We start from the raw sequence: 72,089 nt of genomic DNA on the forward strand, positions 1-72,089 counted from the left end.
GCATGATACCCAACTGTACCGTCATGAACACTTCACGCTATGAATTGTCTAATCGTTGATATACGTCGCCGATCTTCATTATCTTTTGTGAATCGTATTTAAAAGGAAGCGCGTTGACATGTACTTGTTACTTTGACAAAGGCTGGTCCACCAGCCAAAACTTCGGTCAGAATAGACCGTGCAAAAGCAACATGCGTCGTACTCTATTTTCCCTTATTCTACCGGGGCCAGCGTTACTTTATATATATATATATATATATATATATATATATATATATATATATATATATATATATATATATATATATATATATATATATATATATATATATATATATGATAAAGGATGGCTCACACACTGATCTGCATTCCCGGGAATGTGATATAATTGAGAAATTTCCCGCGTAGTTTGAAGCGGACGCCAGGAAAGAACTCTTCTTTTTTTTTAAACAATGCTTGTCGTTTTCAGGCATCACAATGTGACGCCAAAATAGAAAAAGGCATACTCTTCTAGGAGCTTCTAAGCTCTTGGAAGCGTACATTTAAACTCCGGCTAGTTTTGTCGATGTACTTTCCATGCGACCACAACTTGCTGCAAAGTTTTTGAAGTAAACGTGAGGAGTGGTATATAGTATACCCCTAACTTGTGGTCTATTATACATTGGCCTAACAGACGCTTGGTATAATGCTCGTAATGACGTCATATTCTTGTTCACATGCTTACTTTTGCATGTAGGTATTGACACTTTAAACGCGAAAGTAAAGCATTTTAGTGGTCACTTGTGCTATGTCGTGCCTCTTCTGTCTTTTCTGTGTTCGCGTGCTCCCAGTTCATTCAACAAATATGAAATGCTAAATACCCACATTCTATCTTTTTGCACGTCATTCGTCGCAAGCATTTATCCTGTCCATCTAACTGAATAAGAATGGAAATATACAGAATTCCACAGAATACAGAGGCATTACCACAGGAAGGCAAAGACATCGAGAGCCAGAATATAGCTTAAACTTAATATGAACTCTAAAACGGTATATATACTGATTGTTTGAAACCTGATAAAACCACTAGTGCAGCTTCGTACACAAGGACAACAATATTAGAATGATATGAACATACTAACTTCATTTACGCACATACAGATCACATTTTCAGCAGAGGCTCTTATTGCAAAATGTAAAAAAGAAACTTGCCAACGAAAGAGAGCTTTCAAATCAATGCAGTAACATTATCATCTCTCGAATGAATGAACAGTTCTACTAAAAACAATACATAAGTGTAAACAAAAGCACTTGGTAACTCTATTCATCTAACAAAAAAATGTCAAATTTTTATTTGTGAAATGCCATTTGGAGATTTTGTGAATGCCTTAGCAGATTAGCTTGGCACTGAAAAATCTATAGGCAGTGACGACAGTAACAATTCATAAAAAAGCACATCATCAGAGCTCAGCAAGTGAAAAGAGCACAAAATAACTGGAATACAATAAGTCAAACAGATTGTAAAAGTGGCAGTCTATGGCTGGATAAAAAGTTCTCATCAGAATTTGCAAAATTCCTAACAAACAATTATACATATTTACTATTTACAGCACACATACGATTTCCGTTCTGCCCACGAAGATTTAGATAAACGAACGATAATGTGTGGATTTGTGAAGAAATTGTTTAAAATCTCGACCCTTACCTAACTGCTTGCAAAGAAACTCACTAGACTTTCTCAATCATATCAGCAAATCTACACAAAATAATCAAGACCAGAAATTTAAGTGAATAAGAGACTTACACCATTCACAAACACTGCATCTTGTAATTAAAATCAAACATAAATGTATTCCTCAGGCTTATTCTCGACAAGAAAAAAAATACAACATGGTGCTCAATGTCATGTCGAGTTGGAAGTGTGATGAAACATATGAGGCGTGGTATTCCCTGTCCTAATGCTGCGAAAAAAAAAGTCAGCTGATAGTCAGCGTTCGTGCTGTCCCTTTTTGTCTTCCACTCCCCACCTTCCATTCGGTTTTCTTAGAACACTTTCGTGCTAGCGCTGTAAACCCAATGTACCATGAAATTTAACCAACTAGCCTAAATATGCTTTCTTCTTACCCGTGATTGCAAGCATAGTAAAGACGCCTGTTTTGTTTTGTTGACAGAAATCAGTGAATGAAGATAAGGCATAACAGGGTTCCTCTGAAGCAACCACTCGTTATGACTCTGCATACTCACCAAAGACTGCCATAAAATGAAGAAGCTCGACAACCACCGAAAAAGATTTACAGAATCAAGACTCCCGTAACTGCAAACCAATCAAAAGACCCCCTGTGTCTTGCTTTTATTTTAAAGCAGTTTTTTTTTGCATTAGGCTTACTTGCGTTCCTTTCCTCAGCCTACTTTTGTCCTCTTCTTTAGGATGGAAATTCTTGTTGGCTTCTGCCCCACGCCTCTTTTTTATTTGATTTAAGCATGTTGTACTTGCGTAACGGACTAGAATATTTTCGTTTACTTTTTTGTCGTTGCTGCAGAGTAAATGTATGTTCTTACAGCAGGATCGAAAAGCACTGCTTAAGAATAGTAAACAAAACACAAAAGAAGGATGCCCCATATTGTTTATGAATGTGCCGAAGTTTGGATAAGAAGGCTTAGTTTAAAACTTCCATCAATGCCGTCAATGCCGCAGTAGGAACTTTAAAGGTAAAGCATCAAAGTGCAGACAGTGTTCTGCTATTTACTTGAATTCAGCTCTTGTCGCCCCCGTGTTTTTCGAGTGTCACACGGTTGTTTCGCCTCATGGCAGCTACAGGTACAGCTCCCCGTACTATGTGTTTTAATGCCAACGAAGCCGAAACGGCAGCTTTAGAGCTGAAGCGTCGAAGTGAAGGCAGTGTTTTGCTCTTTAATTGAAAGTCATCTTTTGTCGCCTCTATTTTTACATGTGTCAGATGGTTGCAGTCAATTTAGTGTACCATACGTCAGAAGCAGTTTATCATCGGGTTGCCCCGCCGCGGTGGTCTAGTGGCTAAGGTACTCGGCTGCTGACCCGCAGGTCGTGGGTTCGATTCCCGGCTGCGGCGGCTGTATTTCCGATGGAGGCGGAAATGTTGTAGGCTCGTGTGCTCAAATTTGGGCGCACGTTAAAGAACCCCAGGTGGTCGAAACTTCCGGAGCCCTCCACTACAGCGTCTCTCATAATCATATGGTGGTTTTGGGACGTTAAACCCCACATATCTACCAAAAAAAGAAATTGCCAACAAGCAAACTTGGAGTGGTGGGTAAACGACGAAGTCAAGCGGTCACGTCGTCAAGAAAAACCGCAACGTCCTTAATGATGGTAGATGATGAGTACGGACTATTCTTGTGTTAATCGATGATCTTCAAGCAAGCTTGTCTTGCTTCATTCAATTTTACATCATAGTATGAATAATTTTTAGTTCGTAATGACAACCGTTCCCGACATGGTTAGACTTGCCAGATCGATAAGTCGAGCCTTTAGCCCAACAGTCTTTCTCCACAGCAATTTGGTGAAGTTTATACTTCACCAATGCCTTGCCTCATTCACGAGCCAATAGTATCGTTTAGTTTTAATGTGCCACCATCGTTCAATATAGCTGCCTTTCAGCAGCTTGCTCATCAAGCATTTTATGCGCCTTGTTCGTCGCTAGTGGTGTGTACAATAGTTCTAGGTTTTCGCAATAAAGGTGGCGCTGCGCTCTTTCGCAGCTGTGTTTTCTCCCGTGAGTCCCGCAAGCGGTGTGTTTCTCCCGTGAGTCCCTTTTTATGTGCTTCCTTAATATTCACTAAGACCTCACTCAGCTCTCCCAAGAAGCCAAAGTGACAATGGGGTATGTCGTTGTATGTCTTAATGCAGCAGCTTGGCTCGTGGCCAAGAGCATGTGGGGAGGAGAAAATATACCGGCACGAGTAGAAAAAAATGGCTGCCCCATCTAGATAATAGTCGTTTTCCGTTGAGCTTCATACATGTACTAAAGAGGGTAAAACGTGTATGCAAAAAGGGGGTCTGTTTCTACCATGGGGAAAAAACTGTTTTGTGTCTTAAACGTGAAGCCATCGAACATATCTTTCTGTATTGTAGGGAAGGTGTGTTTTCTAGGACATTCTGCAAAGAACCATCAAAAAAGATTTGCCATAACATGCCTACGAGATCAGATCTTTACCATGAAATGAAAAATACGATGGAGCATCTTAAGTTACTGTTATGTTGCTCGACCTTCCCACTATTTAAAAATTACAAGGCAGTCCACCGTGCTAACGTCAATACACTGCCCATTCATGAATATTTCCGCCAAATGATCACGAACGTTATTGAATACTTTAAAATTAGAGACGCAGTACCAGAGCGGCTGGAAGACCTTGAGCCACTCATTCGTATAAAGAATTTTAATCTTTATGTAACCATTTTGTTTGTTACCTGTGTATGTACTGTCTGTGCATTGTATTATTGTATGACAGTGAAAGAAAGAAACAAAGAAAAAAGCGGCTTGGCTCAGTGGTACAAAGCAGGGCTGGTAGACCGAGGAAAGGGATTTGGATCCCACAGTGTCATTGGTTTTCTTTTCTACTGAGGTTTTTTTTTTCGTATTTCGTGCGAGAGTGGTTACGCACACCGGCACCCGAGGCAAACTACAGCGCGCACAAAGAACTTGCACAAAGAGCCGCAAGTTCCTCGCGGCTCTTTGGAAACATCTTCATATCATCGCGTCAACCAGCCCAGCCACAAGAATTCCTACTACGCTTCCTGGACCGCGTGTTTTTTTTTTACTTTTGTTACTGTTATAAATATGTTTTTCGGTAGATGTGCACATCTGTAATAACCAATCTGTATCACTTTGAACTTACTTTTGGTTCCAAAATGATACAAAAAATTTATTTCTACTGTAAGCCCGTGAAGGATTAGAGTTTGAATAAATAAAATTCACAGCATAGTCACGAAATGAATGATGATGAGTGTGGCGAAGCGTTCGTCAATGCATCCATGCTTGAGTCCGTGTATTCATCCGTCCGCACAAGCGCCCGTTCCTCTGTCCGTCCGCGCGTCAGTGCATCTGTCTGTCCATGTAGTAAACAGTTTAGGTACCACCTTCTCACTTTCATTTATCATATATTTATCATAAGCAAGTACCGCCACCCAGCGGGCAATCCGAGGAATAAACGAGAGTATGCTCCATATTTCCGCTGTCAGCACTTTGTTATCACCGAGAGCGTGATAGCGACGCCGTGTTACGTTTTCCGTAACATGTGGACATGCGGTTATGTGCCCGAGAGAGCACGTATGTGCCACCGGTGTTTACAAACGATAACGGGGAAGAACGGATGATGCTTTAGGAAGCTTCATCCTAATAAGTAAAAAAAAAGCTTTGACCAACTCCACGCTGACTTTCCGACAAAAACATACTTGTCCCCATTGATCGCGACACTTTAGCACACGTTTTCTTGCGCCAGGACGCGCTCACACTTTCTTTAAAACCCGTCCACGACGGATAGTTGCACCCCTTTAAGCCTGCTCGAAAGACTACCACTCTTCAAAATGGCCGCGAAGAAACTGTCAGCTTGGAGCGATTTAAGCTGGCATACCTGCATACAATGAAAAGACCTACCTCCACGCGTGGCCTCCTGTTGCACTACCAAAAACATGTCACATTTCGACTTCCAGTTTACATGGAAGGCCACGTAGCGCCCTCGTTCGGGTAGTGTGCGAAGCAGCGAGCACACGCCCGCAAACAGAGAAAAACAAGGACGGCCCTTGGCTGCGGCACGTGAAGCGAAGGCTCACTTTCCCTGCTCTCAAAGATTGTGGTTCAGCCGTCTCTTTTTTCTTTCCCTCCTGTGGCGCAGGGGTACAAGCTCAAGCGCTGTAGCGCAGGATTTAATGCTCTTGCATGGACGGATGGTGTACATGACACAATTTCTTCAGAGACCATGGCTGCTGCGAAGGCATTTACAATGGGCTAGGTGGTTTTGCAGGTGCTACGGATCATTGAAAAACAAGCACCCTCTGATACCCCTAATTAGTCCATTTTGCATCGCACCTAGGAACAATCCAGGGTAGATCAGTCAATGAGAACTAGGAGGCGCATCCGGCTTCACGGGGATTGACTGGCCGTGTGTCGGGTTCCGGACTTCGAGAATCCGGACTTCGAGCATGTCCTGTAGTGCTGCATTTCTGCTGCTCCCCCTTATCATCAAGAGGAAATCTAGGAGTGCGCTAAGGCCCAGGATCTGACCTCTGAAAACCTGGCCGACCATAGGTGACCCGCGCGAGGTAGGTCAGTTTGACCTGAATGTTCCCGAGTGGGCCTAGCCAGGTGATAGATAGTTAACTAGTGCCTGCTGTGGAACAGATAAAGTTGTTTCACTTACTGACGCACAACTTTGCTGTGAAAACTAAATCCACGTTGCTTGTCTCTTGGAGACACAGTATTGTTAGAGCCCTCCACCAATCTGTAGGGTGAGCTACTAAAACATGCTCGTTCTGATAAAAAACTTTATTAAACACCCCTATACCGTAGTTCTAAAAGATATTTTAGCACGGGGAATGCCGGCGCCAAAACGTAGCAGCCGTTATAAATTTAACGAGCCTTCACATTTACCTAGTATTTCCGTTAGCCCGACTGCTTCAACAGCTTGTTTCTCAGAAATTTTGTTTCAGTATTGGTTTCCTTGGCTGTGAGTGAAAACTCAGCGTTGTGCGTGAAAGGCAATTGAATACAGCTGCAAAGAACTAAACATATCTTAATAATGAATCAACTTTGGCTCTTGTAAGAACCAAACACAAGATTTCTGCGTGGTAAGTAGCGATTTTACCTCTCAAGCACCCTTACAAAAAAAAACTTTCATAATAACTGCAGAAATTTCACATACAAAGAATTACCCGCATTACGGAATGCATGAAGACAAGTGACAAACATTCTGTCACCCCCTGTCACCTCTTAGTAGACAATTATTACACCCCTTCTGTAGAAAGTCTGCCGAGCATTTTTAGCTGCGCAGATTGCAGCCTGCCAGAAGAATATCCGGAGTGTATCTTTAAAGCGTCTACAGACATTCTGCAGCATTTCTGCAGAATGCTGGGAATGTTTTGCCATAATGAACAAGAAGTAACTAATAGCTACCGTTTGCGTTACAATAAACAATCAAAGAACATAGAGCACCAAAGGTTATAACACTGTCCATACAACCCTAAAACACGTGCCCAACACACACAACAAAAGCAAAGTAAATACCAAACGCTTAACTGCTCGCACTTCATAACCTAACACCAGCCACCTGGTATATATAGCCATGGTATTTTGACCAGCCATTGAGTGTCGGTAGGAAAACTCCTGTGCTTTAAAATTGCAAATTCACACATACAAAGAACTCGGGCAGAATTTTGGGAACATGAGATAATAATAAAATACACAGATCTTATAGTGTACATCGTCCAAATGTGCAAATTTCTTTTAATTAGTTGCAATTATTTACCAGCTGACAGGCTGTCGCATGGGGATGCAAAATAGCTGCAGGCTTTCTGCAGGGCAATCTGCAGACTAGGGTCGCTAGGGTGACCGGTGGGTGACTGAAAGATGAAGCCCCTTTAGTTATTCATAAAGAGTGTGTCATAACCCGTAATGTATAGATATATATGTATATTATATACACAATGGCACACGAACTCACACAGACTACATAAAAGATAAGTCTGCTTGCCGTCTGCGGAAAACCTGCCGACTAGGTTTGAATGGGGGTTACTGGTGGGTGACTGACTGGTTGGTGACTGAAAGGTGAAGTTGATTTAGTTATGGTTATTATTTGTGTTATGACCAAGAATGTAAAGATGGATACGTATGTTATATATGCACCCACACACTCACACACAAGACCCACATAAACAGAGAAGTCTGCTTGCCGTCTGCGGAGTATGTGCGGAAAATCTGCAGGCCAGGTCTGTAGGGGGGTAACTGGTGGGTGAGTGATAGGCGATTGAAGAGTGAAGTTCATTTAGTTGATGTTATCAATTGTGTTATGACCCAGAATGTACAGATATAAACGTATATACATATGCATCCACGCATGCTTTCAAAAGGTCCAGATTAACAGACAAGTCTGCTTCCCTCTGCTTGGCTTTGATTGATATGTGTGGTTTAACGTCCCGAAACCGCCATATGATTATGAGAAATGCCGCAGTGGAGGGCTCCGAAAATTTGGACCACCTGGTGTTCTTCAACGTGCACTCGAATCTGAGCACACGGGCCTACAACATTTCCGCCTCCATCGGAAATGCAACCACCGCAGCCGGGATTCAAACCCGTGACCTGCGGGTCAGCAGCCGAGTACTTTAGCCACTGAACCACCGCGTCGGGGCCCCTCTGCTTGGCATCTGCAGAAAATCTGCAGACGAGGTCTGTATGTAGGTGACCAGTGGGTGTCTGACGGGTGACTGAAAGGTGAAACCCATTAAATCATTATCCTCAAATGTGCCCCCTTACAAAATTTGTAGATATAAGCATATATGTTACATACATCTACACGCACGCACTTTGGATGCACATTATCAGAAAAGTCTACTTGCCGTGTGCTCGGCATCTGCAAAAAATCTGCAGACCACGCCTACACTCTCAAAAAAAGGGAATGAGAATGAAGAAACGGGGGCTCCGTTCCTCCTTCGGCGCAGCGACTTCCTCCCTTTCGGGCGCTTTATCTGTCGCACCCTCTCGCGGCAATGACCAAAATAGCAACGTTCCTCTTTCAGCGTTCAGTGGCGCAATTATGTAAAAGTTCCAAATCCGGACAAAGGCGGTCTCTTCCATTGAGTCGCACGCGATTGGCCCATACAAGCTGTGACGAATGCTGTGACGTTATGAGTGACGTGGACTGGGATGTCACGTGACTCTTTTTTTTTTGGTTTTCGGAGAAAGGCGATGGAACGGTCGGAGAGACTGTCCGAAAGCAACCGGATGGATTGAAATGGCTGCAAGGTGGCCTGGATTGGATTGAAATGGAAAAAATGCGCGACATTTCGGCACCGGGGCACTTAGACAACATGGCGTTTCCCACATGACACGGTACTTCACCTTGCCTGTGCGGTATCTTTAACCGAGCAGAGGCGACGACGCGAGGTAAATGATGCATGTGAAGAGTTCAGCGAAGAAGAGTTCCGGCAATGTTTTCGTCTGTCAAACGAACAGTGCGTAGCTTGTGCGACAAACTTGACCCTATCATCGGATGCCAACGAGCCAGTGGCCTTTCCACAGAGAGAAAGGTGTTGTGCGCGCTGCGATTTTTCGCCACCGGTAGCTTCTAGAAGAGCATTGGTCGCGAGAAACACATCGGCATGTCTCAGCCGGCGGTGAGCAACACCATCCACGAGGTGACGGAGGCGATCATTACCGTGGCTGCTAGAAAAAGGGTGGCGGACTTCCTACTGACAACAGCTGCTAAGGATGAGGCAACGGTAGAGTTTGTGCTACGCGGTTGCATCCCAGGGGTGCTGGCGTGTGCCGATGGCACGTTGGTCACCATTCGCAAGCCAGAGGGATTCAGACTGGCCGACACGGCGGGCTTCATGTCCAGGAGGGGCTATTATGTCCTGAACGTCATGATCGTAAGTACTGTAAGGATCGTTTATTACTCGCCTTTCGTAGCAATTGTTCAGTTGTGACGCCAAAGCTGGAAAAAGTAATAATGCAACGAATGAAAAAGAACCTGCAGGGAATTGGGTGCGAGCTAGATGGTGGCTCGCAAGGCCTCGGTAATAATAAGTGGCAAGTGTTTTGTGCGTGAGCCCGTTGCCGTTTTTGCACTGGCATGCATACGCAATTGAATTGTGCATTTTAGAGGTAATCGGTAATATGGGCAGCAGACGTAGCAGAAGTATATACACGACAGGGAAGTATTTCCAACACGAAAGTGCTTACAATCACAATTGGACGAGCTGGCTTTGGTATTTACGAGTGTTCTTTCCCAAGAGCAACGCGTAGCTTTTCACTTATCGATCATTCAGTGGAAGTCGTAGCCATGTGTACAGCAGAGGTGGGGTCGTTGCCCCCACACTCCCCCCTCCTCAGTGTGCTACACCCTGTGTTTCCTTCTAAGTGAAGCTCCTTGTACCAATGACTGTACTAGTACGCATTGTTTCCTGCATATGCGTAGAAAAAAGGGATATATACTGAGTATAAATACAGTACTATTTTATATCGCTCCTCATCGCAGATGTGCAAAGCGTGGCTGCGCATAATTGTCATAGACCCATGATTCCCAGATTCGTGCCACGACTCCTGGGTGTGGGAACACAACCCACTGCGTGCACGCCTAGCTGCACATCTACAGCCTTGCGAATATCTGCTTGGTAAGTATTAATGTGTACTATCTGGGCAGAGCACTCAGCTTTTATGCTTACATTGCAGGAGACACAGGCTATCACCTCAAGCCATGGCTCCTAATTCCAGTCCTTGGCAGTCAACCGTGCAACACTTCCGAAGGCCGATACAACAAGGAGCACGCATCCATGCACAATGTTGTGTAAAGGTGTATCGCCGTGTTGAAAAGCAAGTTCCGCTGCTTGCAGCACTTTCGAACGATGCTCTACAACCCCGATCGGGCAGCGCAAATCATCTATGCTTGCTTTGCTCTCCACAACATTGCGTTGCATGCAGGCGACTGGATCTTGGACGAGTATGTCGTGGAAATGCCACCAGCTGAGGATGACGATGGAGAGCCAAGGGGGAGCCATATGCTCACACCACGCAACGTGCTGCTCAGAGACGGCAGCAGCGCTGTCTTGGACCTTTTTTGAAGTACACAGGAACGGTGAGTTTTCATGTTTTCATATCCCACACATAATTTATTTACACTGATTCTAGTGCATCTAGACATGAAAGGGCTGTGTTTGCCACATTTGAATACACAAAGTACTTACTTGTGCTTCAATATGAAGCAAGGTGGCAATGTCAAAATGCTGCATTTTCTTTAAATGGCACATGAAATATGCAACAGAAACACCCTTTTCAATATTAGCGATCACAGTCACAACAGACTAGATTGGAGCAAGCATATATGAGCGGCACTCTGTGCTGAATGTTGCTATCACAAAATTGTGCGAACAATGCAGCAACGTCTCAAAATTCTTTTCACCAGAACGCATAAAAATCGAGATTCTATTAGTAACATGTTGTATGAACACATGATACATAAGTCCATATCTTGTCATAGTGACTGACTACAAGCATTCAATTGTGCACGCCAGGCTTGACGAGCAATTGTGCTTGTCAAGTTGTGCTGTTTTTTTTTGCTCATTGTCCTAAACATTGTGTGAATGTTAAAATAACACTTAATTTGAATTCACGACTGCAGTCATGCTGCAATGCTAAAAAACATGCAAATCAAGATGGCAAACAACAGGCGAGTTGTTTTGATAGCATACAGCATGAATAATTCGCTCAGTTATCTTGCGGCTCCCAAACCATACCACGTTCAAAATTTATTCCCGCAAAGAGTCGTTTACAATGAAAACTAGATGAAATCAATCGGTGGCATGTTGCTGTGATGACCATTTTCCTTTTTAAAACTGTGCGAGATGACCACTTACTAGCTTAGCGCTCCCAAAAAAGATTCGGAATGTAGTTGTTGCATCTTAGCCTCATTGTGCTGAAATGAAATTATCACAGTGAACTGCAAAACAGTGTGATGCAAAAAGATATCACATTACTACACTATGTGGTAATGCTGAATAAAAATCACAGTGAGCTAGAAAACACAGTGGGACAATACAAATATCAAAGAAACATTAACAGAAAATGTCAACTATACACTCGTGGTCTCCGTGTGAATGACTAGACACCTTTGAAATGTGGGTAAAAAACACTGCCACTAGAACAGCTCGAACATACATTAAGAAATGCGTATATCGAACATAAAAAATGCTGCACTCCTTATACAAAGTAAATGCTAACCTAAATCTAGTAATATGTACTAAATGGAAACAAAAAACGAATAAAATAGAACATGAACATCAACACGTAAACATATAAAAAACACTAAACCAATTATGAAAGATAAAAAGTTGAAAACATGGCGAAAAACAAACTAAACTATGTGTATGTCTCCCGAAGCGTATAAAATTGAATATGAACAGCAGCACCTAAACACACTGAAACCGACAAATCTCTAATGAATGATGACAAGAAAAAACATTGAACACATGACGAAAAATTAAACTAAACTACGTATCCCTTTCTCGCAGAAAGCCCTCAGCCATGGCCAGTGCCCTCCTGCACCACTGCCGCCTTCTCCTGTGCCGCTGCCCCACACCATGCTGCAGAAGCGATGCGGGTGGTTAATTTTTCATCTCCCACAGCACCTGCGATGAATAGTCATGGTGTAAATGTTTAATTGAGCTGCCGGTAAACCCTTAACCATCTCGTGGCTGGAATCTGCTCCTGCTGCCAAGAATTGCAACGGACACATCAACTTCCCCTCAGTTGAAGATCAACTGGCCTGATGGCATCCTTTGAAAGTGGGAAGCTTTGTGTACAAGCTATGCCCTCCTCGTGCGGACCTTCAAACGTTTGTTAAAACTGCTCTTTATTAATGTCCTCAAATGCATCTCTCACCATGAAAGAGCCCCAGGGCTAACCAACCTTTTGCCCGGCAGTTTATCATTGCATATACCCGATACCATGCCCTCAATACAATGCATGGTTCTTGTTTACAACCCAAGTTGGTTTCAGTCATCATAATAGAACATGTAGAATGCTTATGCCCCTTATGTAAAATGTAAACAAAGGGTCTACTCACCTTGAGCACCTTGTCGCCCTGCTCAAGGTTCCAGTCCTGCACTCAATAAAGCACCAAGTTCTCAGATGCTTGCGTGTTACTGTGTCATTGCAATCTACAGCCGCTTCAGTGGCCTCCACATCCATTTCTACTGCAGCAGTGGGAAGATTCGCCTGCTGGAAAGTGTAGTAAGCATGATCTTTCAGAAAGTGGGTATTCGTTACTCTGGCTATTTTGCAACCTTAAGTACTAAACATCTGCGAAAATGTTCTGCAGCTATTCAGTGGTCATTGATGTCATGTATTACCATTTTAGTGCATGCACTTGCCCGCAGTTATTGCGTGTTTTATGATAAATTAATACCCCTTGTACTGCAAGGGCTGCAAACTGATATTTTAGTTAAACCAACCCACTTTTGATTACTTTCTCGTGTGCTTTATTCCCGTTTAACAAGGTTCTGCTAAAGGCACCCTTTCAGATATCAAACTCTGTCATGGTACCGCTCAGGAACCCGTGATACTGCGGCGGCAGAGTGCTTACCTGTTGATAGGTGAGACCAAAAACGCCACTGAAGTGTGTCATCCCAGTCAACTGTAGAACTTGGCCGCGGTAGCCACGCAGCCAACCCCCTACAGTGCCCCTGGAAATATACACTAATGTCACAGAACAAATTGCCCGTGCCATTCGACGGTCACTCACGTTTGTGCGTCTCTGATGGCGGCGGTGTCACGGCGGGCCTCGTGCACCGGCCTGCGCCACCAAGCCTGCCATTCCTGCGCAGGCACTTCATGGTTCAGCGAGTCGCTGAGCTCTTGCCACCGGTCGGTGATAGTGACGCCGTGCCGCAGCTCGATGGCATTCGCCACGAGCTGGGGATGTTCGTCCATAAAGGCGAGCACCAGCGCGCGCTGAGCCTCGGATAACGCCGATGAGCCGCTGCTGCTGTTGACTACTGGTACAGTTGACCTCCGCCACGATTGCGCTCGACTGAGCCAACAACTTCGAAAGTTGCGCCGTTTAGGTTTGTATAGTGGAGGAGATATGAAAACAGTAACTGCTTGAAACCAGGTTGTAATTAGCGCCACCACGTACCGTCCCGCTAAATTTTGCGTTATTTCATAACAATAACAAGAAAAATACGTTTATATTGTGCCGTATTCCTTAATAAACGTTTGAAAACTTGTTCCAACACAATTTGATAATGATTAATAGTAGTTAAACATTTTTCAACACGTTACAAACACTTTTCACTTTGCTATACGGTCCCCAAGTCCACGTCAAAATGATGACGCGAGGCTTCATTTCGCTCATTGGCTGTTCACTTCCCTTCGTCCTCGCGACCGCTGCGGACCGCCCATTTTTTGACGTCACCGACAGACCGCCTCCGTCCGGATTTTGAATTTGTATATAATTGCACCGCAAGTTTCTCCTCAATCACGAGGGTCTTGCGTGCGCGCATGCGCACGCCGAGCCTAGCCGGCCACGGCCAGTGGCAAGCGATTGCATTTAACTAAGATTGATGTAAGCAATGCACGAATGACGTTTTTGTTTTTGTTATATTGTTGTAGAGTAAAAGCCTCTCTTTTTTTAGCGTCAGGAACTCGCATGATGCTCTACACACTTCCATATGTGTGTCGTGTTGTTTCATACTACCAATTTGTCACGAATACAAGGAGCTCAGCTTCCCAAGAATTCTTGTTTTATCGATTACCGTAAGGTGTACAGAAATATTGATTTTTTTGGTGTCGACATACTTGTTAAGCCCACACATTTTCAGTTTCGCACTGCACCAACAGCACTTGTGAATTCACCGAGGCGCATAAAAAAGCATCACACTTAATTTTTCAACATTCTAGGAAACCTGATACCACTCTACAGTCCATGCGTGAAAGCACGATCATATACAATTGATAGAGTTATACGTGCCACTACCGCCATATGGATGTTCTTTGCAGTTTACCCCAGGATTCGAATACGGCCGCCATGGCCGAAAGTTGAACCTGCACCCTCCAGCATTCACACGACACCCAACTATGCTATGCTACCACGGCAGGTGCAAGGACAATGGGAAAAAGGCTGCGAAGTTTCACCAAGCGTTTATTCGCCAGACTAGGTTACAAACATCTGAAACGTTTTAAACATCATCATAACTACACTTTTGTGAAAAGTAAACAAATGACTTCTGTCTGTTAAACCTCAATCGCATGCGTTTTGAATTGCCCATGTCAGCACTGAGAGGTAAGACGGAATTATGCACGCGTGCAGGAGGCCTTTCTCCTCCGTGATTCTCCTTTGTCGTGAGAAACTCAACTCAAAATGCACTTCTAGTAACAGCTGTGCACAGCAGGTAAGTACTAACAGTCACTCACCTTTGTGAAAATAGTATTCCAAATGCAGAGTAACAACCACCACAGCCACACCGCTAAAAACAAAATTGTGGCACGCAGTATGACTGCAAGTTGACACGCGAGGCGAATCGCGAGAGGCATATGAAGCAGAAAAGTATGTAGGCACAACATGCTATAACGTTATAATAAATTTGCGCACTACAGCGATAGTTTCTCCACTCAAGTAATAGAGCTGCCGCGACGCCAACAGCCACCGCCATAGCTCACGAAAAAATATCGTCAGATGCGAGGTCATCGCTTATTTCTCTCGCAAGACCCGCATTGCAACGTACGTATACGCTGCTAGGACGGTCGTTACCGCATCAAACACGTTTTCATTGAAGGGCTAGCGGCGTACTGTATCCATGGCTTACGGTCACACTTGTCGTAAGCACGTAAAAAGAATATAAGCAAACGTTAACACGAAAAAACTGAACGAGATCGACGTGACCACAGAATGCATACCATAACGGAGACTAAGTCTGGTCTGCATGCTGCGCTCTCTCCGAGTAACAAGAAGAATAAAAAAAGACCTACCCTCCGAAATGGCTAGCGCGCGGCAAGCGTTTGCATTCTCGGAGGCTTTAAGAAAAAAAAATAACTGTGGCAGTGGTCGAAAGATGGCGCAACGTTCGGAATGCCGTGGGCATTCTATGCATGGCTTGAGGGTAATCGCTTTCGTGCAAACCAGATAAGCTCTAGTATTTATTCCGTTCAATAGTGTGCAACTGTTGATAAACTTCCGTTTGTCTAGGCATAAGATACAACATATTTACGTGTGCGCATGTTGTGGTGTTGCTACAAAACGTGAAAAAAAGTGTAAAAAAACTTACTTGTAACCTCTGCCACTATGGTTAGTCGAAATTCATCGCTATATAAGCTTGTGCGTTTTCGTAAGAGGGTGTGAGTAAACACGTCGAAGTGTGTGCTGCTGTTGCGAATGGTTGATTGTGCTCTTGTTGATTGAGTTCTTCCTATATGCGTACTATGTGTAGTATGTGTCCTTATGTGCATGTGTAGCTAGTGTAGCAATATGCATTCCAACAGCACATATTGGATGTCCGGTGTCAGTGAGTAATCCTGAATGGGCTCAGGCATTAACTATCCGCAAGGAAGCCATGACCACAGGCGACCTTTTTTTCAGTATCGTTCAGTTCCTCCAGATGACGCAAGCTACCACCTACTTCGCGGCTATCACGCTCTCACACTTCCAGCTACTTATATAACGCTGAACATCTATCTCTCAACTCTGTACTACTTGGTCAGAATGGTTTCGCTGTGATCGAGTCTACGGTTTGGAAGCACATCTCGTAACCTGCGGCCCCGCAAACGCATGGATAACGTACCTACACTATGTGAATCTGCGAGAAATAAATACGGCGAGCCTAGCATGCACTTTTCGGTTGAGGACTCTGCAGTATCCGTGTCTTTCAGAGTGAACATCACCTCACTGGCTGAACAAAACCAACTTGCTCCGTCGTTCTCTTTCGCGATGTTTTCATCACTACAGGTTCATCTGCTTGTTTTTATAATAATTCCGTTCGATATCAAGCTCCGCTGGACCGTTGTTTGTAACCTTTAGTGCCGTGTACTTCTTATCAGTCGAGAATCGATGCATTTGCTAAGCCTACTCGTTTCGCCAATCTTGGGTCAGCCATGTTATTTTCATAGGGAGGAACAAGTTCCTCCGTAGATGAGGGAGCAACGTTTCTCTATTTAAAGACGAACACTGGGGACATCGCCGTTCCTCCCTAAATGGAGACAACGTCACTCTATTTTTTTAGAGTGTACAGAAAGGTAAAGTCCACAAGACGGTGACTGAGGTGACTGATAGGTGACTCATGGGTGACAAGAAGGTCGAACCCAATTTTGTAAGGGCATGTTGTTTTTAGGGGCGAAGCTCCTTGAGGCGGGGGTCTGTCTATCCTCCGATATACGTAGCCACCAGCGGCATGTGGCCGCTCTAGAGCAGGTATGTGCAACAAGGTATGCAAGGTGGATGATGGAGGTATTTGGAGTGTTCCCTGCAAGGACGCTTGAACGGACGCGTGGACGGACGAACCGACATACTAGCAGACGGACAGAGGGATGGACGAAAGCGTGGAGCAAGCATGTGTCACAGGGGATGCAAGATGGCGATTCTTGAATTATTCACTAAAAGGACACACGGAAAGATGGACAGACAGTCTAGAAGACGGACGCGTAGATGTATGGACGGATGGATGCTTGGACAGACGGACGGGTGCTAGTATGCACGCACGTATGGTCGCGCGGACGGACGGAAGCAAGAGCGAATGGACGCATTGAAGCGCGGACAGGCTGACGGATGCTTCGCCCCACTCATCATCAATCACTCCGTGGATACGCTGTGATTTTTTATTTAGAATACGCGTAATAACGGGATACGTTAAACTGCTTATGGAAAAGGACTGATACAAATGTCATGTGATGTGAGGATTCTAGTAGGAACATGTAAAATTACGTGGCAGAAGCGCTGAATATTGGCAAGCATAAAGTCATATCGATGGCAAAACTACCAAGTGATACAGAGGGCCACTCACTGCAAAGCGCTCGTAGATATACATGCGTCTTCATCATCTACCAGTACGTCCACTATTGAGCAGCGTAGGCTGTTACATCACTTCAGCATGCGTAGTGGGTAGTCGACTCACAAAAAAATATTTGTAACGTAGCGGGAATTTTGCAATGACACTTATTGTAGGCATTATACGACCGCTTTAAACAACTGATGCTCCCATTGACGTTCTCTTCCTGGCGTCAACGCGTAAGCGAGGCGAGGCTAAACATTTTGAAGATGTCTTAGAGCGAGCCCAATCTTCCTACCACCTTATACGCTCGGACACGAATCTCAAGCGTCGTTTATCAATTCTATGCATTGTATATGAGTTAAATGATGAAGCTCAATGAGTGATTTACAGACGGACACTGCTTCTGAAATTCGGGACTACATAACAATGTGAATACTGTCAAGATCAATTAAATAATTTTGTCAGGTTTGCTTACGTTACTGTGAGCGAATTGAAAATGCGTTGTCACATCTGTGGTTGGTGTGGGTGTTTCCGTCAAAGGCAATGCATTGAATGTCTCGTCGTTTGCGCAAAGAAAAAAATTAACTTTCAGTATTGCTGTTCTATAGAATCGTTTTCTAGTTTCATTAGATAATTTTGAATGACAGAAGGGAAACGTAGAAACGGTATTCACAAGAAATATTGGTTCGAGCAGGGTAACTCAGTAACCAAAGCAAAAAAAAAAGAAAACGAGGTGCAGCGAGGTAAAAAACTGAACCTCACCGAACAAGCAACTGCATTTTATTGTAGTGTCTCCCTTCTTCGTGGTGCCATAGCTTCATGGATCTGGCTTTGAAGGTCTTACATGAATGGATTTGACAAGCCGGAGGGACGCTTCATCGAGGTAGCTGCAATATATAAAGCAACAAAATAATTTATATGTAGAGAGCACACACAAACATCAAGTTGTCAATTCTGCAGTTATCGAAACGATAGTACTCACTAGAAAAAAAAAGCCAAGATCAAACAAACAGTAAATCTAGCCTGAAAATTATATATTATCCGTACAACAATTCAAGTTACATAAAGCCGTCAGTTTCCCTATAAGAGATGTAACATTTCATTACTGTATTCTCAGTCAACATTTATTTACTTTTGTATTCTTTCATTTCAAAACAATAATTGTTATGTTGTGTTAAAGATGGACGTTTAGTAGGAGGCGCACAAATTGACGCCACTTTTGCATTACTTCCACATTAAGGCAAAAAGCTTGAGCAAGCATTTCAAAAGTTATGTGGGGCTTTCTTATACCTTGTAACATGGAAAAGGCGTAAACCCTAACTTACTACGTGCAATATGATGCACAAAAAGAAAGACATAAAAACACACCATAATATATATATATATATATATATATATATATATATATATAATGAGATCTAAGAGACAGTAATGCCAAAGAATGTACAGGGGAAGTTATTAGAACCAATGATATGTAAATAAGAAGAAAGAAAAGTGGATGAAAAAATAACCAGCCGTGAGTTTCCTGCTCACGGCTAGTTATTTTTTCATCCACTTTTCTTTCTTCTTGTTTACATATCATTGGCTCTAATAACTTCCCCTGTACAATACTTGGCATTACAGTCTGATAGATCTCATTAGTATTGTGCTAAAAGACGAAAAACGAGCCCTTTGGTATACACCTCTTTCCCTTTATATATATATATATATATATATATATATGAGATATAAGAGACAGTAATGCCAAGGAATGTACAGGGGAAGTTATTAGAACCAATGATATGTAAATAAGAAGAAAGAAAAGTGGATGAAAAAATAACCAGCCGTGAGTTTCCTGCTCACGGCTTGTTATTTTTTCATCCACTTTTCTTTCTTCTTGTTTACATATCATTGGCTCTAATAACTTCCCCTGTACAATCCTTGGCATTACAGTCTGATAGATCCCATTAGTATTGTGTTAAAACACGAAAAACGAGCCCTTTGGTATACACTTCTTTCCCTTTATATATATATATATATATATATATATATATATATATATATATATATATATATATATATATATATATATATATATATGAGATATAACAGACAGTAATGCCAAGGAATGTACAGGGGAAGTTATTAAAACCAATGGAATGTAAATAAGAAGAAAGAAAAGTGGTTGAAAAAATTACCAACTGTGAGCAGGAATCGATCGTACGACCTTCGAATTCGAAGGTCGTAGGTTCGATTCCTGCTCACAGTTGGTAATTTTTTCATCCAATTTTCTTTCTTCTTATTTACATTCCATTGGTTTTAATAACTTCCCCTGTACATTCCTTGGCATTACTGTCTGTTATATCTCATTAATATTGTGTTAAAACACGGAAAAACGAGCCCTTAGGTATACACTTCTTTCCCTTATATATATATATATATGGGTAACGCAGAACGTTGAGGCAACGTTAGACGGTGAAATATAAAATTGAACCAACGTTTATGGTATTACGTTGCCGTAACACAGTGTTTTTTTTTTGTTGCAGAAACATTCAAACAATGACGCTGTCCTAACGTGTTGTTTTTAAGGAGGCAAAAAAATTCAAATTATCATGTTGCCCTAATGTGATGTTACTGATGTGGCAACAACAATCAAGTAATCACTTTGCATCAACGTTGTATATAAACATCAAACCCATGTTTAACAGCGAACCTAGAGACAACTTGGAGAGAATAATCGCTGAAACATCCATAACACACATGACAACTTTTTCAACTTCGTGTACTCATTCGAATAAATGCTGACAGTGGCTAGTTAGTGTGGTTAAGCACGAAATAGAAGAAGCATGAACAATACAGACAACAGTTCAGCCTATATTCTTCACGCAATAATCTTTCTATGAATCTCATTTTTTTATACAGCTGCACTGTATGTTTTTATTTATTTGTTTGTTTGGCAATACACGAATGCCATAGTGCAGGAGACAAAAAACACCACCATGAGCCACCTGACTAGGCTTCTATTGTCCGCACCATACATTCTTCACCCACAGTGACGGCATTTGCAAAAAAAGAAACACAAAACACAATCACATGGTGGAGACCATTGCGTCACCTTCTTACGCCTGTAGCTAGATACACTAAACCCAGTGAATTCATACGTGAGAAAGATATGTGCAAGGGTAAGCCTTTTAGTACCCCGAATTTCCAGGCTACAAAAAGCCTGCTGTATTCAGGCTTCATCTTAACATGTATGCATGCGGACTTGAAAAATAGATGACTTGTCTATTTTAACTATAACCGGGTGGTTGTAAAAATAGCGTAGGGACCATTGCATCATGAAGTGAGCAAGCAGTAGTTAAATCAAACTGCCTCCATTATGGTGCATCACCACAATCATGTTTTAGAGAGTGCTTTCAGATTAAACACACAAAAAACAGATCTAATAAAACGGGACCTACATACTTGCTCGACGCAAGGCAACAGCCACAATAAACCCTACGATTGGCAAGAGTTGTGGAAGTGGAACCAATAAGAACCATGGAGCTAGGAAACCAGCTGTTTCACAGAACCCTTACTCTTGTGGAACATAAAAAGCAATGCAACGATTTGAAAAAAAAAGGTGCAAACAGGAAAATCAGTAACTGGATGTAGTAAAGTAAGATCACTGTGAAAAGAAAAAAGACAGAGATATGGTATGAAGAAAGGCAGGGAGGCAGGGAGGTTCACCAAAAATCAAGTATCTGGTTTACTACCCTGCACTTTTCAGAAGGGAGACAGAAAGGTAAGGAAAGCGGAATGAGCGAGAAAAAGTTCGTGCCGTATCCACATGTAATCTGCAAATGTCGGCCGAAGAAGATGGTCTTGCGTGTGGAGAGAGTGAACAAAACATTTATTTGATGTTCTGCGCAAGAAAATCAGTGAATGGTATTCTGGAGGCGCTGCGTTAGAGTGCCTTGAGCGTGCAGCGGAGACGAACGAGTGTATCAAGTCACGTCACACGTGAGACATGGGTGCCATCTGGAATTTTCTTTTGGAAAACAAAGCGCGTGGCCGGGCGCGCCTGTCTCGGAAATGATAACGTGTAGAACGCGAGGCGACTTGTACTTGCCACCACCATCTCGTCTTAGCAAAGCGTTGGAAACATTCGTATTTTTGTACAAGCGTTGCATGGTCTGCGCAGCGTGATAAGCGCTACCTTCCCTAAAATTACTTATGTATGCGTTTTCAAGTAAGAGATGCATATGTGGAATATATGCATATTGTTATGGTGCCCCGGACATGCGCAATATTTGCTTTTTAATTGACAATTGCACAAGAATGAACGCTCAACCTTGAGCAACATTGGTGGTCGTTGGGGATGGGGTCAGCCGTTTATAATACCCGATGCCAGTAAAAGTGAACAAACAGACAAGTGTACAGACATACAGACCAAAATTTTTGCGTCTAAGGTCTCCAAGAAAGACTATCGTCTTTAAAAGAGAGCGGGAGGAAGCGAAAGCACACACACACACACACACTACAATGTCACAAACGTTCTACGAGGCGGGTCAATCGCAGAAAGTTTAGGAGGATGGTCGAAGTCGCAATAATTGTATAGACATGCTGAGCTTTCGGACAAAAAAGGGTGCCCGTTCTGGTTCGAAACTGCCTTGACAACTGTTTGCAGTACTCAAGTATCTGGTAGTGTCTGTGACTGATGAAAATGAAACGGAGCAGCTATTTCACGTGCTCTGCTCTTACAGCTTTGTTGGGAACTCGCATCGACATGAAAGCATTTCATGCTTTCATCGGTCATAAATTAAGCAATCATAAAAAAGTAGGTTATTCTGTCACTGCCAAATCTATCATTCACGGCACATTGAAGTCCGCGGAGCCCAAGCTGCGATGACCAAGCGTCGAACTGCATCACTGTAATTAAGATGCCGTGGCACATCAACATAGTCGGATGAAGAAAGAGCGTTTTGGACCTCATCTTGGACAACATAGGTGACAAGAGACAGTGCAGGCGTTGGTTCGGGTACTGTAATTAAACTAAGCTGCGACGTTCCTCCTTCAGAATCGCCCGGATGAATTCCCACGGAGGCTTCACGTCATAGAGGCTTGCTGCAGCTGTTTCAAGACTACTCGCTATAAAGTTGACGGGGTTATACTTGCTGGACCGTTGCTGTAGGGCCCTTTCAATTTCCGCGGCTTCTTTTGTGAACACAGCTACTGTAGTTGGTGAATTCTCACAAGCGCAGCAAACACTTGCTTGTTCACGCTTGCTTGAGATACCATAGCTTCCTGTCTTCAGGTTTTTCGGCATCTGCCCCGTAGAAAGGACGGGTCATGTACTCGGCGAACAAAGGAACAAAGCGCACTCGTTCGGTTTTCGAATTTGACCTTCCAAGAGACATTGCGCATTTTGCTTTCTCTTGAGACTCGTAAAGGTGTCAAGCAGCTGGTCACCGAAATGATCTGACGTAGCTAAGCTTCTTTCCCTGTTGATGTACTACGTCTAGGCATTGCAAGCAACCACGTTAGCTAGGCATTGTAAGTCAGTCAGTAACACGCATTCGCAAGCCTGTCGCACTGTTTGTACTTCGCACAACGTTCGAGCCGGTTGAGCCAATCTTAAGCGTATTCTTATGTCTCACCATAAAGACAAGCACGAATATTAGGATTTTGAAGTGTCATGTGTGATGAAGCCGCAATGGCCATAGTGGCTGAAGGATGCAAGTGATTGCTGGCACTTTCTCGCAGGGATTTGAGCTTGGGTGCCAGGCCTATCAGATGTTGGCTGGAGCGATGGACTGGTGCGTGGATGCGTGGGAGTGATTGCGGGCTCTATTGCCGGCTCCAAGAGGGGCTGTCAAGCATGAAGACTACCCAGCACCTCCACCAGTATGGTGACGCGGGATCGACGGGCACACAAAGAGCCAAGAACAAATACGCTTAATCGATCACAGGAATAGCCTGCTACATCTTCTTTGTCTCTCCGTTCGGCCAAGGACACTGGCGCTGCTTTGTTGTCATCGCCACTGGCAAACACGCGTGGCAATATATATACATATACACACACACACACACATATATATATATATAGAGAGAGAGAGAGAGAGAGAGAGAGAAAATACACAACTCAGCGGTAGTCCTAAGTTTATTTCGAACAGTTTTGACCAGTAGAAATCGTTGGAAATAAAATACAGACAACCGCTATGTTGAATCTCTGCTCTTCTCGAGTACATTGGACCCGTTCAAATAACTTCTGTCTTGCAACTATCACTCAGGATTGATATGCGGAGTTTAACGTCCCAGAACAACCATGTGATTATGAGAGACGCCGTAGTGAAGGGCTCAAGAAATTTCGACCACCTGGGATTCTTTAACGTGCACCCAAATCTGAGCACACTGGTCTACAACATTCCCGCCTCCATCGGAAATGCAGCCGCCGCAGCCAGGACTCGATCCTGTGACCTGCGAGTCAGCAGCCGAGTACCTTAGCCACTAGACCACCACTGCGGGGCTCTATCACAGAGGAGGACGTGAGGTGCAACGTTACGCAATACGATGGCCTAGACAAAGAAGTATGCGTACTGCAGCAGTGTCTCAGTCTCGGCGTACTGTGTCAGGTGAGCTACAGCAGGCACAATCCAACGATTACCTGCAGTCCTAATGAGGAGAGGTCTGAGTAGGTGAAAGGTGTCTCGGGACGATGGCGAAAGGTTTCTCGGGGCACGAGATTGCTTTCCGTTACTGAATAAGTTTTTGTTACTGGGGTGCGGAAATTTGACGATGCGAGATTTTACTGAAACGGAAACCTCAGACGCAGCTAGACAAAGCCGGTGCTGGACTTTGAGTGGGTGCTTTCATGAAGAGAAGCATTCAAGCTTTGTTCCAAGAACTTTCGACAGCATAAGTTTGACGAACATTTTAGTCTATGAGTGACTTGGTTAGTCAATGCATGGGACCACGTTGCAGCACGTGTTATTGTTAGTGCCCGCTGTCTTGAGTTTATCTTGTTGTGTTGTTGTTTGAGCCCGTTGTTTCGAATTTATTGCAGTTTCTTAAGAGTGATGTGGTATTGTCTTTGACAACTGCTGATTGTTCATACTTGGGTGTCGATTGTTCTGCCTTATCTGAGATTATATTTTCATCTTGGTTATCAACAAAGCTCTGCCGCGTTCTTTGAACAGCAGCCGGTGTTTGCTGGCGAAGTAAGGGGACCAATTCTAAATTGTTCGTGGTTTTGTGGTGCTTTTCAGCGGGCCCACACATCTGCTCTTAGAATAAGCCTGGCGAATGCCTCCCTAATACGAGACTAGTGACAAAAAGCGTGACAGGTCGGTGGCGTCAGCATGCTGGCCCGCGTTGTGGTACAGCACGCGGATGTTCTAGTCTTGCAGGCGAAGTGTATAGGTGAGGTGGCTTGAGGGAAATTTCAATAATAAGAACCGGCGTAGGGCGTGATGGCCGGTAGCATAAAATAGGAACCATACAAATAAGGTGAGAATTTCAAAAGGGCTCAGATTATTGCTAAGCATTCTTTCACCGTGATCGTGTAAATGGTCTGTGCATCAGCTGAGAATCGTGTCGTCTATTTGCGGTCGAGGACACACGTCCTTCCGGGCAGTCTTCTTGAGGCGCTGGTAGTCTACGCAGAACCGTCCTTTTGCGCAACGAGACCAAATGGAGACACCCAGAGGCCCTTCGAGGGTATATTAACGTCATGCCGAAGAATGCTGTCAACTTGCTCGTTAATTGCATTGTGTTCTGTGGGAGATACGCAATAGGGATGCTGACTGACTGACTGAATAACTTTAATTGATCTGGAGGAGGCGATGACCCCCTAACCACGCCAATGACAGTACGGGAAGGCTAAACTCGACGGCCATGTCATGAGCACTGTAGATGGCCCGAAGTTGGTCCTCCTCGTGAGGAGTTGTGACGAGAGCATGCCAGTCCTTTATTTTATTGGAGACCCGTCGTCCGCGCGCAAGCCGGGGCATTGCCACAGCATATGTTGTAAGTTTAATCGTGAGATGACACATCGGGGCACCCCTGCCTCAGGTTGCTCATGAATCTCGCATAAACAGCCGGTGAGGGATATGCTCCTGCCCGTGAGCTGCTTGACTGGATTAGGTCGGCAGGCTGGAGTACTGCTGTGGTCATACGCTGGTGGCCGGTCTTAAGAAAAGTTCCAGTGGTTGCTTCTTGAGTCGTTCGTTGCTTGTTGTGTCGACAGCGGCGTTGCCTATGACGTCGTATGAGGTAGAGTACTTGGTATAGGCTCCGGCAAGTCCGGTCACCCGTCAGATGAGCGTCGCCGCACAGTGTGCACTTGGGTAATGCACATACGTGGGCTGGGCCAGGGGGTCCGTTGCCGCAATGGTGCCACATTTTAATGGTTGGGTTCGGGCAGACGTTCTGGTGGTGACCCACTCGGCCGCAGTTGCGGCAGATGTCCATTTGTCGTTTGTAAAGTGTGCAGGGGTACAACACGAGGCCACAGTAGACGTAGTTCGGTACCTTGTGGCCGTCGAAAAAGATGCAGACCGTGGTGGTGTTCTTAATGCATATGGCTCCGAGCACCTTTAGGTTGCGAGCCATGCGTAGCATGTGCTCGAGGTCGGCGTTTGTAAAGTCGGCATCGACTCCTCGTATCACCCGGCAGCAAGTGCTGTCTGGAGGGGCGAGGTATGCAGTGACGGGGTATCGTCACTCGAGGATGATGATTTCTTTTACACTGCAGTAGGCGAGTGCATTGGTTTCATTAGGAGTGCTCAATACTAAGATGTTTTGCGTGGCATTAGCACATACTATGTCTTCCTCCTCGGCGTGTGGTGGAAAACACGCGGCCTCGGCTAGAGCATTACAGATCTTGTGCTGACTGCTCGCTTGTACGATCAGTACTTCACCAGGTCGGATGACTACGTGAAAGTAATTCTTCGGTAACGCTGGTAGTCGGCTGGCTGCCGCGAGCTTTTTAAGCTGGTTGAGCAACCTGGCACCGGTGGGGTGCCCTGTTGCCTGCTCTTCGCCAACGCACCCTGACGGTCGACGCTGTGTCTGCGTTTCGTTTGCAGTGAGCTTGTATCCATCCGCTTTCAGCGGATTTTTTGAGGGAGATGAGCTCCTCCTGCATCAGTGCTTCCAATGGCATTCCGGCGCCGCAGGCGGCGAGTGTCTGTGACGCACAGCCAGGGTTTGCAAAATCGTGCGAGGCCTAACGCCATCCCAGCTGCCGATTGAGAACACCGTATTTTAGGTGGGTTGAAAATGATCCTACCTGAATAAATCTGGTTTCCAAACAATCCAGGTGACGTTTCAAAGATGGTCCGCTGGTAATAAGGAGTACAGGGTGGCTTGGATTGATCAAACATCTATCGGCGTACTGAGCCGTCGCGAACGCGTCGCCACTTGGCGCCAGTCGCGTCTTTTTATATGGACGCTACTGCAGCGTTGATTTGGAGCCTGCGACGATGCAATGCGTGGCAGCGGATGCGCAGGCGAGGAAAGCTTCAGTGACATCCAAAGAAGAGTGGAATCCCTCCAACAGGCTCAGTACCGAGAAACGCTGTGCCGGCGTAAGGTAGTAGTATACGAAAAAAAAACAACTACGTCACTGTAGGATGAAGGAGATGTAGAAACGGCACTCAGAGTTCTGAAACTTGGGCACTGCGTGTTATAGAGTGCATCCATAACTCGTGCGCATTCGATGGCTTCCGCGCGTGCGAGACATTCCGCTTGCACCAACGTAACACTGTATGGGAATGAGTTCTACACAAAATTCTTTCTGCTGCCGTGAGTGGCTTGCAGGGTTGCAAAAAGAACCAGCTAACTTTTCCTCCTGAAAACATGGTCAGATGGCCAGAGGAGTGCACCAGTGTGAGAAAGACTGGCACAGTAAATCGACACTACTGTTGACGAGTTCTCAGGCACTTAGGTGTCGTGTTTGACGAGTACCTTGCTTGCAGCCGACAAACTGTCGGCCAAAGTCAAATCAGAGAATGATGAGAGCTCTATTTCAGCTGCTGCGCAATAAATGACGGCTCGAAGCGAAAGATAAAATCCCATCCTAGGATGAAGTTCTGAGAGCATGCGTGAATTACGATCAATTCAATTGCGTAAATTGTGTTCTGTATCAAGAGGCGGGCTATGCAAACGGCTGTAGGGGAATGCTATCACACGTCTATCACGTTCGATGAGCTACTCTGAAGGCTTTCGCCGTTCGACAGCATTGCGGCCCTTGTCTTGTGAATTGCGAAGGCTTGTTTTCCTGGTCACTTGCGAGCGGACGTGGCAGCGTCGGTGACTGCGAGTGACGTCATGGAGACAGTGGAAGGCGTATAGATGGTGTGGGGTAGAACGTGGGCGACATAGGGGGCGGGTGGTGATAATAAGGGCGGTTAGATTGGCTTTGAAGGTTGTATGCGACCCGAGGCTGCCGCACGCGATTTGAATAGCGTACAACGTGACTGGCGCAACCACATACTCCAGGCCGCAGAGGAGCGAAAACGGAGCGAAATGGCAGTAAGTGCTGCATTTCGTCCTAGCGACGAACAGTTAGTCCGTAGAGATTAACTGCAAGACGAGAGTGCCGTGTGCAAACAGAGAGATGGACTGCTAGACCATGTGGAGCAACATTTACTCCCGTGGCACTGCCAGGGCAGTGGCAGCCTTCAAGGACTGGTCAGCATGCGCGTAAGTAAAGAAATGAGCTAGTAACAATTTAAGTTTTTATATATGGTCGTGAATAATACGGCAACTATGGTAGGAGCAAAGTAATATTGTTTAAAAAGCATTAATATGAGAAAATGTGTAAGCATCCGTCCTGAAAAAAAGTGCCCGCGCTGAAGCTGTATCAATTCGCGGCATGGTGTTCTCGGCAAGCTAAACATCGTTCGTGTAGCGGTGTGTTGTGGATGTGTTATGATTACGTTGTTTTGATTGCTGTCTCTTCTGGCGCACTTGGTCATGTCTGCGCTGTAGAAAACGTGATCTGTACCTGTAATGAACTGCTACGCTATCAAAATGCTATGCGCCGACGGGAATATCACCTGAAAGGTGAGTGTAAACAAGACTACCATCACTCCGCGAGATTTACCTCTGTGCTGTAATATGCAACGAGCAGCGTTTGTTTAACTCATATTTTTGTGAACGAAACCCAAATGGTTAACGAGCTCTCGGTACAGCGCGTTGCAAGTGCTGCCCTGTGCGCTATAGAATCACAAATGTGATGGCTGGTGCATCGAAATGTAGCCATAATTTGTATCAAGTACAGCTGCTCATAGATTGTTTTGCTTTAAGTGCAGCACAAATAAGCATTGTTCATCAAAGATTTCCGAACCTTTATAAAAACTTCACTTAAGCTCCCCACAATGTGATCTTTTACAAAGTAAACAACTAATTTAGGAAGGTCAGCTGTTAACAATTCAAGTCAAGCTTGGCTTGCCATTGCTAACAAAGGCAGTCGGTGACCCCATCGGCGATTTCACTCGTTTGTAGCAATGCAAAATATGTTTCACTTTTATACCTTTAAATTGAAGCGCAAGCTTCATTGTTTAATAGGTGGGCCCACAAGCGTATCGCAGTGAAAGTTTGAAGCAATAAACTCAAAAACGGGTGTCTTCAATCTTACACGTTTTGAACTGTTCTATTGCATTATGAGGGGCTATGCGAAAAAGCAGTTGTCATTTCATTTTTACGCAATTAGGCGTAACTACAAGTGCACGGATAGTTCTTTCTGAATAATGAATGCTGCTGCAATTACTTTTTTCAGGAAATCGATGACTGAAAGCGTTGCGCCTTCCGAGGAATACCAATATCTTGCAGCTACGAATACGCTCTCAGCAGCCGTCGTTGGTGTGGTTGACTTTTCAAGTCGGTTGTACAGCATCGATTGCAATGAAGCATTGTTTATTTTAATGCCTCTTCTAGAGTTCAGGACAGCTATCATATAATTCGTGCTCATTGAATTGCTGAACTGATGTATAGTGGAGAACTGACATGCTTCTCTGAATAAACTTGGCTGTTTCTTTAAACGTTTTCGTTTCTTCTTTGTCATTAAAGAGTCATTTTTGCTGCACGAAAAAAATTCAAGCACGCTCTGTACTCAAAGAAGCGAGCAAGCTTGACACAGCGATGGCAACATATATGAGAACATTTATAAATACATTCACTCACTGAGCACACAAATGAGCACACATATACTTGCTGAAAATCCGATGGGCAGCCAAGACAGCTTTCATCTGCGGGTTCCTTATTTGGTTGGCATTTTTGCAATATTCTTAGTTTCGCATTCTTTCTACTTGCTCGCACGATCGTTCGTTCATTGGTGCGAGTTCCTAGTAATGCTTTCTGGGTCACACATACTTGAGACAAGCTGAACTTTGCACTTAGAGCAAAGTTCATCTTGCTCGTTGGTACTGGCGTGCCTAGCGACTTTTTTGAGTGCACCGGAAGCACGCACCGTTTATCCTTCAATTGCACTTGATTCTACTGTGTGGTAAACATTCTGGTTGGACACGCTTATTTAGGTGCTGCCTTTTTGCGCACGACGCACGTCTCTGTGTCATCTTGGAAATCACCGAAGGAGTTCGTCAGAGCAGATGTCGTGGCTAGTGCTAAAAGTAAGTTCAGGCTCACTGGTTCGCGGCATACTGAGCTCCGCATTCACATCTACGGCTATCACTCCATCGCTCCTTTCTAGGCTCTTCACATCGACCGAAGGGACATTCAACAGACTATCTAGCCCTTCATGGTCAGCAGCTCTGTCTGTGGTAGTATTTTCACTTTGTGTCGCACGTGTTCGGTGATAGAAAGCGAAGATGTCTTGTGGCAATGACTTCACAGTGATGCTGCCGACGATTGATGAAAATGACAACCTGTGCATACCAAGTCACTGGAGCCCAGCGATGTTAAGAAGCATGTGTTTATAAAGCTACCAGAGGGCTCTTTCGTCACAATATGATCAAGCAACTGGCAGCTGATGTAATATGCTGAATTATTCCTGCTCTTGACACGTCTTGTCACCAAAGTACATTTGTAGCATGTATACAGAGTCCTTTTAACACTCCACAGTTGTTAGAAAGTGGGCCACAGCTGATGCAGCGTCGGCATTCAAAACCTGTCGCAACAAAGCAACTTTCTCTGACAGTCAGAGTACCACTATTCTGGACAGTCTGAACAAACGGCTCTCAGAACTCTATTCATTTGCAAACATTCCCAGAAAAGAGGATGACCGTAAGCTTAGGTATATTGGCTTGCGTCCCGTCTGATGATGTATTGATTGCATTTGCAACGGTCGCCCAACCCTTTTCTGCTTGTGCGTTTAAAATGTGGTTGCCCCTCCTTCTGAGCACCGCAACGACTCACGTCGTGTCGTCCTCGTACTCGAGCATTTCGTAATATCCGGCTTGAAATCCTCGTCCAAGATGCGATTCTAAACTTTTGTTGATCTTCTTGAACTTGTCATTGTTTATTTTTAGCCTCTCGTAAGTCCATTGAAGCTTCTCCTGCATTACAGAGTCGTCGCGAAGAAGGGCACTTGCCTCAATGACAATCTGGCTGTTCAAAGGTCATCGCGCAGTTCCACTTCACCTTGAGCTTCTGTGTGTGGTCCATGCAACTCTTAGCCACTGGATAGCCTGTTGCGAGTTGATCGGCACCAAATATTTGGCATACAGCGTAGAGCAGCTGTACAAAATCTAATTTCATAAAAAGAGGTAAAAGAGGCTTTCATTCACACAATTATGGTGGCCATTATTACCTTGCTACTTGTATAACATCATCATTCTTCCCATCCTTCTTGCCAACTCCTCCGCATATAATGGATCGTCAACGTTCACGTTGGAATGAACAAGTTCATTAAGATACTCAATGAGAAACGTTTAGAGCTCATCTCTCGTATTCGGCTACAAAAGCTATACAAAACGATGATGTTCGCTAGTTCCTGTTTTCAATTTGAGAAAATGTTGGCGTTTGGCTAGCCGGAGTGAAAGTCATGTATAATCAGAGTAACGTGAATATTAAGGAAGGTGAGGCAATGGAGGATTATTGACTATCGTTACTGTTTAGCTTAGAAGCGTATGTTCTCATTATTCTATAGCTAAAATAGTGGCAAATACATTTGACCAATCAAGAAGATCATAAACAGTACACAGCCTGGCTATGTAATTGATATCACCAGGCCTGAATGATAACACCTATTCGTTCAATGAACCTGTCAAGCAAACTATCAAATTCAGTTGTGGTTTTTTCTGAAAACGTATAAAATACTTCCAGAAAGACCTTATGAGGCTGCTTACATGCTGCTTTTGCTTGTAATCAGAAGTAAAATGTGGTAAAGATAGGCAAGTTTTGTTGTTTCTCTTCAGGTTTCTCTTTGTTTCTTCTCCTTCTTTCTTGGTCTCTTTTGAAGTTTTTGTCTCCAATTCTTTCTTTTATTTCTATTTATTTTCACACATAATCAAATTTATTTCAGTTGTTCCTCTCTCTGAAAATTGTTAGCCTACATCCCCTTTCTCAATTTCTTTACGTGCTTTCTTCTGCGTAATCCCAAGTGACAACCGCTTACAACAGCCCACCTCATAGTTTGCTGCGCACTTACTATCACCATCACACAGAATATATAAGCACATAAATAACATGGCGCGAGAGCGTGCTTGATCATTATGCTTCAGTTCAATATGTTATGTGTGGTTGTCTGCATTACGCCAAAGAACAACGAGTGCACACGAACAGCATGTGGCAAACGGACCATTTAGTTATTACGCGTTTATTAGAATTTGATAAAAAGACAAAACAACGAAAGCTATCGTGAAAAGAATTCATATTCACGTCTTCGGATTCAAAGCCACGTAGCCGAAAACGTAAGATGAACGTCTTCGCTCATACAGGCAGGCTGACCATACAGTCCCTTGTAATTGAGGTGGAAATAAAAACAACTAGACAGTGTAGTTTAACAAGAGAGAGAAAGAAAACACCTGCTCTTTTATCGCAGCTAGTTGCCTCGCCACATCGGGCGTGGCATGAGGGAGTGCTACCGTATTCAGTCGAAATGAGTGAATGCGTTTTGCCAGAAAAACGTCAAAAGTGAAAAGTACCGAGGCTTGCACTAAGCCACTCGAGTCTTGAAACAACAAAACGGAACAATTATCGAGCCTGATATGGTTGCCTCTAGATGATTCCTAAGGCTTTCCAAACTTAAGATAGGCTCTTTCTTCACTGATTCCTAAGTACTCGTAATGATGATGTAGATAAAATTTGCTGCTTAGAAGTTATATTGACAATTTTGACAAATTAGCCCGGTTGCTGTCATAAACTCAATAGGTATGTATGTATGTATGTATGTATGTATGTATGTATGTATGTATGTATGTATGTATGTATGTATGTATGTATGTATGTATGTATGTATGTATGTATGTATGTATGTATGTATGTATGTATGTATGTATGTATGTATGTATGTATGTATGTATGTATGTATGTATGTATGTATGTATGTATGTATGTATGTATGTATGTATGTATTAGTGGATAGACATAAGTGTAGATGTATAAGTAGAAACCACAAAACAGAACTCACAAAAAAAAACAGCACCAATGACCCCTTGGTGCTCGAGCCCCGATTTGCAGTGTGCCAGCCAAGTATTATACCACTGAGCCACACTGGATTTGGGTATTTTCGACAAACTTGCCTTAGGCAGGCTTGATGTCGGGAAAGCACCCGCGTAACTACGAATTATAAAGCGTTTTAAAACAGCGAAACAACAACCCTTCATCGCACATAGTGAATAGCGTAACGAGGGAATTTGTCCAAGGCCCCAACCCAGTACAAAAGCTTGTTATTGTTCAGCAAATAATTGTGGCGCATACCCACTTCTGGCACAATTCCTCATCGTCGTCAGCCACAGCATGAGCCAAGTGAAGGCACAAAATTCTTTTCAAGTGTTTAACAAACACCGCGCTTCTCAGAAAATAAACAAAAACAAAGATTGCCGGCCTACTACCCTGAACTTTTTATTGCTAATGGCATTGATTGGTAGGTTGGGTATTACGTCCCTAAACCACCATTAAACCACCATATAATTATGAAAACGGCGTAGTGTAAAGCTCCGGAAAGTTTGACCACCAGGGGTTTTTTAATGTGCATCCAAATCTGAGCACACGGGCCTACAGCACTCCCGCCTCTATCCGAAATGCAGCCGCTGCAGCCGCGATTCCATCACGTGTCCTGCGGATCAGCAGCCGAGTATCTTAGCCACTAGACCACAACGGTGGGGCTATATTAATGCCATAGTGGCTATCAAGGAAGTGTGCTTGCCGCAGTTACGCATTAAGTGTTTAGAAAAGACTCTGAAATGCCACCCTTCTAGCTTTCGCTGTGACACTGCTGTGCCTTCCGCACAGGCCTTCCGCGCAGTCGTCTCCGGGGTATGCGTGCAGTAATCGCAAAGTGCTCGTCATTAGAATTCTTAAGACTTAGTGGCACTTGGTCGAGCGGTTAAACATGGCAGAATGCGAGGCGAAGACTCAGCTGTTCGCACCCCGATGACGCGCTTCGAAAAAGAACTCAGAAGGAACTAATTTTCAAAGCCGCCATCGGGTTTCAAACCTGTGACCCTTCGCTTAGCAATATGTCAAGTTTTACAGCTCGGCAAATTGCCACTCGTTCTTTAGAATTCAAACAACAAGTATTTTGCGCTCATGGTACGCATGCGCCGAAGACGACTCAGGCTGTTGAGTGCCTTCCGCGACATTGGACGAAGGAGACTCTTTAAAGCAGCGCTCCCTGATTATTTACTCTCTTTCGCTACCAAAGTTTCCATAATATTACAAAAAATACCGAAGTCAAGACAGGTGTGTGATCAAGTTAGAACACATTGTAAGCGCGCTGAATTTCTCGGAGTCTATTGCAATATGTAAGGAGACAGCAATTTTTACCTACGACTCGGGAAGTCTGTCACTCATGTTTGCTATGCAGTCTGGTCATACCATACCAGTTTTAAAATATGTAATGTAAACGAATCCACCGCAAAAGCATCAAGATCATGACAACTCTAGCATGTTATTCACGACATACATATTATAATTTCAGCGTTATGACTAATCACCTGTACTCGTCAAACTGTCATGTTATGCCATTACATTTGTAGTATAGATACCATCATTGCAACGGCCAAGAGAGCTGAAAATTTTAGGCGGATAAATAGAGAGATGATGCGTTCGAAGTCGCCGAAGTTTACTGAGAAATGACTAGAACTTCAAAACATTAACCTGGCGGAGAATGCCCCAACTGTTTTACCAGATTGGACTGCATACAGTACTGTTTTCCTAAAGTGAAATATGACTTGAAGGGAAAGTGTTTCAACTCCCTTTAGGAGGTAGGCAATAAAGCATAATGAAATGATTGACCTCCTTTGCGCCAACCTTGTTTACTGTTACTGTTGTTACTTGATTACTGTTACGAGTAATGACAGCATTGATAGCATGAAACGCAGAAGAGTGTGAATGCTGAATGGGACACTGAAGAATTTGATAGTGTCATATAAAATTAATTTGTACGTAGAATGATTTCTTAGACCAGTCTCTTCTTACCTAGGATGCGCCACAATTGATAGTGTCATACAACAAATCAGCGAAGTGGTTAGTTCCGGGTGGAAAATGCGTGCACGATTCAAGAATCTCATCTCCCGAAAGCGATCACATGAACTTCATCTTACAGTGGCTAGTCCAGGACCACATCGAGTCGCTTCGCTACGAGCCACCTCACAGCTTTGGGCGCAGCTATAAAGCACTGCTCTGGTATGTAACCTGGCAGTCATGGGCTGTGTCCAGAAAGTGCTGCTCCATTGCCCATTAGGAGCCCATTAGGAGAAATTGAATTTACCCAGTAAAAACAGCGGTCGATCATTCACGCTTTGTGCCCGCCCCCCCCCCCGCACGAGTTTCATGCTTTGACATGGCTGTATATAGTACCTTTTCCTTTGTTTCTGGCACCTATTCCTAAGACGTTTTATTGAAATTTGAATTTTCCTTCTTTCATGAAGCTCGCCGTTCTTACTAGGGCCACTACGGTTGATATGTGAAGCTTAAAGCCCCTAAACCACCATATTTTTATGAGAGATGCCGTAGAGAAGGGCGCAGGAAATATAGACCACCTGGGGGTTTGTATCATGCCTCTACATCTGGAAACACGGGCACAGCATTTTCGCTTCCATTTAAAATACAGCCGCCGCTGCCGGGATTCCAGTCCGCGACCTGCGGGTCGGCAGCCGAGTACTTCAGCATTTAGACTACCACTGCGGCGCTTGGGCCAATATGCATTCATGGCTGCTTTGTCTCGGTTTCTTGAAGTCGAAACGTTTGCGAATCCTTATGACACATTCGTGACTTCTGGCATGCAGAACAAATGTAATATGTGCTATTATAGCGGATCACTCATCATGATGATGCTTTGAGGCTAACGTATTTTGTCACAGCACTTCATAACACTATACAAGCATTATTCATTTGTTCAAACTCTCTCGTGAAAACCGATTTATGAGACTGAGACGTCACGAAAGTGAGCTATGAGCTTATGACCGTTGTTTCATATTTGTATTTAATGTAAGACACGTAGCGCCTATACTAACTAGGTCAGAGTAACTAATTCACATCACGGTTCTATGTCAACTAGTATTTGGCTCGTACAGGGAAATCATGTGTGAAAAATCACCTGAATCTTGTGCTATGCAATTTAAGAGATATTTTGATGATGTGCACGAATAGGTTCTGAAATTGCTTCTACATAGAAATTATAATAGAACTATGGTGGAAATTGAAGCTCAACTAAATATTGTAGCTAGTATGTATCATGTTTAGCTCTTTTCAGGCTTACGTCAACTGATTCTCTTTATAAGGTCAGAAAACCACTTACTACAAGTGCAGTTGCATCTACCATTTGGTACATAGCACTTTGGTCGCTGGTCTTTGGGGCACTTTGGAATTTTTTCTTTAGGGCATGTACTTCCAGAGGCTGGAAATGAAAATATGTATGCCACTTAGGAAAACAATTGCGAAGCTTTAGCAACATTGTAAGGTATAGTCCGAAAATTAAGACGTTACATGTATAAAATATTTCATGATACAGTACTGTCGCAGAATGAGTGATACTGCGTGATGCACAGTTTTTTATGTGCATAATACTTACTGTTCTTCCAAGCCAATTGTGCAAATATGAACCTCCGTGCTTTATAGAATGGGTAGAGAATGTTACAAAAGAATGCCTGCTTGCGCTGGTTGGTAATGCATTTTCGAATGAAATATACTTCATTAGTGCAAAAGAAACCTTTCAGAAGGAAGAAAAAGCAGAGAGGGAGGACCGAGCACACACTTAAAGCCAATTTTATTGCACCGATGGCGGGAATATATATACAGTCAAGAGGGCAAGGAGATCACAAACATAAGAAAGCACAAATGATGGCGCATGCGCCAGATGACCTTATTTCAGTGTTGAAAAGACAACCTAACTGAAAAGATACTTGTATTCGTTATCCAGCAGATTAACGAACATCGCAATTACACACTGAATTCCTGCTTTGCGTATCAAAAAAGCCTCATATCTTTCACGTGCCTCTTGTCCTTATATCTTGCTATTACTTGGGATTCATCAAACTTCGGCGTGCCCCCCCAATTCGCCCAGTGACTACTGCCTGGATGCTGTCTGAACAATCGCCTTAGGGAGCTCGCAGATCTGATGCGTGGATCAATGGACAGCCACTTCTCACACTTACTGTGATATTACTATTAAAATGCTTCCATAATGTACTTACGTATACACCACTACAGCAGTAGCCCCACGTTAGGCTGCGGTATTTTAAAATAAACAAATATATCCCCCGAAAACGTTCCACGCAGTGCTCTGTTCCAATGTTATGACTAATATCTGTGTCATCATGAAGTGTCGGGTGTGATTTATTACTTTGAAGAACATTTTGGCAGCAGACAACGTTCAAAAATCTTCTAGACAGAGTTCAATTGCAATATTATACGACCGATATTGTTGACAACATGAAGTGTTTGGTGGAATTTGTGTTTTTAGAGAATATATAAACAACAGACACCGTTCAGAAGTCTTCCATACAAGATTCAGTTGTAGTCTTTTGAGAAATACTTGTCAAAAACATAAAGTGCCAGGCAGAGTTATTAGCATTAAACCATATTTCGACTGCCGACAATGTTCAAAAGCATTGTACGCTGTACTTGGTTCCTATCTTAAGACCAATTTTTGTTTCATTATTCGGAGCCAGGTGTCGTTTCTGGCAAAGAAAATTTCTTTTACAGACATTATCAAAAGCCTTCTATACAGGGTTCTGTTACAATCTTGAGATTGATATCTGTGACGTCATAAAGTGTCGGGTGCAGTTTGCTGCTTCAGAGAATACTTTGTTTACATACAACGTCTAGAAGTCTTCTATACAGAATTCAGCTACAGTATTATAGCCAATGTCTGTCACATCATAGAGGGATAGGCACAGTTAGTTGTGTCAAAGCGTATTGAACTACCAAAAAATGCTCAGAAGAATTCTACACAGGGTTTCAATGTTGTCTTATGACCAATATCTGTTGCATTTTTAAGACCCAGGTATGGTTTGTTGCATTAGTGGATTATCTATCGCAGACATCATCCGAAAACCCTCCAAATAGGGCTCCGTGGTAGTCTTAGTATGACACATCATGACACATCATGTAGGTTTTGGAGTGATTATCAGGTTAATGAGGGCTGTAAATAATGAAGTGTAAATATACTAAATTTACCAGGATATTCGCAATGATATTAATTAATTTGTTGGTGTAGGTATAGCAACCGTGTGATTTATATGCCCTGGTTTTCTATAAACCTGATTTATATATCTAAGTACCTGGGCATCCGCCCCCCTGAGACACTGAAAGAGGAGGGCGATGTCAGCTCCATAGATTATTATAATAGGGTGGGGGCGCTAAGGCAGCCCATACGTAGACATAACAGGGAAGGGGGGGCACTGCGGTGAACATCCCCGCCCCCACTAAGGAGGCCCCTGCGCACGCTTACGACAGACATACAGTAGCCTAGACGTCAATTTTCGCCCTCGACAGCGGCACACGCACTGATATTGATTTTTTTGGTGCATACTTCGCTCAATGGATTGTCAAGAACTTCTAAAATAGTCACAACTGTGGCGGGTGAAACACAATTCTCGTTGCAACGCACTATTATATCTTTGGCAATGTATTGACCCACTGAAGTTGAGAACGCTCTGCTCTGTGCTAAAATTGGACAGTTTTAGGCAGAAAGACTAAGCAACAGTGTGCATCAAGCTTGGACGCGTGGGCGCCAACGCGGTCGACGCGTGCCAGTGGTGGCGTGCTCTTTTCCTCCACAGGTGCGACTAGACGCTTTTGACGCGGAGGCGCATGCATACGTGTGCCAATGATTGGCACTTAAGCGGAGCAAAGTACACGTGAGAGATAGAGCACGCGCCGCCGCGCACTGTGGCGACGCGCGCTCGTTGTGCCATCTTGCTGATAATGCTGAAAACACGATGATTCTCCCCTAGATACCCGTGAGCAGCGGTAAGTGATAGATGTAAAGAGCTTGCCGTTTGAACGGTGAAGGACGTGCGTGGCTCAGTAGTTAGCGGCTGGCACTCCCGATTGAGAAGACCGAAACTGGCAAACTGACTGGATTGAGCATGATAGAGTCTTTTTCTGCTTTTTTTCTTTTCTCGCATATATATATATATATATATATATATATATATATATATATATATATATATATATATATATATATATATATATATGCGCGACACGTGAGCCAGGACTGCGTGGTTGCTGCTGCGACACCGCCCGTTTAACCGGCCGCTTCTGCCCTGACGCTGCTACCGCTTTTTGCCTTGGATTCACATTATATTGCGGCGACTACGTACGCCTGGAATCCCGATTTGCGCTGCGCGAGCATGGCGCTGAGTCCAACACCGCTCGCATCAATGTGTATACCTAAATCGGAGCAGTCGGGTCGAAGTGATGCAAGATTGGTGGTGAGGTTAACAGTTGGCGCAACTTTTTGAAGGCGTCATCACATGCGGGTGACCAAGCGTAACTTTTCAAGTCATTCCGTAGAAGTTCGTCATCACATGCGTGTGACCAAGCATAACTTTTCAAGTCATTCCGTAGAAGTTCAGTCAAGGCGGCGGTGATCATCGCAAAATTCGGTATAAAACGGCAGAAATACGAGTGGAGGCCATGGAAGCGGCGCAGATCTTTCAGAGATACAGGTTTAGGGAACTCTTCAACTGCCCGAAGCTTGGCGGTGTCAGAAAGAATACCGTCTTTAGAGACAATATGGCCGAAATTCGTGAGCAGACTTGTGCCGAAGCGGCATTTTCTCCAGTTGAGCTGAAGGTTGGCATCAGTTAGGCACTGAAGTACTTCATCTAGCCCACGGAGATGCGTAGGAAAATTTGGTGAAAGTATAACCACGTCATCTAAGTAGCACAGGCATGTTTTTCACTTCAGGCCATGCAAAAAATTGTCCATCATCTGCTTGAATATTGGAGCACTTTGGAAAGACCGACAGGCATGACGCGAAATTCGTAAAGGCCATCAGGTGTGCCAAAGGCCGTTTTAGGCTGATCTTCAGGCGCCATATGGACTTGCCAGTAGCTGCTCCGTAAGTCAATAGAAGAGAAGAACTCCGCACCTTGGAGGCAGTCAAGGGCATCGTCGATTCTCGGTAAGGGGTAAACATTCTTTAAAGTTATTTTGTTAAGACGATGGTAGTGAACACAGAAGTGAACGAACCCGTCCTTTTTCTTAACGAGAACGGCGGGAGATGAATAGGGGCTGGATGACGCCACGCTTGAGCATGTCAGCTACTTGGTCACCTATAACCTGGCGCTCTGTCGCGGACACGCGATAGGGTTTTCGACGCAGTGGTGCATTAGTGCCCGTGTCGATGCGGTGACACACAGCTGACGTGCGGCCGAGGGCACTACGCTGGCAGTCAAAGGAAGAAGAAAACTTGCTCAGGAGACGTAGAAGCTGAGCACGTTGCGAAACAGTTAACGTGTCGGCGATGGAGCTGCTCAGTATGTCAAGTCTAGTTGCCTGCGGCGAAGAGGCACAGGACAATTCCGTGACTTCGTTTAGGTGAAAGAACCAGTCGGCCCGTCGATAATTGCAGAAGAGTCGAGACTATAAACACGCCCGACGCACTTGCCCCGAAGTAGTGTTACAAAACATGACAGCAGATTTGAGATGAGCAGCCAGCTGATGCCGTCATTTGTATGAGGTAGCGGTGAACACTTGCGACGAATGAAAACGGCAGATGGCGTGAAAAGGGCACTCGACTCGGTGAGCGCGTTGCAAGACACCATGGCAAAGGCAAAAGAGTACGGCGGTGTGGTAACGTCTTCAGCAACAAATAAATTGTCCCCAGTTTCCAAAGCGTCATATACAGGAGCATGGCTAACCACTTCAAATGCTACCTCTGCGCGAGAGCAGTCGATGACGACCTTATTAGCGGAGAGAAATTTCCAGCCCAAAGTGAGGTCATAGTAGCAGGAATCCAACATTAGCAATTCGACGACATAGATGAGGCCGTCAATCACAATGCGAGCAGAACCGGCAGCAGCCGGCGTAGCGTGCTCTGCGCTCGCTGTACGAAGCGATATATTTGCTAGTGGCGTCATGACTTTTTTGAGCAAGTTGAAGAGTCTGGCCCTGATCACTGAAACTGCGGCACCAGTGTCGACAAGAGCGAGTGCAGCGACGCCATCCACATATAGGTCCAGAACATTCGTTGGGGAAGATGGAGGCCTTGGTATTTTCGCAGGTGACGCAGTTTCGGCCTCTGGAGCTGTGGCATTTAGTTTTCCCGCTCCAGCAATGAAGGACGACGACGCATCGGCGATGGCGAGAGGCGTCGAGGCAATGGCGAACAACGGCTAACAAGAGGATGGTGGTCGGCGTATGATGACATCTGGTCGGGGTGCTGAGAGCCAGTGAACGAAGGACGCGATGGCACATTAGGGGCAGGATCGAAGCTCTGGTATGTAGTTCTGGTGATAGGCAGGATCACGCCGATGGCAGTACCACGCTATGTAGCCAGGGAGGCCACTGGGAAAACATATTGGCCCGATGCTGTGAGTACGCCATTGTCCACTACTCTGAAGGGACCTTGGCTTAGCGAACTGAGGAGTGGGCACGGCTGATGGTGTTCAACTAAATGTCTGAACAGGTGGCTTTGCGGCAACCTCAGCATAGCTTAGAGGTTCATTAACCTCGGCACAAGCCATAGGGGTCAGCAACGGCGAAGTGTCGTGGGCATATGGCAGAGCCGCGCAAACTTGCTCCTGGATGACCAGAAGAATGTTTGCTAGCCGATGTGATGGTGGTTGGCCGGCGGTTGATAGCAGCGACACTGACGAGCGGCCTCAGCGCGAACAAACTCCTTGATCTGCAATAGCAGCGACTGAAAGTCAGAGGTGGTTGTCACGCTTGAAAGGGTGTCATCCGACACGTTAGGGCGTCGCGTGAGAAGACGCTGCTGTCGTAGCTCATCGAAACTCTGACACAGCTCGATTAGCTCCGAGACCGTGGCAGGGATTTTTGAGAGGAGCATTTTAAAGGTGTCGTTGGAAATGCCTTTTATAATGTATCGTGCCTTGACAGTTTCTGTCATCGTCAGGACAACACGCCGGCAAAAATCCAGGGTGTTCTCGATGTAGCTGGTGAAAGTCTAAGAAGTTTCTCGGGACTGGCTTCGTAGGCCTTGTTGCGCGAAGTTTGCGCACCCCAGAGCGTTTCAAAACAGCTGTGATGCAGGTCTTGAAGGTCGTCCAGGTAGGAATGTCCGCCTTGTGGTTTCGGTACCACAGCTTGGCGACATCCGTTAAATAAAACGTCAAGGTACCGAGCTTCAAGGCATCATCTCATTTGTTGGTAGCACTGGCTCGTTCATAGGATTCCAGCAAATCCTCAACGTCTTTCTCGTCTGTGCCGCTGAAGGTGTCGGGTTCTCGCAGGAGTTGGGCACCAGGACAGCCCCTGGGTGGCGAAACCTGGGGGGGGGGGTGTGAAGACAGCGCCGTCATGCATGACAAACGGCAGCTTTCGGCTACGAAATTCTAGGGTCAGGGAAAACCGCAGCAGCCTCCACCAAAATATAATGTAAATGCAAGGTGAAAAGCGGTAGCAGCGTCGGGACAGAAGCAGCAAGAGCTGGCCGGTTACACGGGCGGCGTTGCAGCAGCAACCAGGCAGTCCGAGCTCGATTTGCACCGTGTCGATTTTGCTACAGTAGTAGGCATTCCTCTTCACTACAACACACACACACACACGCACACGCACACGCACACAGAGAGAGAGAGAGAGAGATAGAAAGAGAAAGATAGAGAGAGAGAGAGATAAATAGAGAGATGCAGAGAAAGGCAGGGAGTTTAACTTCATATAATGGGTCCACAAATATGGTGAGTGACGCCGACGTCGATGCTGACGCCAGCGCGATCATCCAGCCAACAGTGTCAATATAGTTGCTATCGCAATAAAATAAGTTGTTCTGTAGCAGTGTCAAAGTCATGTCTTGATTCAAGCGAACGTTCAAACGCTCGCGCCGAGGCACCAGATCACACGTTCTCACTCCTGCATATCGGCAAAGCCAGCATCATTCAGTCCCAGTGTAGAATACAAATTACACATAAAAATGCACAGAAGTAACACAAAAGATTTCGGCTTGCTCTAGAGCAACCTTTCTCAAAATGATCCTCACACATTTTGAATAAATCTATTAGAAAGTACAAAAAACTTAGGAAAGGGGTATATAAAAGAGCTAAACCTAATGCACTGCATTCAGTAAAACGTTCTTCATAGAATGATAGCCATCTTTGAACTTGCGCTAACAAAATCTATATCATTTCTCAGAACGAAAATAGTAATATTCACTTAAGAGTAGACTCACAACCAGTCAAGGTTCCTGAAACATTGTCGGTGTGTGTATGAGTGACTCTCGAGTGGTGCGATAGAGGACAGTATGATCGTGCGTGAGTCCTCGTGAGTGTTAGCGGGCGGTAAAATGCGGATGAGCGAATGCGCATGTCTATTTTGAAATTATTATGAATGTGAGTGAGTTCCAAAAAGTGGAGGTACACGTGCGCTGGAACACGAGTAAGTTTTAGCACGCGTGAGTAGACGTTAGTATAGAAGTGAATAGCGAAAAGGGTAAGATGATGTGACTGCGAACGTAAGTGCTGGTAGGAGTCAGTAGATGTGAGCTGAATCTGAGTGAATATAGACGAGAAGGAGGAGGAGGAAGAATGAAAGAAATGAAAAGCAAGGAGGTCAATAAGACGCACGTCTGGTTTCCTACCCTGCACTGATGGAAGGGGTGAATGGATTAAAAGGCAAGAAAGAGAGGAAGTGAAAGGCAACGTGTGGGTACATTTAACTTTGTCTATTGCACGCTTATAAGGGGTCCAGTAGTCCGGTGGTCTTTAGAAAACCTAGCAATGCTCGCGTCACCTTGCTAGCCTGCGACGCGTAGAGCCATGAACAACGAATCTTCTCTTGGGAATTAGGTCTACTGTCTAGTTTATGTGAAGTTTCGTGTAGCAAGTTGCGTTTGCTCGCAAAACGATCACATGAACACACAAGATCTTCTATTGTATCGTCAATATTGCACGATTCACATCTGCAGCTTTCCGCCTCTCCTATGCGAAAAGAGCACGCCTCTGTAAAAGCTACACCTAACCACAGCCGGCAGAGAAACTTTGAATCCTGGCGGGATTGTCCAAGTGAACTTGAAGCTTTCTATACAGATTCCATTTATGTAGGCGGCGGTTCGCGACACTGGGCTACCTCAGCGAAGTTTCCGACATTGTGTCAGTGAACGAGCGAAGGCCCCTTGCAGCGTCGGTTCTCGGCAAGAGTAAGGGGATTCGGGCGTCCGCGTGGGCGGATCGGGCAGTGTCATCAGCAAGGTCGTTACCCACAATGCCACATTGACCCGATAACCACTGGAACACCACGTCATGCCCTTTATATAAAACTTTTTGAAGCACTTCTCTGATTTCATATTTCTAGTTGTTGATGCAAGCTTTGTCGTATAGCTGTTTGCAAGCTCTGAAAGAATGCCTTACAGTCATGGAACAAAGACCAATCTTGAGGCCAGGCTTCCGCGATTAAAAGTATAGCAGCACGTAAGGCGGCAACCTCCGCTGCTGTGGATGTAGTCCAATGGGACAGTTTTAACTTTATAAAACTTTGTACATCGGGATGACAACAGCACATTTGGAGCTGTCAGCCGAGGCTGATCCTTGAGTGGAAATGTGAGTCCTTTGGCCGTACTTTTTGTTGAGTAGTGACAATGTCGCCTGTTGCAAGGCCACTGTTGAACGATGGTTCTTGTTCGCTATTCCCGGAATAGTGAGGCACGCCTATGGGGGCTGTAGGCACCAAGGAGGTGACGGTGGTCTTCATGCTGGAGTGAAGCCCGATGCAAAGCATTCTTTTTGAGCAGAAATAATCATTGAAAACATGGCTTGTCGTCTCTGAAGTGGTAACACAGCAACATGGTGACCGAGTAATCGGCGGAGGTGTCTTATGTGGGCTCTTAAATTGCCAGTGTTGATGTATGTTTGAATCAGATGCTCTCTTGCGATCATATTTTGTCTCATAGGTTGAGGTGCATCTTGGCAATCTTAAGCACACGCGCACTGTTTGTCCTTGCAGACTTCTTGGGTGCGGATATTCGTCTTGCATGTACTTGCAAATGACGGTTCGTCCTTGCAGACTTCTTGGGTGCGGATATTCGTCATGCATGTACTTGCAAATGACGGCAAGCTGTAGCGCGAAAATCTCAAAATCAATGCTCTGTATAGCGGCAGAGTGAGTGAAACTGAGAATGAAGATAAGTTTCAATGGGCACGACTTCACGTGGGCCTAACGTATCCGATTATAAATGGCCGCAAGTAGATGTCCTTCGTTTAGTGTTCTTTAATTTGCTCAGTATGAACGCGAGTCGGTATTCACGGGCGTCAGTAAAAGCAAGTATGAATTCATTGACGAGGGTGAGCAGAAATGGGAATGAACTTGAGTGAATAATCACGAGCGTAAGTATAGATTGAGTTTAGTTCAGTACCAATTATTATGATTTAGGTGAGTAAGGAAGTGAGTGAGTACCCTGTGACATTAATTCCAAAGAGAATAAACTTCAGTGAGCACAAATGAGTGTGCATATAAAAGTGAGTGATTTGTCATTTAAACAATTGTTTTTGTAGCGTGCCATCACTATATACACATATGACATGAATTCTTTGAAATAAACAATTTTAGAACACCACAAACCAACATAAAAGAAGCTGGGAACCCTTTGTGCAACTGACAGGCTATGCTTGAACGAAATTTCTTCCTAAATACCACATATTGCTCCTGGAGTAAGCTGGACTTTGCGCGGCTTCTCTAACGCGCTAGCGTACCCATCGGCCACCATGGCCACGCCAGAAGAGGCTATTTAGTGCGAGTTTTACAAGCGCCTTCTGTCCCTAAATACTCAGATAAACTCATGCGATTGCGAATGCCCGATCACGTGCAGAATCCGTCTGCGTTACGATCACATTTATCACATGGTATCAAAACACCCTACGTATCAGCAACATGGTTACGTACACTCAATATGTTTGCTAAACTGAAGAGTGCCACCACAGGCGCAGGCAAAACCCCTAAACAGCTAGCAGAAACTAGTCCAGAAGCGTGCGTGGTGGTGGCATCGGGCACGTGTGCCCTAAGTATTCTATGATGAAGAGCCCTCCATCTTCTCGGTGAGGCGTGTTGAATTGATCTGAATGCTGTGTACGTGTTTGTGAAAGAGAGAGAGAGAGAGTCAACTTCATTGAGCTCGAACATTCGTTGATGCGTGCTCGCACCATACGGAGTGCTTCCCTATTCTCAGGACTTGTACGTTTCCAGTAATTCCTGGCCCCTGGCCGTCAATGCAAGCTGAGTAGGCTGGGCGGGGCCGGACAGAAAAGTCTCCGATTGCTCGAAGGATTGGGGATAAGATGTGTGGGGGGCAGGAGAAGTTGGGGATTACTAAAGTTTTTACACTCGGCTATTATATACGCCAGAGTGCCTCGTTTCCTTTTCCAGAAAGGGCAGATCATCACGTGCTCAGCCAGATACATTCAATGTAACAGAACAGGATGCGTTGACGATCCCGCGTGTGCACGCCGCAGGATCGTTTGCTGTTACCTCGCTAGTTGCGGGTGCGGTTCAGGAAATTTACGCCTTGCTTCTTCGTACACCTGAGTATTCTCTTTAGAGCTCGTTGCGGGGTGTAGTAGCTCAGCTGGCTCAACGTCAGCCTGGATGGACAGTTCTTGGGCGTGGCGGTCGGCGAGGGCGTTCTCTTTCACCTTCGAGTGAGCCGAGACCATAATAAGATCGAGGTATGTCCCGGTGGCTTGTGCTTGGAGAGAATGGTGCAGGCCACGGGATAGATCACACCCCTTTAGAAGCTTCCGTATACTCACTTTGAATCTGTGACCACAGTTTCTACGCTTAGTTTTACGAGTGAGAGCGCCACAGCCACTACTTCCGCGGCGGCTAGTTCGGTCGTCCTCATGAGTGACCGATCTAGCGGGCTTCTTGTCTACTAGTTCTTTTAGTTGAACAGGTACGTATCGGGTACCTAAGTGTTGCCGTAACCTATACATGGTTGCAGGCATTTGGTTTCTTTCTTCCAAATATTTTTAAAGTCTGCGAAGAACCATACGTTGTATCACCTTACCTATGCGCCACGTGAGGGAGATGAGCAGCATGTTTTTGATCGCCAACGCTTTGCTGTGTTTTGGGATGAATCGAACCTCGGCCTCTTTCCATTTTTTTGGCAAGTTCTTGCAGGTTTCCATGATGTGCCCCAGGAGGCATTGGCCACCACTTCACTTATCTTTCCAGTAACGCACGTAATCGCGTCCCTCCCGAGAGCTCTCTTTTTGTTGCTTTCATCAAAGGCCAACCACAGTTCAGTCATGGTGATCGGTCTATCCAGCTCTTTGTTTTCGGGACTTTCATACCCCTCAGCAGTTGGGTATTCACCTTGCTCAGTTTTGAGGTGTTTTTTTCAGGCCTTCCAGTAGTTTGTGGCCATCTCACTTGTATGTGTTGAGGACCTTGGTGAGGTTATGGTGGGCTGAGGTCTTACTGCTCATCGGATCGATTAAGTGTCCAAGTAGGCACCATGTGTTCTGTGCCGACAGCCTGCCGTGCAAGCCATCCCAAGTGCTCAGCCAGGTCTGTCGGTATGATTGGCCGCGTACTGACTGATATCTTTCTCTCTTTCTTGAGAATGGCGATACGTTTTACCAGGTTCTTGTTGTGGCGCTGGAAGTTCCACCTTCGCGTTAGCGAGTGCCGGGCCGCCTACATATGTGCCAACCTGGCGTCCACGAAATGTCTTTGCGCCGTTTTCGTTATTTCTTGCGTAAACTTATCGAGTGCATTTTTCTGACATCTTGCTAATAGGTGTACGGGTGCTTTTTATTGCCTTTATTAACATTCTGTGAAGTGTCTTCTGATTGTAAAGTGTATTTTCGCAATTGTCCCAGTCCGTTACACGTGTCGTCTCCACCACAGCGCGGGGTTGGGGACCCTTAATGCTAATGCTGATCACGCTGTGATTAGAGCCCATATTCATGTTTTCGTCTCTCCAGGTCACGTTCAGTGCCCCCGATAGCTACGACAAGTCTAGTGTAGTATCTCTATTGGTAGTGTAGTATCTCTATTGGTACCGACAAATCTAGTGTAGTATCTCTATAGGGTCAGCTCAAGGTCTTCTAAGGCCTTGGCTAGAGATTTCCACCTCTTCGATCGGTACTTGCATCTCCACATTGTGTGGGGGAGACGTTGAAGTCACCTAGGATCAGCAGTGGCGTGCTCCCCACAAACTTTTTGCTTGGCTAACCACTCGATCAAAATCGTACACACTCTTGGACGGGTGGCAGGCACTATGCGCTCAAGACGTATGTATTTCCCTTGTTGCCAATTGTTCTTGCGGTAATCTCAACTAACGTGTGCTCGCATCTGCCCTGCGCCATGACGTGTTGAGCTGCCACCACATTGCTGTGAACAAGCACCTCCGTTCCTTGCTCTGTCCGCGTGTCCCGGGAGTATGGGCTTGCCGCGTGTTTCTTGCAATGCTATTATATCGGGCTTGTGTTGGAGCCCGCCAATGTGACGTAACAGTTCTGTCTCCTTGTTGCGGATCTCCATGCAGTTAAATTGATGAATGATTGTATTGTCCTCCCTTTCGGTCTTGTTTTTCCTCTTTGGTCGCTGTTCCCTCGATTTCGAATGTTTTTATGTGGCCGCACCTATGCGAACTTGCCTCCTTGAGTTTCTCCAACCGTTTTTTTTTCAGAGACACGAAGCGGTTTTTTACAGTAGTGTTTGCTACTCTGGTCGCTGGCCTTTCGTGATTGATCGACAGCGTCTGCACGTGGCCTTCGAGGACCTCGAAAATGGCATTTATCACGGTAGGTGCCTCGTTAATTTGGATGAGGGCTGTTAGGATCACTGGCTCATCTCCTTTTGAAATCTCCGTGGTTGACGGTACCTTCTTCAACAATTAATGCTTTTGTTGGTTGGTGCTTGTTGTGTGGGCCTTGTCACCCCCGCATCTCGCCCAAAGCGGGTCGAGGGGTGGGGGGGGGGGCGGTCACGCAGCAGTGCCTTGCGCTTTCCTTCGTCATTCTCTTCTGTGTTCTCGCCTTGGAGTCCCGCGTTTGCTGAGATGGCGTGCTCGCCAGGGCATCAATTTTGCTCATTATGGTACTTATTTGGTCGTTCTGGTGACCCCTGCAAGATAATGGAACATGTCATCTACTCCCATATTCTCAACTTCTTGGAATCACTGCACTTTTTCATCCTTCTCAACACGCTTAATCGATTGATATGTAGAGTTTAAGGTCCCAAAACCCGAATATGATTACAAGAGACGCCGTAGTGGAGGGCTCCAGAAATTTCCACTATCTGTGGTTCTTTAACGTGCACCCAAATTTGAGCACACGGGCCTAAAACATTTCCGCCTCCATCGGGAATGCAGCCACCCCAGCCGAGATCTGACCGCGACGTGAGGGTCAGCAGCCGAGTACCTTATCCACTAGACCACTGCTGCGGGTCCTTCACAACACGGGTTCCGAAAGGGTTATTCTTGTGAAACCCAGCTGGCCATTTTCATTCACGACTTACATTGTAACATTGACTGAACATTCAGACTGATGCTGTTTTTCTGGCTTTCGCTAAAGCATTTGACACTGTTCCGCACAAACGCCTAATACTTAAATTATCTCTGTTAAATCTAGATCCCAATGTACTTGCATAGATAACAACTTTCCTGACTAATCGTTGCCAATTTGTGTTGATTAATAATCACTATTCTAAACGACTACCTCTAACTTTAGGCGTCACTAGGGCCTGTCTTAGGGCCTCTACTCTTTTTAATTTACTTTAACGATATACCATTGCATGTATCATGTAAATATAGTATGTTTGCCAATGACTGCGTAATCTACCAATCAGTAACCAACACTCATGACCAAACACTCATTTAGCATGATCTTAAAAACATACAAACATGGTGTGATCGTTGGTTAATGAACATCAATCCTAAAAAAATGTAAACCTGTTTTTTTCTCTCGCCACCATAACCCTTTTGAGTTTACCGATTCCATCGCTAACGTTCCCATACAATCAGTTCAATCATTCAAATACCTCGGCATCACCTTAACTCATGACCTGAATTGGCGTCATCACACTACTAACATCATCTCGTCTGCTAATAAATCACTCTGGTTTCTCAGACGACACTTACGCCATACTCCGCCTCACTTCAAGACGCTTGCATACAAATCATTTATCAGGTCCGAGCTCGCATCTTCAATCTAGAGCCCTCAACAATCATACATCATCAGAGAACTCGAATTATTTAAAAATCGGGCTACCAGGTTACTTTATTCTGCATATTCGTACGATATCAGCATCTCATCTATAAAGGTATAATTGGGTCTAGAAACCCTTGTTTCGCGCTGACAGTGCGCTACGTGTTACGTGTGCTACGTGTGACAATGTGTTTTATTTCAGTTCACTGAATCATCCACCGTACATCACGCCCCCTTCACACATATCCAATCGCACTGGTCATCCGTTACAAGTCGCAATACCACGTACCCGGACCAGAGCATTCCAAGCCTCCTTTTTCGTATGAGCAGCAAAAGACTGGAACGGCCTTCCTCACGGCTACTGTGCCATCACTAACTCATCTATGTTTGCAGAAGCCACCAAAAACACCGTCGTATAGTTCTCTTTCTTTGTTATACACTACCCCTTATGTAATACCCCTACTAGGGGTCTTTAAGGAAATGAAAGCGAAGTGAAAGTGAAGTGGAGTAAAGTTCTGCTCTTTAATATAAGCATTCTGTCCATCAACAGTTTTCTTAAATTCTGGTACTTTAATACAAGTGTGTTACAAGCTAGCGCTTGAGTTATGGGGTTAGAAGGAGGTGAGGGGCCCCCTTCCATCAGCCGAGTGATTGAAGATCTGTTGGTCCTGCCCTCCTTTTTGTATACGGTTGTGTCTCGTCGTCTGCTAGACTCGGCCCAGGACTTCAATCCGGCGCAGGGTGTCAAATAAGCCCTCGGCTTGAAACAGGACTTTGTTCGAGACCTGGATCTGCCGCTCGAGCCTCGACTTGTTTTTTTTTTGGCGGTTGCTGCCGCCGCCACCCGCAGGTTACGACTATGATCGAGAGTGGTTCTTGTGGCCGTCTCCGTCACACTTGTGGACCAGTGTCACAGACGGGCCCCGCTGCAAAGAGTCGCTACGTTGGGGTTGCCCTGTAGAACCTCTTTTGCATTGATTTCTGGTCTCGTTGTCTTCTTCCGCTTGGTGACGTTGTCAGCAGTGCCGCCGATGGACAATGTAATGCGTTTTGAAACGAGCCTTGAAGGTCTTGTCGGCAGTGAGATATTTACTCCGCACAGGCCACACTTGGGTTCGCACTTGTGGTCTTCTTTTGGCTTGGCGATGCAGCATCCCCAGCACATCTTATTCTAAGGTTTTGGGCACACTTCAGCCTTGTGCACGACTCGGTCGCATGCGTATCAGGCGCCAATAAGCTTGCTATACACGGTGCACTTGACCAACAGGTTTCCATGCCAGACGTAGTTGGGCACCCTAGGTCCCTCAAACGCGATGACCAGCAACTGTGTCTTTCCGATTCGGTTCGCCGGCAACGCCATAGGATTGTACCTGTGCGCATGCAGATATTGTATCACGTGGGCCGTGTCCTCCAGCGGGATGCGCTATACTACTCTTTTCACGGTTTCGTAGGGAGCCGACTCGTATGTGTTGACTTCGTGGGACGTTCATCGAATGCCAGTGTGTTCCATCATGGCGTACCTGTCTGAATGCTCTCTCTTTGAGGTACTCGCGACTATGATGTTCTGTTGATGGTTTAAGCATATGACATCATCTTGCGCAGCATTGGTTTTACTAGCGCCACCACCGTTACAGCTGAGCTAATTTACACGCTGATCACATCGCTTATGCGAATCGGACGTCGTGGCCGACTGACGATCTTTCATCTCTGCGCGGCAGGTGAAGCATGCACGCGCCTTTCAGCAGCTTGCCCTTGTTTCTTTGTTTCTTCGTTTTGTTTTTTCCATCCAGATTGTTGCTCTGACCATTGACGTCATTCGTGGCCTGAGTACCATCTTGGCTCGCTTCGGTTACGGGCGTTAGGTTTAGTGATCTCAAGTCACCTTGCTCCAATTTTTCGCCTCCGGTCCTCCCCCTCCCCTCACCCTGCGCTCTAGTGAACTGAACGGGCAAATTTTCAATGCCGTTCACTTCTACTCGCATAGAAGAAAACATCTTAGATCAATACACACTTCAATAATGACTGAAAAAACGACCTTCAGCTTTCGGCGTCGCCCCGGTACAGGCTAGATCTAGTTCTTCTCTTGGACGTGGCCGCACTCGTCGTTAGGCTTAACACAGGCACTACCTGTAGGCACAAAATGCCCTCTAATTTCTTGAGGAATGGTCCCCTACATACATTGAAATTCGGGCTGCCATTGGTTCACGTATTTTCACCTGTCTGGTCAATACACTTTCATAAAGAAAGGTCTGTACGTGTTAGAAGTGCCGCAATAAACTGGCACCTCAAACTTCTGTCTTCTCTAAAGAAAAAAAAACACTATACTTATTCGTTACAGCGAAGTCTATTCCATTTTCGGTTACTTTTTTTCAATTCTCTTCCATCTTTCTGCATGACATTGAACGTTGTACATCTCGTATTTCGCTTTCTCCTGAATACCACGCAAACCGTTCACAGGACCTGTTTTCTGCATCGTGAAAGGGCCACTGCTAACTTTACCAGCGAAAATATTTCAAGGCTGGGCTGTAAGACAAACGAGTGCGCATGACGCACGTCAGGCTCCGATTAAAATTTACATCCGTACACTGTAAACAGAAATAAGCCGAAATGGGAGTAAATGACTTTGTCCTTTAGCGCACACCCAGATGGGAGTTTTAAAAAACCCATCTCTGGGAGTAAAAAATTTACTCCCCATCAGAAGGGGGTTTCCGCATGGTGTCAGGGGGGTTTTTATTTACATCCATAGGGGAACTTTTTCAGGTCAGTATGGGAGTAAATTTTTTGCATCGACCTAGAAAAAAAATTACGTCAGCAGCCGTACCATGCGCAAGCGTAACTTTAATTACATTACATTTAATACGCCCAACAATGATTACAGTACACAAACATTATCACAACGCTCACGTAATATCACAACACTCGCACTCACCACAGCTTGCCACACGCAGTACGCACCTACCATATAGTCACCGAGAATATATAGGCACCACATTCTGACCTCCTGTAGCCCAGGTGAAAGCCTTCTTTTTCTAATAATTAAGCAATAAATACGCACGGCGTAAGTATGAACTTGCGATGGTCTGATGTAAGCACTTCAATACACATGCCTTTTATCCTAATCCTGCCTAATAGTTAATATTTTTTTACTATAACGAAAAAGTTTTATAAGTTGACGCTCGGTCGTACAGGCTGAATTCGCATCAGCAGTGAGTGCTGTTTGTGGACCCGTAAAATGCACTGAATCATACACAAAGTGTGCGCGGCCTTGAATGAACACATTAACGAGGCACATTCAGCAGCTCCAGCGATGAACCGAGGTAGACCGCCATACCGCGTTCGACGACTAGGCCTCACTCACGAGTACGGCACGGTGATTCGATGAATGACAGCTGGCGATCACAAAATGCTTGCTGATGTGCAGTTTACGTCTCGTTTTTCCCATGCACAGAAATAGGTGTCCGCTATCCACGCAGTTTAAGCTACGGAGCGATAGACTTAAATGAATGAGACGGTTCGCAGTCGCTGTTCTCGTTGCTCGCATGCATTGCATGTATAGCTCGCAGAGCTCGCCACGGCGGCCGGTGCGCAGTGCGAGCTCAATACGATGCCGGCTTGATACCGACGCCATAGCGAGGCCTTCCTATCGCTTAGATGTTGCAGCCGGTGAAATACCGGTGACACTCCGAGAAGCCACTATCGGAGGAGACGGGGCGAGCGCGTCGCCGGCGCAACTCTCAGAGCGGTTGCCAGCCAGCCTGCCGTAGTCGAGCGAAGCCTACTTCGAACCGCTTCGAAGTTTTACGGTGCAATCGCTGACGATCGTACTCCGCCTCGTTCGGCGCTCGCCTTGTAGTTAGTCATTGACAGCTGCGGTGGCAAGGCGCAGAAGACTGTTATACATCCCAGCAGCCTTCATTTTTTGTGAAACACATTCTTTGCATCGCCGGTGGTCGGTGCTAGCTCGTAGCGCTTGCCGCGGTGGCCAGCGCACAGTGCGAGTTCGACACGATGCCGGCTTGATACCGACGGCATAGCGAGGCCTTCTTACCACTTAGATGTTACAGCCGGTGAAATACCGGTGACACTCCGAGAAGCCACTATTGGCAGAGACGGGGCGAGCGCGTCGCCGGCGCAACTCTCAGACCGGTTGCCGGCCAGCCTGCCGTAGTCGAGCGAAGCCTACTTCAGACCACTTCGAAGTTTCTGATGGTGAAACTCCAGGAGCAGCCGCTGACGATCGTAACAGCTTATTTTGCTACCATTAATTTATTCTTCGAAGTTTTTTGTTACTCGGCCCTTTGAAGCGTGGCATTCAGGACGTTTCGTTGAGGAATCGGACCGATGTGCAGCGTGGTTTAAGGTGCCAAATATATTGAAATGTTCCCAGTAAATACCAACCGGTCGTTGCTATTCTTCGCTGCACTTATAATTTCGTTGCCTGTGGAAAGATGCTTACACGGTTAGCCACACAAATCACATGTGTTTCACACCGACGTGCAAACGTATGCCCGTACAGACACATACACACACACACACGTCACGCCCAAAGAGGGTTTTTAAAGCTCCTATAGGGAGTTTGTAACCACGTGACCTGAAACTCCCTGGGGAGTTTAACAAGGTCATGTCGTTCATAAACTCTGTGATTAAGGAGGGGGCGTTTTACGATGACATGTGCCGAGTTCACTCCCTACCAGGGAGTAAATAATTGGGCCAGGGGAGTTGTTTTGTGGGCTCATGTGCTGGAGAAACTCCCATCTCGGCTAACTTTTGTTTACAGTGTAGGTGGCGTTACTGCCTCGGTGGTGGTATACCACCACCGAGACAGTAACGCCAATTACTCGATAGAATATTTGTAGATGCTGCCTTTAGGACTCTTAAGGCGCATTGACAGTTACTCTAGGTGGTGGGATAAATTGGAAGCCGCTTAGTGAAGCACGAAAATGTGGCACAACTGTGACTATGCCCTAAAAACACCTTTTCATAGGTGAGCGTGACAAGGGCAGCCCAGTAATCACAGAGCCTTTGACAAAATCGCACATCAAATAACACCACAATGGAGGCAAAGCAGAAGTGCAGCTCGAGTTTCGCTGCAGGTTTCACAATGAGTGGAACAAGAAAGTGTTTGCTTTTTGGTCCGTATATACGCACTCTGAGTAAAAACTATCCGACTTTGGGGTTTCTACAGCTCATGACCTTTGAAAACTTTCTAGCGTTTAAAATTACTACCTCGTCTTGGAGGAAAAGGTGGTACATGACATAGCGTTACCACTGTATATCTTTGAGTCACGTAGTAAAAGTATGTCGAAATTAAGTTTTACCTCGTGCGCAGGTTTCTTACACGTGATTTTTAACCTGCGTTTCAGTTTTTTACCACGCCAGTGCAAGCTGCAGCTGCTTCGGTTGCTTTTGCCCCATACCACTCCCCGCCGTATCGTCACGAGTGACGCTCTAAGTGAATTGCGAATGCATGCAAGGACCACAAATGCAATTTTTTTCGAAGTAGGTAAGGAACCGTCGTGCCTCATGGCTGACCTCGACTTAATGCACTTTCACTGGAAGTGGGAACACCATCATCACAACGAGTGAGGAAATCATTCTGTGAAAGAACATAAGGGCCTTCTTCAAGAAAAAAAAACTGCTGGAAAGTTTTCTTGCTCATGTTCGCACATCGTAGGCTTTTACTGCTGGGTGACCCTAGAGACAGGTGGTGTAAGAAGCTCGTGTTGTATGTTTGGTTGAGCTGATTTAGTCATTCTAGTAGCGCAGGTGGTGCCACGCAGCTTTTCTCTGAACCTGGCACCGTTTTCCTCCGAACCTGGCACACGGTGATATGTCTGCGACGCAGTTCGGTCTTGAGGTATTCATAAGCGCTGATTATTTTTCATTCAAACATCTATGCATCTCTTTAGTGAGACCAAGTGTGGCCTGCAGCCAAACAAGAGGGCCTGACGTGCTTTGCTGTCTGAGACGCGCTCCTGAGCGCCGCCTCGTCCGCCATTTTCGCTTAGCATCGCGCCGCCTTAAGTATCTAGAATAATCGAATAGATCTCGCGTGCTTCTTACATCATCGAGTGACCATGCATTTCCGAGCGCGAGCCTGCGAACCTCTACGTCGCGGATACGTGGCTTCCTTGCTGAAGCAGGAAGAGCTGGTAGCGGTAACAAAATCAAGCTGGTGTCATCGTCCGTGGTTGCTTCCTGGAGAGTGGCCAGTTACAACTTCGAAGCGATAAACAAGAGGCTTCACTATCTAGTCGGCAGAGAGTCGGCCAGTGACCCGTGTGAATGCGTCACCGGGGCAGGTGCAAGAATTGTCGCGCAGACTTTGTTCCACCAAAGACGATATCCGCTGGAGTGAAGTACAGCCTGAATCGTCCGATCCATGTACCAGCCGTTGTCAAATATCTCGCGCGAAGTGGAGCACCGGTACGTGGCAGACGGAACAAACGAGCGGCCGCCTGTGAGCGCGGGTGAAAACCCGGATGCTAGTCCACCTCTTTAGTTGGAGGTATACACATACGCAGGTTACTAAGGTATTCTCCATTGACTCTTATCCCTAACTGTTCCCATTCTAGGCTTCTGAAAACCTCCTGTAAGCACGCGGTAAACAGCATTGGGGAAATTGTGTCCCCTTGCCTTACACCCTTCTTGATTGGTATTCTGTTGCTTTCTCTATGAAGCACTATGGTAGCAGTGTGGCTGCGCTTCGCCGATGACATTGCATTGCTGAGTAACTCGGGGGACGAATTGCAACTCATGATTACGAAGTTAGACAAGGAGAGCAGAAAAGTGGGTCTTAAAATTAATCTGCAGAAAACGAAAGTAATGTACAACAACCTCGGCAAAGAGCAGCGCTTCGAGATAGGTAATAGTGCACTTGAAGTTGTAAAAGACTATGTGTACTTAGGGCAGGTAATAACCGCAGAGCCGAACCACGAGATTGAAGTAACTAGAAGAATAAGAATGGGGTGGAGCACATTCGGCAAGCACTCTCAAATTATGACAGGTAGATTGCCACTATCCCTCAAGAGGAAGGTATATAACAGCTGTATCTTGCCGGTACTTAGCTACGGAGCAGAAACCTGGAGACTTACAAAGAGGGTTCAGCTTAAATTGAGGACGACGCAGCGAGCAATGGAAAGAAAAATGGTAGGTGTAACCTTAAGAGACAAGAAGAGAGCAGAGTGGATTAGGGAACAAACGGGGGTTAAGGATATCATAGCTGAAATCAAGAAGAAGAAAGGGACATGGGCAGGGCATGTAGCGCGTAGACAGGATAACCGCTGGTCATTAAGGGTAACTGACTGGATTCCCAGAGAAGGGAAGCGGGTTAGGGGGAGACAGAAGGTTAGGTGGGCAGATGAGCTTAAGAAGTTTGCGGGTATAAATTGGAAGCAGCAAGCACAGGACCGGGTTAACTGGCGGAACATGGGAGAGGCCTTTGTCCTGCAGTGGACGTAGTCAGGCTGATGATGATGATGATGATGATACACATACGCGTACATCGTCCCATAAGACGCCGGAGACAGTAGACGCATATTGGTCATTTGTGTGTGAAATGACGACGAAATTCCTACAGGAGATTTGTTCTGTTATCGCCAGCTGTCTTTCATCGCATAGCCACGCTTCTCAAAAAGGCCTACTACGCCAACGGTGGAGACGTGGCACCACTCTTCTATGCCCGTTGTCCTGAATACGTGCTGCTACTGTGTGCACCAATGCTCACTGAAAATGATTGAAATGCCGTCATTTGTGTGTGCATACAGGTATATTTTGTGGAATTGTTCATCAGCACAGCTAAGACTGGTGAGGCCAATAGGTTGGTAGGACACCGAATTATTGAATAATCAAGAAAGCTAATATGGAGTGGGTTTACAATACAAAGTCGGTGTGACTCGTGGTGACTTGCAGCTCACCATAGGTTTATGCTTGCACTTGGGACCGTTATTGCTTCTCGATGCAAAGAAAATTAGCTGTCCTGTTGGCACTACATGGCAGGTCGAAACGTCGTGCCTATATATATCGGATCGTTGAAGTGTTGGGTAACGCGTGTAGTCTGTTCAAGTGTTGTTTTATTTTGCATTGTTGTGTGCGCGTGTTTGTTTGCATGTTAATCTTTGTGACACCAATTTAGTTATCACTTGATAATTATTTGATTCGCCAACTCTCTGTGCGAATGCACCGGTCAACGTTTTTTTTTACTTCCTGAAATAACCCCCAGAATAACCCAAAAACCTTGTGAATGCGGTAAAAAATTACTCTGTTTATACTCGCTCAAAACTTCAGTGGAGTGAAAAGTAACTACCCTTGTTACTTTCAAAAACTTAGCACGAGAGTCAATTTTCACTTCGACTTGTAAGGGGTACACAAAACATAAAACGTAGTGCGCTAGAGGTCAAGGGTTTCACCCAATTTTTCAGGTTATTTGAGGTTCTTTACGTTTAATGTGAGGGGACGACTGTACGGTTATGTCGCCACGTCGCTCGCCTTGTCACCCAGCCTTTCTATTACAACGGCGTCTTGAGGAATGTGCACGCATAGAGACTATAGTGTTACCGCTGATTGGTTAATGATCCCCGTGGTGTTCGGGTTATACCACGAGTTAGGTTTGTTACGATGTATGTTATGGTAGCTAGCAAAGCGAACACCACACAAGGTGCTGAAGTGCAATGTTGTGCTAATAGTAATTGCAACAAAATATTGTAGGCGGATGTTGTCATGCGCCGGACTAATATTTTTTATGCTGTCGCTATCAGCGTCAATCGATAGAATATAGTGTTCGTATCGCGAATGGCAGCTCCAGCAGAATGCGGCTTGAGAAACTTTTCACATTGCATAATGACTAGTGCTACTGAGAACACTGCAGGAAACAGTGTAGCACCCCAAAAAAGGGTATTAGAGCAATGTTTATTCGAGAGTGTATACTTACAAGCAAACGTGATCATATGGAAAAGGAGGAGATACCCAAAAAATACGTGCAGCTGCATTATAGAACACTCTGAAAAGAGAAAGATTTTATCCTTGTTAATAAGAGGTCTTTGAAGAAGGTCATGGTAATATATCATGCTTTAGGTAATGCAAGTTCCAGTGATATTGATTGAGCAAACACAATATCGATAAAAAGTTAAGAAATATGTGACATGTTTAAACACAAAGTGGCACTTCTCAAGCATTTAACTGGTGTTTGCTGGTCGTTAAAACGTCTTCGTGATCAAATAGACGAATTTTACAAGTAGCAGGGGCTGGGCTAATATTTAACATATTATATCGTAGCATATATATACCAGTTCCCGCAAAGAATATACCTGCTTATCAAGAAAAATATAATATTCAATGAAAAGAAATCACAAATACATCCCATGTTGCAGAACGACGTAAGTAACTGCAAGACGCCAAAATAGCTATAAATTTTGACATGCTAATTGTTGCCACATGTGTACCCTCACAGAGGTGCGCTACAAACTCCATTACACAAAAATCTAAACAATTAAGCATTCTAGCAAACAAGAAATAACCAAAAATACAATGAAATTAGCAGAATAATACATCAAAACAACATAGAACTAGTGTAGGATATTTTGTGGTCAAAGCCGTAATCTATTTGAAATCTCTGCAAGTACGAAACTCGTGATATACTTGTTCCTCATAGTGTTAATACGCAAGAGCACTAGCCAGATGTGCTGACCATTACGTCCTAAATTGCAGGGGAAAAAATACCTGGTCAAGAGGGATAGCACAAGGCATTTGCCACTTTGTTCTGCTGATCGCTTGGTTCTGTACAACAGCCGCTTAGAAACGACACTAATTCTTCTGGACAACTATCTTTTCCGCAATGCCCATAAAATGGCGCATCGCGCAGTCCAAAATGGCTTCGGGAGGAAGGTCAACCAGTGAACTCGCATAGAACAACATGGACGCACGGACGTGCGCACGCCTCATGCCGCTTTCAAGGGATGAACTCTTCACCACCAAAAGCATGTATATTTCAACGAAGTACTTCTCCAAACGATACGAACTGGTAAGTTTTCGCTTGCTCATTTCTTACCGTAGTGCGAAGGGTGGCGGTGTGACTTGATCAATCGTGCATCAAGGATGACTTGCGTAATCCTGTTTGCGCTACAGAAAACTGCACGACCCAGAATCGACGTATGGACTGAACAGCTATGCGAGGTAGTATGCACCGAGCCTGCCTGAAGGATTTGCCGCAATAGTAGGCAGCTAGCGTGCAGAGCGACGTCTCGGCTCTACAGGAACGAATATTTACCATGGCGATGGTTTGCGAACATACAACGCCGTCGTCATTACTTGCGCTGTCAACATTGTGTACTTTCAAGACAAGCACTTACTTTCCTATCATGTAGCGCTTGTGTCACAGCCATGATCATACTCTAGCTGTGCGCGTTTTAGTGCACTCGTACGTAGCAAATTCATCAGTGTGGCATGTAGTCATGTTGTTACATGAGACGCATGTCATGATTATCATGTTTCAATGTGTCATTTACATATGTCGTCCGTTCGCGTCACGTAGTACTGAGTTTGGTACGTGTGAAGCTAGAAAAACGGCCGTGAGCGCATCATGAGCGTGGCAAGTAGTCATGTTGTTACATGACGCGCATCTTCTGATTATCATGTTTGCACCAGTCATATACCTTCGTCATCTATTCACGTACTGTAATTCCAAATTTGGTATATGTGACGCTAGCGAAACGGCCGCGAGCGCATCATGAGCGCAGCATGTAGTCATGGTGTTACATGACACCTATGTCATGATTTTCATGTTAGGGTCTATTGATTGTGTTGGCCATGCAATAATGCCATACCATACCAGTTATGAAACGAGTCATGTGAACCAAACCACCGCAAGAGCTGCAGGACCCTAAAATGTACATCATGACATTCATAAATAACATGTCATGGTTTTCATAATATGAATACTCAAATATGTTCTTCATACAGTCATGTTGTGACATATAAAGTTTGTAATTGATACAATATCGAAACTGCCAAAAGAGCTAAAAGTCATAGGTGGCTTGATAGATTGATCGATGCATTCAAAGTCGCCGAAGCTCAGTGAGAAATGCTCTGCATTTAAAAATTGGCAGATCCTACCTACAGTGGGAACCAATGATATGCGAAGCACAAATGAGGAAGGTTGATATGTCACTTTAAAATCACTACAACGCTCCGAGGTGGTGGTAAATTAGGCCATACACAACTTCCATGTCATGATTACCATGTTTGAATAAATCGTTTACCTTCCTAATCTATTCACGCCACGTGATGCCAAATTCAGTATGTGTGCACCTAGCGAAACGGCCACTAGCACACTATAAACGTGGCATGTTGTCATGTTCTTGCATGACACACGTGTCATGATTATCATGTCTGCACCAGTCATATATTTTCGTCATTCATTTATGTCATGTAACACCGATGTCGGTATATGTGGAGCTAGCGAAACGGCCACTAGTGCATCATTAATGACCCAATATACTTCAACGTGACTTTGACGCGCACACACGCTGGGCACAGCGACGCTATACGTTAGCGAAACGCGAAAACTCTATAGTCTCATGCCAGGCGCGACTAGCGTCCATCTGCATGGCTCGATGACAACGGGTGCGAAATGCAACATCCTAGATTTCGCACCGTTGCGTTACCCAGACAGCACTTCGTCTCCCTCATTTTATGACGCAGGCTAGTCGGTAGCGCTAAAAGGCGCATGCGTCAAAGCAACGCAGCGCAGCGTGCCCCTGCGAGTATATAGCAGGACCGGCACTCGGCGTGGCAACGCCAGCGGGATGCGACGAAATGAACGCCAGCAAGCACGCGCACCATGCCACGTCGAAATGCATTGGCGCCATGACTGTGACATGACACGCATCTCCTGAATATTATGTTATCACCAGTCACATACCTTTGTCATTCAATGGCGTCACGTTATACCAAATTTGGCATATATAAACCTTTGAAACGGCGACAAGCGCGACATCATTGCGGCATTTAGTAAGGTTGTTACAAGCAACGCTTGTCGTGATTATCAAGTTTGGATGTGTCATTTACCTATGCCGTCCGTTCGCTTGACGTAATACCTAATTCGGTACATGTGAAGCTAGTGAAACGGCCACCAGCGCATCATGAGCATGGCTTGCAGTCATGTTACATGACACGCATCTCATGATTATCTTGCTTGCACCAGTCGCTTACATTCGTCATCCATTCCGGTATACCGTAATGTGAAATTTGGTATATGTGACGTCATCAAAATGGCCGTGAGTGCATAATGAGCATGGCTTGTAGTCATGTTGTTACATGACATGCATGTCATGATTTTCATTTTTGGGTCGGTCGCTTGTGTTTGCCATGCAATCATATCATACCATAACAGTTTTGCAACGTGTCTTGTGAACGAAACCACCACAACAGCAGTAGGACTATGGAGTGTAAACAATGACATTCATGGCATATTTGCCATGATTTTCATAATTCAGATGTGATCGTCCTACAGGGATGTTATGCCACACCAAATTTGATATTGATACCGCTATCGAAACGGCCGGGAGAGCTAAAGGTCATAGGTGGCTGGATAGATAGATAGATAGATAGATAGATAGATAGATAGATAGATAGATAGATAGATAGATAGATAGATAGATAGATAGATAGATAGATAGATACGCACAAAGTCGGCATAGTTGGCTAAGAAATGCTTCGCATTTACAACGCTCTACGGCAGTGTTGCCCATGTAAAAAGGCCTCACGTATTGCGCGTTCGAGACGACCAAGATGATAGATCGTTCAGGAGGAGGAATAAACATTTATTGAAACCGCATACTAAGGTGTCCGTGGGTGAAGCCCTTATTCCAGGGCCCCACTGGCCCGAGCGGCTTGCTCGGCTTGGTTGGTCCAAGGTTGCCCTCTGGCTACTCAGGTCCTGCCGGGTGAGTCGCACCTTCCACGGCCTTTTAAATTCGTTTCGTGTGATGAGGGGTGAGTTACCCTCGGCTGGTCTTTGTTGGCAAGTCCAAGTGATGTGCTGGAGTGTCGGCGTGTCACCGCGCCAAGGGCAGTGGTCAGCAAATTTGCATGGTCGGATACTGCTAAGTGTGTGTATGTTGGAATATCTGTTCGTCCGTATTCGTCTCCAATCGCTGGGTTGCCGGTGGGTGAGTTTACGGTGGGATGACGCCATCGTCGGCCGGGCCAGTCTTTGGCTCACAAAGATATCTCGCGGCAGCGTAGGTGTAAAGTAATCCGCCTGGGTCGGCATGGCTGCGGCTCGGAATGTTAATGCTCGAGCCATGCGGTATGCCCATTCGTTTCCTTCTACACCTTCGTCGGTGGGGTACCATGTGATGCCGTTGTCTTCTTGGAGGTTTGTTGTAGCATTCGTAGGACGCTCTTGGGAAGGACGCTTTAGAGAAACAGTCGGCAAGCCTCTTGGTATTCTTTAAGAACGTGCCCAGACTGTCTGTTGCACTCTGCTGCGCGGATGGCTAGTGCTATGTTTGCCGCGTCTGCTAAGACGGTGCTTTTCGTACGTATTTTTGCCGAAGTGATCGCTTGGCTTCGGTTGGTAACGACTGCAGAAAATGCGTTTTGCCTCGTTGGGTATGGGCAGGAGTCTGTATAGTAAGCGTCGGGTTTGTTTCGTAGCCGTTCTAGTGCCGCCACCCTTGCTCGTCTGCTGCCGGCATTAACATTGGGGTGCATGTTTCTCGGGATAGGGATGACATATATGTGTTCCCTGTCTTCTCTGGGTATTTGATGCGTCTCCTCACTGTAGAACTGTGGTGACAAGGGGTAGTGAAGCCTCTTTAGCGATAGTCTGCCTTGCATCTTCGAGCTGAGTCTCTCTCTCACTGTGCGACTAATACGGCTGTGGTGTGTTCGTCTTCTGTATTATATGCACCCAAGCATTCCAAACGCTCTGTGTCAGTGCGGTCTGGGAGGCCCAATGCAGCTTTGTAGGCAATGCGTAAGAGTGTGTTGGCTTGCTCTGCTTCCCATCTGCGTGTGAGTTGGTACGAGAGAGCACATGTAATGCGGCTAATGATAAAAGCATGTACCAACATCCTGGTGTCTTCTTGCGTCAGGCTCTCATTACTGCAAGTTACTCGTTCTATGAGTTTCGCTACGCTCCTCGTTGTGCGTTTCAGTGTTTTAGCGGAAACGATGTGCGTAAAACCCATAGTATGTTGTGCGCAGTGAAATTTCCTGCCATGAGAAATGGTTTAGGTAACTGTTTCACAATCAATTCTAGATTTCTTACGGTAAATTGTGTATGAGGTGGATTGTACATGGAGCAAATTTTTGTGTGATAAAATGGTGACTGCAGCCGTCGCAATGAACTTTTCAAGTATAACTTCTCGTACCACAATACCACTTTACGCAACGATGGCGACACCGCCCGACGGCTGCTTGCCTTGCGAGCTTTCGCGACGTATAACAATGTAACATTTCAGCATCTTGGTGTTTTTTGGTCTCAGATTTCGTTCCCGGCAATCATAATGCTACAGGAGAGAAGCTTGTAAATATGTACTTAACGTCGCTTAAGTTTTGCTTCGTGCCTCTGCAGTTCTAATGATGGATAAATGCCATTGCGTGAAATGTTGTGTGGTAAATTTAGTACTTTGAGTTCGTTGTGCGTAAGCTAAATGTGGCGCTATTTGTCTGCTTGGTCACTTCTTTCTTGTTGGGCCGAAATTGTGTTTCGGCTCCTTTTCCCTCGTTTGCCGGGACGGTGATAGGCTGCCTGATAGCACTACTGGTTGGAGCAGGGTCTGGCAGGCTTCTAGTGTCCGATGCACTCACGTTCATGGAATCTGCACCACCAGGGTGCTCAACACTGTTGGTGCGCGGCGAGGATGCTCACCCCCTCAAGGGAGGCTGGCTAGTCGGCACCGTCGTTGAGACTTTTTTGCCTCGACGTTAGGTTGGCTGGCACCAACAGTGGTCGAGGCTTTAGGGCATCGCTGTAAACAGGGCGCTTGGTGCTTTTTTTTTTGCTCTTGTCTGGGGGACGGTCTGCCGCCACTAGGTCCTGGAGTTCGACCTGTGTGCCTGCAGAGACCGTGGGTGCCGCCTTTCCCGTTTTCACCGCTGAGCCTAGGTGCCGTTTTGGGCAAGGCCCACTCGCTCGCGTGCTTCTCGATATATGTTTTTCTTGGTTTTCAGTGTAAGTATGTCTTTTTTTGCCACTTTGGGTAGAAGCGTGAATACGCTGCATGGGGTTTTTGCAGTTCACACAGCCCGAAGCGTTGGTGCACTCGCCATCATTCTGTTTATTCTGACCACATTTCATGCAGGTTGTATTACTATGACATAAATCAGACCCGTGCCCGAACCTCTGGCACTAGAAGCACCTGCGACGATTAGGTATATAGGGCCTCACACGTAGATATAGATAGGCTACCTTGAAGGGGCCCTCTAACACTTTTCAACGCCCCATTTTTTCTCATGAAATGCATAGACTGACGCATGGACGAATTGGTGCAGCAAGAACGGCAGCGATAGTGGTACGCAGTACGAAATTCAATTTTAAAATTCAAAATACAAGAAAAAAATGTCTACCCTTCACTCAAATTTCGCGGGCTTACATGACTACATTTAAATCTCAGCTGTGACGTTGCAGGGGGCGTTCAATGACATGGGCTGAGAGCTATTTCGTAAAGGAAGCTCGTACTCCATTGTTGCCTGTTCAGTCAAATGTGTTTATGACGCTGTTGTTATAGCAACAAGCAACGTGGTGCCTGACCACGCCGTTTTGTTTACCGGGTCGAACAGCTAGGTGAGGCTGGTAGAAACAAGCCTCCCCGATTTTTCAGAACTCTAGCAGGTCCTTTGGCTTCGAAGCGTGGCTTTACGCGTCCTGTGATAGGCAGCGCTCATCAACGTCATTTCCGCCCGCGCAGTTCTTGTGAGCGTCATTGTGCGCCGACGTGGTCGGCAGCAATGAGGCAAATTTATTGCACGATTAAAATACTAAGTAAGTTGATATCGGTGCTTGGATCTATGCTAAAATTATCCCCGGCTATCGATCTACGTAAAACACATACAAAAAATAGGTGCTTCAAAGGTGTTGCAGGGCCCCTTTACCTGCTGCAGGAAGAGTCGTGCTTCCGAACGTTAGTATAGAATTCCTTGTGCGAGTTTCCGTCCTATCTCTACGGATGATGATTTCTAGTGCGGCAAGTACACCTTGATCCACTAAAGCTTCCTCGATTTCTGCGTCGGTGCAATTGAGCAGTTCATTGTCGGATATTATTCCTCACATGTTATTTAGAGATCCGTGAGCTGTTACACGGAATTCATAATGTCCGATTTTTACAAGGCGTCTGATTTTGCCACTTTGTTCTTTGTTTTACACTTCTATGAGAAGATCTCCTGAATTCAATGTCTTGCACTGTAATTGGTTTCAATGAATTCTGTGACTGCTTTTCCGATCGGAAATGATGATATGGTTTGTCTCGTAGCCTCCTTTAAAGACCTTACAACAAAAAAATGTGTAATTGCTCTCTGTATTCAGTAATGCTCTATTCGCTTCATTTCGACTCCTCTTACGGAACCGATCATAGTGAACAGGGGGGGGGGGTACTTTTTTCTTAGAAAAGCATGATTATTCAGTTGCTAAGCTGGCAACGCACCATGGAGTCCAACAAGGGGAACGTTTACAGACGGTACCAATACATTGCTACTGTAACACTAAAATCCTGACCAACGGAGGTCAGTGCCCCAGTGTTAACTCTAGCCGACAGGAAATTTCGAAGTCAACACGAAAGAAAAAAATGACAGGACAGATAAAAAGAAAGAGATAAAGATGAAGAAGTAGGGAGAGAGGTAGAAAAAGGCGACTGCCGATTTCCCCTGGGTGGGTCAGCCCAGGGGGGCCGTCATTGTGAAGCCGGGAACAAAGGGTTGTGTTGACTCCACCGGAGGGTCCAGTCACCCAGCGTCAAATTTAAGTCCAGTCACCCAGCGTCGGCTAAATCCCCAAAATTCCTTTTCCCTAGATACGGTAATGCACGCACGGCGAGGCGTGCGAAAGAGTCGACACTCTCCCGTTGGCTCGGGTCTGTGGGGTTGTCACACACCAAACGCCTGCTTGCACAGACCCCTGTGGTGCAGCTGTGTTAACGAGCACTTAGCACTGAAGGAATCTTGAAGCTGACTTCGTTTGCTATCGTTAATACTTTCCTTTAATTTCTCAAGATACATCCTTCCACATCGTTTTGTTGTGTTATCTTACCTTGCTATATGGACAACACTATTAAGATCTGTATTCATGGATGACCAAGTCGCTGGAGCTACAACACTTGTGATCTGGAGCACTTTTCTGTTCCTTTTTTCTTCGAATGCGCGGCTTTTGAGTGCGATTACACGCACATTCGTGAGAAAGAGGTGGCCTCCCGTTGTGGCTCCGGTAACGACCGAACGTGACATGCTCGAATCTGCCTGTGACTGATACTGGCTGCTTTTTATATATAAAGTATATAATGCTGCATGTATTAAAATTTATATAGGTATATACAAGCGTACAGGTGTATAATTGTGTTTCCCGATTAAACTTCTTATTTTAGCTAATAAATGAGCATTATATTATTACATTTCTCAAATAACACTTTTTCTTTGGGTATGTAGCAAGACAAAGGCATCACGTAACAATAATACCATTCCACGCAAAAATATTTCTTTCAAGTACGCTTTATTTTTAAAACTATGATTCATTAGAATAACCTGACAAACATTCCACTTGCTCAACCTTCACTGTCTTCAATTGGTGCAAATATCTGGCCATGACTATCCAATATGCAACATGACCTTGTTCAAATATGTTTTTGTCATTTTTGCGTAGTTACTGTTTCATGTGCCTTCGGTATTTGTTTGCAAAATGTAAAGAGAATGTGATTTTTCTGATAACTGATATACTTGTATTGTATTTTTTTAATCAGGGTTTTCTCCCCTATTTGTTTTGGGGCCAAAATGTTTTTGCATGACATTGGATTTCAGCCTTGCTGATCCTCTATTTCGGTATTGCAGACTCTGTAAGCAACTTAATAAATAAATGAATACCGCGGAGCCAGAAGTAGACACATTGTGATTGAGCAAAACCTAAAGCGTCTCCCAGAAACTCGAAGAGCACCACACAGAGCTATCGAAGAAGCCTTGATAGAAAGTGACTGTTTGTTCTCGTCTACGCCACCGCAAGTGGGCAAGGTTTAAAGAATATTGTTTATATCTTTATTCTATGAGGCAGGATTTTAAGGAAATTGACCGCCAGATTTATCATCCTATATCTTTGAAGATCTAGAATGCTACAACAAAAACTTAGAAAAGTTGGACTAATGTATCTGAACAGTTTTATCTGAACGCCAACTTCAACTGCACGAATTAAAGAAAAGATCGTTGTGCACATTTGCCCAACAAGAAGTAGAGTGATGAGAAATCAGTTGAGCTTGACTTGCCTTGCAGGATGAGAGAATGCCCGTCGATGTAAACAGAGCCAAACGTGTCCCTGCGAGGATATCTGCTGCTAATTTATAACGCTGAACAAATAAATTTTGCTCTTGGAAAAAGCGATACCAACGATCACAAAATGATGGACGCATCGCCTGAGCAGATATTCTCTCAAATAAGCTCTACCGATTGTGCCGAAAATAGAGTCTTAGAAACCGATACTTTATTGTCTGCCCTTTGAGGGACCCCTGATGACATTTTCTTGAATGCCTTAAATGCAGCTAATAACCGATCGGGCTTGCAACCAATAACACCATTAAATTTTTGTAAGAAATACTGAAGCAGGAAAAAAGGGAGAAATCAAAGTTTGCGAGCTAGCAAGTACAAAAATACTGTTCAAAACAAAACGGGTCAATCGGTACCAGCCAGCCTCACCACGGTGGTCTTGTGCCTAAGGTACTCGGCTCCTGACCTGCAGGTCGCGGGATTGAATACCGGCTGCGGCGGCTGCATTTACGATGGAGGCGAAAATGCTGTAGGCCCGTGTTGTCAGATTTGAGTGCACGGTAAAGAACCGCATGTGGTCAAAATTTCCGGAGCTCTCTACTACGGCGTCTCTCATAATCATATGGTCGTTTTGAAGCGTTTAATCACACATATCAATCAATCATCATCAAATTGGTACCAGCAATGTGAATCACTGCCTCAGCCATCTCGACGACGAGTCTGAAGAAAAGAATGTGGATGACGTGATACAGCGATCATTCTCAAGGAATACAGAACAAAAGAATCGCAAGAAAGTGCCTGACAGCTTGGAACAGTTGAATAACTGCAGCGAAAGGACAGGAATTCAAAGAAAGAAAGAAAAAAATGGCAGATCCCTCGTGCAGCCAGAATCAATAATATGCGAAGTACGAATGAGAAATGTGGATATGTCATTTTAAATTCAGCACAACGTCACGAGGTGGAGGTAAACGATATCGTACATGACTTCTGTTACAAGGTTGGCATGTTTGGATGTGTCATTTACTTTCGTAATCTATTCACGTCACGTGATTTGAAATTTAGTATACGTGAAGCTAGCAAAACGGCCGCAAGCAGGCTATGAGCGTGGTATGTTGCCATGTTCTTACATAACTCGCGTGTCAGGATTATCATGATTGCACCAGTCGTATATTTCGTCATCCATTGACTTCACGTAACAGCCAACTTAGTATATGTGGAGCTAGCAAAAAGGCTGTGACCGCAACATGAACCCTTGCAAAAATGGTTATAGAGATTTAATTGAGGCTAAATTGACTTTTCTCCATAGGATGTACTGTGTAAATTAAGGGTTTCTTGAGTTTTCCTATTGAGTTACACAAGAGATTGGCCACCGTGTTTCTATTCATTATTAATTTTTTTTGCAGTTAAATTGAGCGTCTTTTGAGTGAGTCAAAGGGATATATTGACCAGCCAGTGACTTTTTCTACCGAGTGTCAATTAAAACAATTTAAAGGAGTGTATATTCAACCCTTACTGTGTTCGGTCAAAATCATCAATTAGCAAGAGTGTTATGCAATTTTCATGTATTTACGCTTACATTTCTTGAAAATTTGCCACTTGACTATTTTGTTTCAGAAGCGGTACTGAATTAACTGCTATCAGTTCATTCTTTAGGCCGCGCCGACGGACGCTGGTCGCGCCTGGCGTGAGACTATAGAGTGCTCGCGTTTCGCTAACGTAGCCTCGATGTGCACAGTGTGCGCGTGCGTCAACGTAACATTTGAGGATATTGGATCATTCCTGATGCACTGGCAGCCGTTTTGCTAGGTCCGCATATACCAAATTCGGTGTTACTTGACGTCAATGGATGATGAAATATATGACTGGTGCAAACATGATTATCGGGACACTCTGGTCATGTAAATTTATGACAACATACATGCTCATAGCGTGCTCGTGCACACTTCGCTGGCTTCACATATACTAAATATCGCATCACGTGATGTGAATCGATGATGAAGGTAAACGACACATCCAAACATAATAATCATGACACGGAAGTTACGCACGGCATCATTTACCTCCACTTCTTAACGTTGTGCTGATTTGAAAGTGACATATCAACATTTCTCATTCGTTCTTCGCAAATTATTGATGCTCGCTATACAAGGGACTTGTGACAATTTTTTTATCAAGAATAGTTTCTTGAAAACAAAATAGAGGTCTTAACGTCATAAAGAAAAGTTCCTGCGCTGCAAGCTTGATGCAAAAACCTCAGCATAACCATTAGGACGCAGTATCAATTGATATATTACAGTGACAATTTTCCTGTACACTGCACTTGCTGTGCGTACGTGTACATAATCTAGTGAACTTCGCTCGCTTCAGAGATCCTGATCTTTACTATGATCACAGTTTTCTTTATGACTCAAATAGCGTATCATTTTCATGCGTCATTTGAACACAAATATAATAGAACTAATGTGCCAAATCTGCCATTAGTGACAATAAAGTTTACTCTAGCCAACGAATTTCAATGTGTGACGACATCTTTATAATAATAATAAAGGTATACAGGAAATCTCTGATGGAAGTAATTGCGCTAGTACCATCGTCGAATGCGTCACAAGTTCTTTTTCCCAACTGCAAATATATAGCAGTAGGATGTATCTTGAGGACAATTGTCGTAGGCAAGGATTACTACTAATTGTTCATTGTTGTAAACACCACGTCATCACGCTTCCCACGCTTAAAGATCCCGGTGTGTTCTCGTGCCTCGAGGGTTCCGACATCGACCAGTGGCTACGCCATTACAAACGCGTCAGCGCCACGTACAGGTGGGATCCCACACATATGCTCGCAAACGTCATCTTTTATCTCGACGGAACGCCTCGTGTTTGGTTTGACAAGCACGAGCATGACATTACAAGCTGGGACAGCTTCAAGGGAAAGATCCGCGAGCTTTTTGGCAACACTTCTGGTCGTGGTGAAGCTGCGAAAAATGAGTTTTCGACTCGCGCACAATC

At 45.0% G+C, this 72,089-nt stretch overlaps 2 long non-coding RNA genes across 2 annotated transcripts; one reads left to right on the forward strand and one right to left on the reverse strand.

Moving 5' to 3' along the window:
- The first annotated feature begins 9,561 nt into the window (after positions 1 to 9,561).
- On the forward strand, positions 9,562 to 12,291 carry LOC142769165 (uncharacterized). Its single transcript, XR_012885691.1, has 3 exons — positions 9,562 to 9,595; positions 10,204 to 10,800; positions 12,233 to 12,291. It is a non-coding gene; the product is annotated as an uncharacterized LOC142769165 (long non-coding RNA).
- Positions 12,292 to 18,464: 6,173 nt separating this feature from the next.
- On the reverse strand, positions 18,465 to 59,611 carry LOC119165882 (uncharacterized). The gene is made up of 3 exons (XR_005109060.2): positions 59,552 to 59,611; positions 36,588 to 36,686; positions 18,465 to 18,588 (listed from the first exon to the last, which is right to left on the reverse strand). It is a non-coding gene; the product is annotated as an uncharacterized LOC119165882 (long non-coding RNA).
- Positions 59,612 to 72,089: the final 12,478 nt, after the last annotated feature.

Source organism: Rhipicephalus microplus, chromosome 8 (assembly GCF_043290135.1).
Source record: "Rhipicephalus microplus isolate Deutch F79 chromosome 8, USDA_Rmic, whole genome shotgun sequence".
Lineage (NCBI taxonomy): Eukaryota > Metazoa > Arthropoda > Arachnida > Ixodida > Ixodidae > Rhipicephalus > Rhipicephalus microplus.